Raw genomic sequence first — 70,110 nt, forward strand, 5'->3', positions numbered from 1 at the left:
AAAAAAAAATCTGAATTGGCGTTGTCTATTAAGGTTATGAGGATTTTTAGAGTATCGTGATTTGAAAACCAGTACAGGACTGAATAATAACGAGCGTTCGAACAATTAATTGAGCTTGTGCGCAAATGCTTATAACTTACAGTCGAGTTTATGTGCATTGGAATTGTTTAACTGTTCAAATGGTCGGTAAGCGAGACTATACTGGCTTTCAAATCATGATACACTCCGAATCGATCATTTTAATTTGAATTTACTTTAATATCAGGGTTTAGTTGGGTGGAGGGAAAAAAATGTTTTGACTCAAGTTACGACTACGGCCATGTGGTGCCCTTAAAGTTTTCGAAATTTTCAACCTCAGAAATATTTGTCCGATCATCTTAATACGGGTCTCAAAAACTCAGAAATAAAGTAGTTTCAGAGATATGGTAGTTATGCACTTCAGTAATGGTGTCCTCGATTTAATACGAAACAGCAGCGATGCTCTTCTATCACAGAATTCTATTTTTCGAGGAAGGACAAATAAAATATTTTGGAAATTCAACTGTGACTGAGAAGTGTTAATCAGCGTGGTTCGTAAATGACGAATTTCTTTCAAATTGTTGCTCAGATTAAACAGCCGCACTGTTACTTATCGAATCGATATCCGCGTCATAGTTCGGAATGTATATGTATGGGTTCTTTACTCGATGAAAACGTTCTGTCGTGGAAGAGGCAAACTGAATACGGAAATAAAATGTCGCGCTTTTGTTCGTCACCAGAACTCTCGAAACTTTAAGAATTTGTAACTCGACAGTTCTTATGGGATTTCATATATGCAACTGTCAAGTTACGAATTCGTAGCGAACGTATGAGAATCGTATTTTCGTAACTCCAAATATTCGTAACTTGACTGTCCAGTTACTAATTTTTAAAGTTATGTACGGCATGAGAATCGAGGCCCCAACGAGTCGAATGGACCACACTTAAGAATAACAACTATCAAGTTACGAATTCTGAAATTCACGAGAATTGGGGCCCAGAGTGTCTTTTTCATAAAACACAGAGCTGAGCGTTGATTCTCAAGCCTTTAAGAGTGATATCGCCAAAACTTCAGGTGATTTGTTTAACTTTGGAAACAAGCGGTCTCCGATTTTAATGAGTGATAGCTCGTTGGATTCGTCTTTCAATTCTAGGAAACACGTGTCTTTCACTTTTTCTTAAAAAAAATTGTTTTCTTTGAAAAGCGCTCAAAAGTGAAGACATACCAGAGGGTACCGAAAACAGTTTTTCGGCAATAACTCAAGAAATTTTTTTTTTTAAATGGTTGTAATGTTGTACGATTGTCGGCCTTGAAAAGACCTACAGGTGGAGTATACGCACCGCTTGGTGCTAGTTGATCCACTAGAGTTATGACTATAAATATAGTGAATGTTCGGAGAGTCCGCCTTCTCTGCAGCTTCGATGTACCACGGAACTGAGTATGGGGTGTTGCAGCTGGCCTCACCCACTATCGTTGCACATATAAATGAACCCAGTACTTTTGTGCTGCAAGCCTACAGAAGTTTTGAAAAAAAAGTTGGTGCCAAAATGTAGATTTTTTCCTTCTTTCTGAGGGCCCAACTGCCAGAAGAGCATCTGGAACGGTACTACGACAATCATTTTTTATTGTCTACTATTCTTTCACCTTATCAATAGAAAAACGCTTCGCTATGTCGCGAATATATCAGATCCACTATTAGTAATATCAAGAGAAAAATCATTAAAGTTTTCTCCGAGGATTTTAGTCAAATAAAGTGTTAGCGTATAGCAAATGACCTCAGGACCTCAGGAGTTTGGAAAACCCTTTGCTCCCACTTGATCGTATCGTTTTTCCAAACTCCTGTCGCGTAGCAAATATTGGTCCAATTGAAAAACTAAGTACTGTTCCGGACTCCTGAGGTCATTTGCTATACGCTAATACTTTATTTGACTAAAATCCTCCGAGAAAAATTTAATAATTTTTCACAAGAATTACTAACACTGGATATGTTGTAACGACCTATATTCGAGTCAAAGTGAAGCGTATACGGTAAGGGAATAGTAGACGATACAAAATTACTCACGTAGAACCGTTCCAGACGCTGTTCTGACAGTTGGGCCCTCAGACAGAAGGAAAAAATCTACATTTTGGCACCAACTTTTTTTTCAAGACTTCTGTAGGCTTGCAGCCCAAAAGTACTGGATTCATTTATATGTGCAACGATAGTGGGTGAGGCCAGCTACAACACCCCATACTCAGTTCCGTGGTACATCGACAATCGTACAACATTACAACCATTTAAAATAATTTTTTCTTGAGTTATTGCCGAAAAACTGTTTTCGGTACCCTCTGGCATGTCTTCACTTTTGAGCGCTTTTCACAGAAAATTTTTTTTTTAAAGAAAAAGTGAAAGACACGTGTTTCCTAGAATTGAAAGACGAATCCAACGAGCTATCACTCATTAAAATCGGAGACCGCTTGTTTCCCAATCACCTGAAGATTTGGCGATATCACTCTTAAGAATTAGTAGCTTGCCAGTTCTTATCGGCCGGTAAACGTGCAACTGTCAACACGAATTCTTAAAGTTACGAACAGCATGAGAATCTACGCCCTATCCTATTGAACAACAGCGGCTGTCATTTTCACAATGGGGAAATAACAAGAAAATGTATTAAATCCCAACGGCGAAGATTTGTTTACTATAAAATTACGAATTTCGTTTCCACGATGAATAATCATCTCATGGATAAAGTACAAGAGAATGAAGCGTTGAATTACACAAATTAAATGCTATTTCAGAGAACGGAAAGAATTTCTTATGCTAATACAGATTTGTCACAGACGAGAACGAAATGTAAAGGAAATATTTGAGTGACATGGAAGCGTAGCTTAGGGTTTACCTTACAGAAATTTCAAATCTTTTTTCAATTTCGATAATTGTTCCTTCGCAGTTTTATGTTCCATTTTATCGGTGATCCATTTCATTCATCACTATCCGGCCAGGTGATCATCGGCTCGGTGATATTATAACGACGAATCATTTCCTACACAAGAAAAAGCATTAAAATGATTGATCATAGGCCTAACACAATCGAAATGCATTTACATCACACAATGGCGTTGAAAGATTGGAAACCATTTGGTAGCTCTGGCCCTCAGTACTATCCTTTTTATCCGTCGCATTCACTGGACGAACAGTAGGGTAACCGTCTTCGTCTACTTCGATGGCAATAAGTCCGTCACGAAGTAGAAAGGAAACTTGGAACGCGTTCTGAATGGTTCGCATAAAGTTTTCGGGATTGATGATCAATTTGTAATATGGTAGTGGCTCATTGCCGTTCGTCTCATACAACTGCAACGAATATAGTTTGAGCATCAATAAGACATCGAAATGAGCGACGCGATGCCGATGATTTTACCTCGATTATCTGGTTGCCAATCATATTTACACTAACAGCGTCTTGTTCCTCCTTCTGCTGTTGCACTACAGCTATTGGCTTCATTTGTTGAGACTAAAGGGACGATAAGGAGTTAGTGAAATGTGTTCAGGGCTAGCAGTTGAAAGGTGAATACATTTTTGATTGTCGTATTTTTACGTCGTTCTTTCACTTCCTTTGGCGGTATCACAGTTGCTTCATCAAATGTTCCAAACAGAGGCTGAGAATACGGAATCGTTTTTGACATTCCCACCGCTAATTTCTCGCCTAGTTTGTCCCAATCCATGTTCGGCCCGATTGTTTGATGCTGTAAATGGAATTGGAATTTCCGGAGCGTTAAGTGAACTCATTTTCGCATATGCATCGAAAGACCTACAATCGCGGCAACAAATTCATCATCCGAGATCTCCGTATTATCCATTGTCTGGACAATGGATCCAAGCAGTTCATGGGTCATTTTCATGACCTGTGCATCCATAACGACTTCGGTAGTATTTTCAAGCCGATCCTGAAATCGTGCCTCTGCATTGAGAGCATCGGAACGCTTGGCAACATCGGCAATCTTTCTCAGTGTTTCAATGGGAGTCTCATTTTCCGTTGTTGCTTCTATATTGATGGATAAAGAACCGTTTATCAAACCGGTCGAAAAATATAATTCTTCAGCCAGTGAATTCACCTATTTGCGATCCAAGCTCCAGCAGTTCCTTGTATTGGTTACGCCGAACCGAACTCTTCTTACGAATTTCTTGAGATGTCATTGTACCGGCAACTTAACTATTCTTTTTCCTACAGTTTTTACACTTTAACGGATAAACGGAAAAAACGTATGATGGAAAGCGCGCTTCGTTGATGTCAACACAAACCGAAACAATCATCAATGACATTTCGCTGCCATCTATATTCAACAGCAGAGCACAAAATAGAAAACCAACTGTCTTCAACACTTCGAATACTTCATTCATTCATTGCGCTCTATAGGTTAAGGTTGGCTCGTTCGGTTCGTGTTTTTCAAAGAATTTATATAGACTGATATATATTAAGGGATGGTTGTTCGTCTACGAGTAGATGAATGCACACTGAAGCCTCCGTTGGGCCCATTGTGCTTATATAGGCTGATAGATCACAACAAATGTTAAAAGTTTTTTTACGAAAACATTTTTCAGGTTTTGCCATACAATTGACCATGACTTTTGATAAGTTTTCTTTTGTAGGAGTCATAGTCACATACTTCAGAGGAAAAGCCCTGGGATGTCATGTTCGAAGCAACTTTTTGTCTGTTAAAAGTCTATTAAAAAGGCAGCAATGTTTTACAAAAGTCCATTTATTTGCAAAGAAAGCGTAGAGACGAGATTAGTGACATTTTTAGAATAGCACGGACATATTTCCTTGATATCAGCATTCCATACATTTGTAACTGATGCACATGTATCGGATTTAATTATAACGCCTGCTTCCGATAGCCCATTAAAAATGCTTGAAACTATATCATCAAATGGCGTGGGCAATATGATGCTGAGACATGCCAAAAATGTAGAAATATCTAATCCAAGTTTAGTTACCAAACAGAACAGCTCAACCGTCAAAGAGATTAGTGCGATAAGTGTGCATGCAACCGTGGCAATGGTGGCGTCGTAAGTAATTCCGCAAACTTTTTTCGATACTTTGTGGAGAACAAAAAAATGAATAAAATTTCTATTCCGCAATTTTCAAACATTCAAATTTGTTTAGTATTCCATACCTCCAATGAGTGTAGAGCTGAAAAAATCGTTGATGATTGAATATAAATCAATATTTGGACATTTCTTTTCTACAGAATCACTGAGTTTTTGCAGCGTAGGTGTGCAAAGTTCTGTAAGTCTTTTAGATCCAAGGACGGCTCCATTGAAAAAAGCTTGCACGATTTGCTTGAATGGATTAGGGAAGAAATCAATTAGGCATCCAATGAAAGCACCTACAAGTTCCAAAATACGTTCAGCGTTGCATATCACAAATATGTACGCCATGACAACCTCCACGAGTGTACATGACAAACTGGTAACTCCTGGAGTGTTACATGTTGGACTAAGGGATATTAAAGAACCAATTGGGGCCGGGAGAAAACCGTCCGCAGTGCAAAATGAATGCAACAGAACGATCGAAGTTAACGCAATGGCTTTCATTGTGTCTTTACATACAGACCTTTGAAGCTGATGCTACTGATTCACATCGATGCACCTTTTATAATACTCATGCATGGGTAAGTCAATACAGACATACATGTCCCAATATTTTTGTTTTTGTTGGTTTGTTGACACATTTTTACTTTTTTGTAAGAATTTTGCAGTGGTGTAATCAGGTAGAATCATTTAAAAAAAAATATTTTGTCAATTGCTGGTTACAGAAAAACGAATTCAATATTCCGAAGGTACAATCAATATTCACTTTAAGGCCAGTTCATACTCGCATACATTTTTGCGATATATGCGACCATGAACTGGCCTTAACAGAAACCTAATTGTGTTCTTTTCGAATGGGTATTATAAAAAGTCGTTTTTAGAATGTAATTTAAATTTTGTTCAGAGACATTGATTCGAGTCTATGTTTTGAAAAATGTAAGACGACAAAGCCACCACAAATGTGTTAGCTTTCAATTGCAACGAAGGGTACGGTGCTATCATATTCGCAGGAATCTAAGGATAAACCACTACCCGAAGGCAGATTACTGAGCACAAGTTCTTTTACAGCACGACGAGTGAAATGTTTCTTATGGGCACCACTTAAATACGAATCGGCTCAACTACACATTTGTGGTGGTGTTGTCGTCTTATATTTTTCAAAAAGAATTTTTGAGATACTTACGCGTTGACATAAATAAATGTCAAAATCTAACTCCAGCTCTAAAATTTGTAGATGTTTTGCCGATTGCAGAAACGTAGAAAACACGAAAGATTAATTTTTCGTAAACCAATGAACACAACATTGTTTACAGCAAAGGAACCCAGACTTCATGTAAGCAATCGGTGAGAAAGAAACTATTTTCTCACCTGTGTTGTGAAACAGTGGTTTACCAAAATGGACAGAATTAGAGGCGCCGACTCTGGTTGGTTATGCTACATTATCGCAAATATATTCAACAATCAACCACTGAATATTCAAGGCCATGCAAGCTCGTTTTTTGATTGTTCACTTCGGTTCTTTATCTTCCTATTTCGTTTTTTTTTACATTTTTAAATATTTGCGTCGTGCGTCTCAGAGAATTATTTGACTACTCGATGTACTTATATCTGACGCTTTTGTTTCACATTAAGATGCAGGTAAATAAACAGTTTAAAACCATAAGACACAGTTTATTTATCGGGAAATGTGAAGGAACGTTCGAATTAACTTAATTTTTGGTGCAATGACACATTAATTGACGAATCGAACGTTATTGATTGACTTTATGATACAAGGATAGATGAATGTGGGTTTTGTTCATTTATTTTATCAACTCGAGCTTCGAGTTTCTTCCACTAGTTAAAATGGAAATAAATGACGACAAAAGATGGCAGGACTTTCATATCTCCTCCTGATCAAAAGTTAAAATGCTCTAAAACCAGAGAGAATTCAATTTCATAAAAAATTTTGTAAGTTCAGTTCAGTCATCCGAGCAGTGCGGACGTGTGTTGTGTTGGTGTCCGTAAACAAAACGACTATTGTTCTTCTCATTTTGTCAAACATTCTGGATAGCAAAGTTTATTTTTCGATTGTTTGTCGATTGTTTATCGATTATGGATCCAATTTGGTGCTGTGGAACGATGAATGTTTGATACAAGAATTTTCATCGTCAATTACCGTCGTCGTCATTATTCACGAATAAATTTTCATCATTCGATTCGTCTTTGTTCGACGGCAAGCCACCATTACTGTTTTGAATCGAAAAACGTCTGATGACATCGACAAACGCTGATCAAGCATCGTAAAAACGGTTAATCTCGCTGTGGGCAACTTGGACGGACGGAATAAGATGTTAAAATTGCACTGGCGCCAATCATCTCTCAGGGTGTACACCTCAAATACAGCATCTGATCGGGTCACAAATGGAGTCAATTCTACAGCCGATTAATGTTGTTCGCTTCTACCTCAGACTCAAATGCAACCAGCATTCTCGGATGTCTTTTTCGATTGTGGATCTCTACAACCTACGCCACTTATAGTTTAATTCAAATCGTCAACTGGCCTTACTATTATTTTCATCGATACCAGTGGATTAGGCTGTATTGGTTCTGCACCACTAAAACCAAGATCGACGTCCTTGACCTACGATTGATTACGTTTTCTTTTCACCGTAATGACTGAACTGTTCTCATTTGGTTTATATAACGACTTTTCTTCTGCGCAAATAATATGTAATTTAAAAGGCCGAAAGGCCTTACTCATATTATGACATGAAATAAACTAACTAACTAACTAACTAAGTTTTATATTATGAGGTTACGTCAATCGCCATTTTTTCGCTGGGACAGTATCGCAAAAAAATAGACTTTTCGCTGCATTTTATTATGAAAACTGAAATTTTGTTTGAGAATCATAGCAAAACATACCAAAATTTTGGCACTAACTGATCTTCTAGCGTAGCCTCCTTAATATAAGACTGAGGCTTCACTGACCCTCGTCTTCATGGAATAAAACTAAAACGTTTCTAAATCACGTTGAAGATCACACGGCCTCGATGCCATTTACGCACGGCTTTTGAAAGTAACGTCTATGAACGCACGGTAACAACAACGGTACATGCGGTACATTTTCAGTGGTTTTGTCAAAAAGTTGTCAAAATCCTGTCAAACCACACATCGAATCATAAATGTCATTTGTTATACCTACAAAAACTATTCAGTCGATCTGGATTAATTTTAATAAAAAGTGCCCAAAACTGCGCTACAGTGAGTATATATACTTAATCATATTCAGTATAGTGTAAATAAATGTAATGAAATTAGATTGTTCATGTGTCTACGTTGGCAATTACGAAACATTGCGTTCCGTTTCTTCTTCTATACATTAGAAATGTCTTTGTTTTTCCATATCGTGTTTAAATATTGAATAAAAAAAAATCTTTCCTACATATGTACGTACGTATCTTGTGTGAGTAACACTAAATGTTGTTTTGATTCTAAAGTAGAAATCAATACCTCCAGTCGCAGTGTTACACCAGTTCGTGATGATTGATTAGTCATAAACCGTGAATAGACACAAGTGAATGGTGTGGCAATTTTGTAATCGTAAACTTTCGATGTTTAATGTTTAGCTTTTTAATGTTGATTATGATGATGATGTAATGATCTATTCTGTTTGAATCGTATGCTAAGACCATTTTTGCATATTCTAGTTTGATCCAACCGAGATACACAAGTGATGGAAGACTACATAAACGTTACGGCCTCACCGATACCCCGCTTAGAACCGAGCTCCGAGATTTGTCTAGTTCTTCGCCATAACAAAACGTTAATCACCAGTACATACGAAGGAATACCAGACACCTTGGTGCTGAATTTGATAGCATGGGTGTTCCTCATCCTGCTGTTCACAATATGTACGTATTGCATAGAAATATAACTGAGCCCGCTCCGTATCACTGCAATGATACAATTCTAACATTCCAGTGCGGCAACAAGCCTGGGACTACGGTCGTCTTGCATTGGTGAATGCGCATGGCGAAAAGAAACGATGGACGCAATTGTTTTACGCGCATGGGACAGATCAAGAACCAGAACCGCTGGGCCAAAGAACGAGTCGAACGAGTACGAGCAGTGCTAATCTGCCCGATCGAGGAATGTTTTCCTGGATCTGGGTCACACTGCGATTGAAGAAGGAACAAATTTTGTTGCATAGCGGTCCCGATGCCGTTCACTATCTGTCGTTTCAACAGCATTTGATGGTTGTCATGGCGATCATCACTTTCATTTCGATTGTGATCATCTTGCCGGTGAATTTCCAAGGCGTTTTGATCGCTGACAAACAGGTTTTCGGGCACACAACCATGTCGAATCTACCGCCCGACTCGTCGCTGCTGTGGATTCATGTATTTGTTGCAATTTCGTACGTTCCACTGGTCGTTTTGATAATGCGTCGAGCATCGGGACGGAATGCATTCAAAACAGCGCCAACCCGTACGATAATGGCGACAAACATATCTCGAAGCGACTGCAATCGAACGATTATCCGGAATTATGTGAAAGAATTGTTTCCGGACATGAACATCGAGGACATTGAACTGGCGTACAATATATCCAAGTTAACCGAAGTGGTTGAAGAATATGAACGAATTCGCGACGCAAGAATTTATTGTGAAGTGCATAAAACGCCGGTCCAGTCAATCAAAGCAACACCGAACTGTTTCACTTGTAAGACGGTCGAAGCGCTCGAATACTATCAAGAGAAGGAATTGCAATTAAACGGTGAAGTGGCTAGACTACGGGCAAGTGCATTGAATTCACCATTGGGCATAGCATTCATTACCACCAGCACTACAGCGGAAGCGCATAACATAATCATGCACTTCAAACCGGGAACATACCGTGAATGGACGTTGAAATATGCTCCTGCTCCATCCGACATTTATTGGGAGCATTTGAATGTGGGAGCTAGTCGATGGTATGCGAAATGGGCTTGCGTTAACACCGTGCTCTTCATAGTCCTGTTTTTCCTCACAACGCCCACGTACATATTGAATTTACTGAACACGGTCTCCTTCATAAGACCAGAGGAATTTAACAAAGTCAGCCCGCTGATATCTGAATTTCTTCCGACACTGCTGATGTGGACATTATCGGCCCTGATGCCGGTAATCGTTTCGTTTTCGGACAAATGGCTGTCGCATTGGACCCGATCGAAGCAGAACTATTCGATTATGACGAAATCGTTTGGCTACTTGCTGCTGATTTTACTAATCCTTCCGTCACTTGGTCTCACGTCGGCCCAAGCACTTCTCGAATGGAGTTTCAATGCAACGTCAGTGGAGACATTCCGTTGGGAATGCATTTTCTTACCGGACAAAGGCGCATTCTTCGTCAATTATGTGATCACGGCTTCGTTGATTGGTACGTCGCTTGAGCTGTTACGTTTCGCCGATTTGATTGTTTATATTTGGAAGCTGTGCGTTTCCAAGTCACGGGCTGAAACGCCAGCAATTCGCAAGTCAATTTTGATTGAATTCCCATTTGGCATTCATTATGCGTGGACCTTGCTGGTATTTACCATGAGCACTGTTTATAGTGTCGTCTGTCCGTTGATAATGCCCTTTGCTATGGTTTACATTTGCTTGAAACATTTCGGAGATCGGCACAACCTATATTTTGCCTACGGACCCAGCAACATGATCAGTCAGGGAGGAGGAAAAATTCATTCGACTGCTGTAAGACTTGTCGCATTCAAACGTTTTCGCTTTCTATTTCTATTTTTGCGTGACTTTCATTGCAGGTCACCATGACCAAGTTTTCCGTCGTTTTATTATTGGTCATTTTGGCGGCGCTAGCAAGTGTACGTGGAGCACGTTTGGATGGACGGGGATACGTTCTAATTCTATCTCTCGTCATCACACTGGTACTGTTCACATTCATGTCGCCGATCAAAAAGTGCACAACCAAACGACCGAGCATTCAGGAAGCCGAAGGTGCAGCACCCATTTATGTTCCGAAAGTATTACGTCATCGTCAGGACATCGTGAGCGACCACACTTCACATTTGGAATATGGATCTGATTCGCCGGTAGTGGATACGGTTGAAATTGATGGTGAAGAGGTTCCGATCCGTGGAATAATGACATAGATGTGGTGTGTGTCTAATGTGTGTGGTTGAGTGATTTGTGAATGTGTCCTTAACTTCGTGATATAGTGTCGATGACTGAGATGTTGATGATGGTAGCGTAATTGATTATTTATACCGATCCGTTTGTATATATTTATTGCTAGCGTGTAATGTCTTTTATACTCTTGATTAGGAAGGTGTTACCAAACTTTATTTTTAAAGTTCACAGCAGCAACACAACTCGCAGTTTTATTAAATTATTGTAATATTAACACTAATGCGGACAGATGTGTTTTGAATTTTTCCCGTCTTTCCCGGTTCCTTCTTCCACTGTACTTTGTTCGTGGACTCGTGTCTACTGCAAGTGGAAAATTAAATGAGATTTCTGCTTTGAGTTACCTTTTCGCCACTTGCAGGAAACTGATTGCAGCTGTTATTGATTTGTTCGTTTAGATGCGTCACTAACAGCATTTGACTGCCAATAACAATCGGGGTCACTAGCGGCTTCCTAACCTCACCTCAAAGTATGCAAATACCTCTAGGGAAAGTTGGGTGCATCATCCCTATATGTGGGCAAGACATATGCACACAAAAACTAATCGTATTCAGGTTACATCGGACGAGTGGATGAGCTTGAGTAACCAATGAGATAGAAAATTGGAATTGTCTGACAAGGGGCCTGGCACATTTTAATGAAAGGCTAGAACGTAACCAGTTACCACTGAAAGTGGTAGGACAGTCCTACTAGGACTAAAGTAGAAAACTTAAAAAATATATTTTATTAGCCGGAAGTACGCCTATCATTCAAATGTAAGAATAAATTGGGTAGAGCTACATCACCATTCGCTAAACATGTTGGCTCTCTAACAAATTTGAATGTAGTCAACGCACGAAAAGAACCGGCACAAAAACAGATTTTTTTTAACGGTCAAAAAACTTCTTATTTTGGTCCCCGCAGTGGTATTATACCAACATAAAAAACCAAATTTATTTTAATTATGTTCCTGTGCCTGTTTTAAAGTGCGTTGGAGTGCTCTCGTTCCCTAATATTTTTTAAAATGTGAAATCCCGTTCAGACTATGGAGTAAGAAATTTGGCTTTGCATTATTCGTTCATCAAACGAGTCGCCACCGGTCAACAAAAGGGTTTTGATTTTTAGACCCGTACGAAGTACTGGGGTCTTATGCGTTTACGCATACATCCGTAACACGTCGAATTGGACTCCCTGAGTAAGGGGAAACCTATTGTGGTTGTCTGGAGATGCCAAATCAGTAAAAAAAAAATGTCCGTCTGTCCGTTTGTCCGTCGGTCCGTCGGTCCGTCTGCACGATAACTTGAGTAAAACGCATCCGATTTTGAAAATTCTTTTTTTCCCCGTTTGGTAATGTCAAAAGACAGGCTAAGTTCGAAGATGAGTGATTTTGGATCGACCCTTCCCGAGCTGTGGCCCAATAAGTGATTTACGGTTTTTCGAAGATATCTCCGGACGCGGACATTCAAACGTTACACTTGTAACTGATACGTCAAATAAAAGGTATTTACAATACCGATCGACAAAAAAAAAGTTTATGGAAATCGGATGACCGACTCGTGAGTTAGACCCCTTGGTGTGAAACAGGCACAGGGCGGCAAGCAAGTTTTGCTTGTAGGTCGGCCACATTTGAACATATTTCGTCTGTTTTAGCTTTATTAGATAGGTATTGACCGTACCAATCAGGGAAAAAAAATTGTATGAAATTATGTTCTCCGGAGCGTGAGCTAGGTCTCTTGGAGTGAGCTCTTATCTGGCTACTCGGAAGTACAGTGAACGTGGTGTATTTTGACAATATCTCGAGTAAATTTTGACCGAATTTCATGATTTTTTTTTGTTTGAAAGGTATTAACGAATGTAAAGCGTCGGTAAAATTTCCGGTCTCCTAACAAAATGGCTGCCGGTGGCCATATTGGATTTTAATAAAAGTGATATATATTGAGAAAAATGGTACTTAGAGTGTTTCTGTTAACATGGAAATAATTTGTTATGTGTGTGGGGTGCTTCAGGCATTCCATATATGGACATCTATATATATCTATATTCACCTATATTGAGCTATATACAGGCATGTAGAGCTATATAATAGCATATATTTATCTGTGAAATGTTTATTTATAGTGAATTATAGTTAAATATAGCGGTATATAGCTGTTTAAATAGGAATTTATGAAATTTGTCTTCGTACGGGGCTGTCTATATTGCCTCCGGCAATATAGTTGTATATGATAACAAGGCAAAGAGTGGATAATGTAAGTGATTTAAAAGGAAGAATAGTTTTTCAGCAGAGAAGAAAATGAAGTAAGAGAAATGAAGAGTTTCACATTAAAGGCTTTTGATGCGAATAGGTGTTTCGTACGGGTCGGCGTTAGCTATGTTTTATTTTTGAAACTTGGCACACATGGATTGGTGAAAGCTTTTGCTTATACCTACATAATAAACACATGTAAAACGAGCAGCAAGATAACCTTAACCTATTTAGGCACATCAAGATGCATAATACCTGAATGAATACGTCGTTAATGTCGATAATGGCTTTAAACTTTATCTTCCGTTCAAAATATTTACAAGAGATTGGTGATCTCAACTTCGCCTCGAGTCAACAGACATTTGAGACGAAAACTTGACTTGGTTTGTTTGAAAATTCAACCGCTTTTCATCGTTTGTTGGATTTTCCAGCAAACCGGTCTGTCAAAATTACTGTACCAACGCACTGCAAGCAAAACTGCTTCGAATGACAGCTGCCATATAGAGGACTATTTTGTATGAAAAATGTTTCCCTGTTTTTTTACAGTGCCAAAATTTGTTCGATACTCTGTCCCGTTTCAGTATTCTATTTGGATTACCATTCATGCTTGAACTGTACGCTGGCAACCGTTCTCTAAGCAAGGAAAATTTACGGCATGACTATTGATATAAATCAAACTTTCAGCGATAAATATTTCGAACAGGTAAAACCCTACATATCTTACTGATATCACTATGCACTTACCGTTGGCGAAAACGTTAAATTCAATTATTGCAATAACATGACATAATTCATTCTTCTGAATTCTTATCGCTACACACCTATATTTCCTGCATCTTACATTATCATTCAATTAAAATAATTGGTTTCCATCAAATTGATTTCAACAACACATCGGAACACACAACACGTTGAATTTAGATTTGAAAAATGCCACTGCTTGTGTTGTACATACGGCTCCGAACCGCCACCGTATGAAACATGTTGTGTCGCCCCCTACCAAAGGTGACCTTGAAAAGTCATATTGTGTCACCTTGGTTTGACAAACACCACATAAAATTCGTAGCTCAGTGAATTTCTGTTCTCACATTTAAGGCACTAATTTCCAGTGTCCCGGGTCGACGAACACCATTCCAGCTACAAACTATCACTGCCCAAAAACGGTTTTAGTCTAATTTTCGCAAAGCGGTGCAACTGATTTTCCATTTTGAATATCAAAATCCGATCGATTTTCGGAAACTACCAGCGGACACTTGTGTAACATTAACGTTGAATACAGTGGTGGTCTTTTGCCATGGATCCACAAGGAAAACAGAGATTTATTGAGAGAGGAGCGCACAAAGGTAAAGGCATTGCCGTCTTTACCAGCGGTGGTGATTCCCAGGGTATGAATGCAGCCGTTAGAGCTGTGGTTCGTATGGGAATTTATCTCGGATGCAAGGTATGTACGGTTCAAGTGCTGTGAAGACATATATACTACGTTCCATACCAGTTATACGATGATGAGCTAACAATTTGCTTAAATTCGTTTCAATTGCGACAATTGCCATTTCAAATGTAATTCGCACAATTTCTATCGAAATCACGAAACGATTTTAAGCGTGCGCGTATTGCATCACACATTTCGAGATTCTAAACTGAAATTTTTTTTGACTTCAAGGTCTACTTCATACGCGAAGGATACCAGGGAATGGTCGATGGTGGCGACAATATTGAAGATGCGAATTGGTCATCCGTGTCGAGTATCATTCATCGAGGCGGTACTGTTATCGGATCGGCAAGATGTAGTGATTTTCGTGAAAGGGCCGGTCGAGTAAAGGCCGCTTTCAATTTGGTGTCGAAAGGGATCACCAATCTGGTAAGTTGGCCGAATCGAATAGATGAAAAATCGATAGAAACAGATGGTCGCGATGCATCTGTGTAGCAGTGCTACACGAAAATTAAACCAGTCACCGCAAATAGCAATTGAAATGAGATTGACCTCAGTCGGTTTTATTTTTTCAAGGAAATTACAGAATAATTTAGTTGGCACAGATATTATAGTTGGGTCAACGCTTCATTTTGTGTTCAATTTGTTGGTCGACTCAATGAAAATGAAATTGATAAAACAGAAAAAAATATCGTTCGCTGTGCAACCATCTATGGCAATCACTTACAATATGAAGTGTATGCATCGCTTGCATCACCATGTAATAGTCCATCCACAGTCGATGTGCGGCTAAAGTTCATTGAATCGAAATTTTATCAATTTGCTCTGAATGATGTTGATGTTCATGAAATGAAGGGACTGATAGAACGGAATGATGTGACTATCTTATTAATTTTCTACAGTCAATTGTTGCATCACGCTCGTCTTTGCTGGTCGGTCAACCATGCCATTTACACCACATTCGCAAATTGTTACGTCAGTTGCCGGGAGTTCTACGTTTTCCAATTTTTTAAATTATTTCCATTTCTTCCCGAGCCTTCCCAACCCATGCTTCTTTGTTATTCCTTTCACTAACAAATTTTCCAATTTCAAGGTTGTCATTGGTGGTGATGGTTCGTTAACCGGCGCTAACTTGTTCCGTCAAGAATGGGCTAGCCTGTTGGACGAACTGCTATCGACCGGAAAAATCACCGCCGACCAGAGACAAAAGTTCGGCGTATTGCATATTGCCGGCATGGTCGGTTCGATTGACAATGACTTTTGCGGAACTGATATGACCATCGGTACGGATTCGGCTTTGCATCGAATCATTGAAGCCATTGATGCTATTGTGAGCACGGCGTACTCGCATCAGCGCACATTCATCATGGAAGTGATGGGTCGTCATTGTGGGTGAGTTGAATGCGACGATTTTTTTGGTTTTTTTATTTTTTTTACTTTTTACAATTCCGTTCGTGGTTCAGTTCGAGGGAAATTTTAATCGAATTTTATTTCAACTTTGCTATGATTTGTTTAGCTATTTATCGGTTGTAAGTGGCGTTATATCGGAGGCTGACTATATTTTTATACCTGAATCGCCTCCACCGAATGATTGGCCACAGAGACTCTGTAATAAGTTGAATCAGGCAAGCAAAAATGTTAATTTTTGACTAATTTTTTTCTTAGTTCGATGTACAAGACGATTGGGGTCGGATGGGGGTCAGATTTTTCTCTTTTTTTAAATTTTTATTTCGGGAAACACATGAACTTTAGTTGCACCTTTTAATTCTGGGTCTCATCAGTTTATTGTTGAGTTACTACATATGTACTGAACGTTTGACATAATTTTTTTTTTGTATGTTCGAATGGTTCGAATGTTCGTCCAATACATAGTCATGCATTGATAGGCTCAGCATTTCATCCAAAACGAAATCGTTTTTTATTTTCAAAAATTTAGCTGTTATTACATCATATTCGGTTAAGAGCTGAAGATGCTTCAACTGGAGTTTGTTTAGTCGACGCTGATTTGCTATTTTCCCTGTAAATAAAACTTGTTGCAGTCCGTAGGTTTGCGATAATTTCTACAGATCAGTGTTGTCAATTGTTCGGCCTTAATTTTGAAGATCTCAACAGTGTGGATGGAGTTGGAGTATTCAAAATTCGTCGGTACCATCGTCTGAACGTATCGTAAAAAATTTAGGAATTATCGCAAATCAAATCAATTTTTTACGCACTGCATTGGTATGCGTTCTGTTCAGTTTTTTTTCCCTAATTTTTTTTTGTTGGTGTAACCCGTTGGGTTTCGTTAATTTATCGTTTCATCATCGGTTTCATCATAATTTTTCATTGTAAAAAACCAAAAAGAAATTTAAAATTGAAAATCAATTTTATTTGCATTTCCCATTGCGAAACCGTCTGAAATGTTTGTATTCCAGTTATTTGGCCGTAGTAGCCGGTCTGTGTGCGGAAGCTGATCATATTTTTATACCCGAGGATCCGCCAAAAAATGATTGGCCGAAACGTTTATGCCAGCAATTATCCCAGGCAAGGAATATTTGTTGAAAATTTATTCCATTAACCGATCACGGACGGCTGACAACGCGTCGCGACGTCTAATAGAACGATTGGGAGTACTTAGACGAATGATGTGCTTTGCCGTCTGTGAAAGGTTCATGTAAAATTCATGTAAATGCAGGTGAATGTAAACTTTCTATCAAAAATTGTTTTTCTCTCTATATGTCGTCGGCGAAAACTTGAAAACTGTAAATGTTTTCTGAATATAAAGTCATTTGTATGCTTGGCCGAATGTCGATAACAAATGCGATAATAAATTTCAATTTTATTACCGTTGTCGGGTGTAAATATTTGAGCCTCACACAATATACACCTTGAACAATGTCTAAGCATCATTTGGCATTATTCACAAAACAAAATGCAAATAATCTTTTAATTGGCTGCAAATTGGTATTGGCATTTATTTCACTTTTTCTTTTTACGAATGACCTCTTGAATGGGTGTTGGGCAATAATATTGGATGCAAATTGGAAAGTTGTCACATCAATTTTTGGAAATGACTTTCGAGCTGCGAGGCAGTAAGACATTTCGCAATAATTCAAAATCAAAATTAGTTTGTGGACGGTCACTAGCTTTTAATCATATCCGAATTTCATTGGTCGAACCGGTGATCGCTTGTCATATTCTTAATAGATCGATCTGACAAAATTTATTCAAACTACTCAGGCTAATGTCACTAAGTTCACTGAATCACTTAAGTGATCTTTCGCCAATTATGGTGTAAATCGATCGATCGATCGACGTGATTCACATTGTCAATAAATATTTCTATTTATTATGAATTGATTGATTGAATATGTATAATGGTAGTGTCAATCGACTTTTTGTTCAAGTTTGCTTCAACTGTTTTACCAACTGGTACTTTCATACAAACATTCTGCTTATCTAAGAGCAATTATATCTAAAGAGGAAATTTGTACGACGAAATGTGGTCCCAACATCAGTTTGTATAAAATGCACATTTCGGATAATTTTACACCAACACATGTATGCATTGACACTTTCTATAGTTCAATTTGCCCTCTTAATTAATAAACATTTCGTAGTTCATGTTGGGACCACATATGCTGCGTAATTTTGTTCGAAATTTCCCCGCTAATTACTCTTAGTTTCGAAATAAATTACGTATGTGGTGGTCCCAACATGAAATACGAAATGTTTGGTATTAGAGTAAGCGCATCGATCCTCGAACACGAATGAGTTCTCAGACCACATATTGTTCTTTCATTCATAAAATTTATTTGAATGACAGAATAGGTGTCCGACGGCTCATTCTTCGGCTAATTTTGACTATCAGAGTCAACGTGTATAGTACTGGTGTAAAATTGTACTAACATCGAACGGAATGTGCATCTTATGCAGACTGATGTTGGGGACATATTTTATCGTACGTTATTTGTCTAAACTGCTTGTTACGTAATTGTTCGGATCTTTGTTACCGAATAATGTAGTGGGAATACCGAAGAAGCACACGTGAAAAAAGGGTTGTATGAGTGGACCAGCTGAAGGGTCTTAATCACAAATACGGTTCAATGAATAGAAGATTCATTCTCAAATACTATGCTTTTTGATAGCCTATTCTCGGCAATAGTTTCCCCCTTCAACGCACCCATGAGGCTCATTTGTTTTCATCTCACTCGCATTTTCTGTCTTTTATTTGTATCTCCATTCCATTTTTTATTTCTTTGTAAGGTTCATCTTGGTGCACATTCTAATTTTATGGGACTGCTTGTGGTACTTTATTATTTCATTTGTAGATTGATAACGAGAGCGCATCTGTGGTAGCATTTTGATTGTAGAATAAATCGATAAAATACGAACGAATTAATGTAATTACTCAACGCTTACCAATTAAATTGTGAGATTAAAAGTTTTGTTTATCTCGTAAGTGCTGTCCGACTTTGTGCACAAAAATGGAACGCTGATAAGATTTATCCTCAAATCAAACATCTAAAATCGTTTCAAAATGTGACTAACACCGCATTGTGTTTACATCCATATCTTATCTGTTTTTCCAGTTATTTAGCACTTGTGGCCGGATTAGCTAGTGAAGCTGATTTTATATTTATTCCGGAAGAACCTGCAGTTGTAGATTGGCCGGTATTACTTTGTGATAAAATCGTGCAGGTATATTTATAGCCCGGCGGAGGTTTAACAGCGGGATAGGCTTTTTGTTTTCGTTTTATTTTTTATTTTTTTGACAAATTTTTATTTTGTTGTTGTTGTGCTGTTTCTCGGAAGAAAGGATTCTTCACAATTCTTCAGAAATAAATGCAAGAGACTGACACAAAATCCAGCTTAAAGGAACTTCATTGCCGAATTTAGATCGATTTGGGATTCAGTTCTTCGCCAAGAAAAACAACAGGGCTCAATATAGTTTATCAGAAATGATGGATCCGACTGCTGACAACTCCAATTTTATTTTTTTTCATTTCGTTTAGGAAAGCTAGCTACAAGATGAATCAGTTAACCAGTTAACAAATTGTACTTTAATGTTGTGTTGCATTGTGAAGGATCTGATCGGACAGTCGCATTTTCATCGTACTTGTACTCCAATAACTTTCATTCAACCGTTCTCTCGAAATCTGTGTTGCTTTAAGTGTATGATCTATGCGTTCAGATAATTTTCCAACAGACCATGATAACTGAGAGGTTCTATAGCTTTGTTTTTTGGTAAACGAGTGAACTTCGAGAATCGTTTCGTATTTTGCATGTTTTTGTTCATTCGGCATTGAGTAGCATAATGCATGCCACTATCATTTACCGTAAACATTTCTATTATTTTTAAGGCTTTAAATCGCGTAAAATTGTCACTGCATCAACGTCATTGCATTTTAATGTAATTATCACAAAGTCGAAACCAGAAAAATCTTGCATTCCACTTACACCCTCGTTTGAATTTCTGTAAATAGGAACGAAATGCCGGTCAACGTTTAAATATCATCATCGTGGCTGAGGGTGCCATCGATCGTGATGGCAATCCAATCACGGCTGAATTGGTTCGCAAAACGGTCGTCGAACAGTTGAATCAGGATACTCGGATCACTGTGTTGGGTCGTAAGTGAAAGAACGAAGACATTCAATTCTCAATTTTGTAATTCAAATTCAATTCTTTAACTCTCAAAGATGTCCAGAGAGGAGGCAATCCCAGTGCGTTTGATCGAGTTTTGGTAAGCGATTCGAAGTTAAGGAAGTAAGAATGATCTTATGATTGTCACGTCAAATCTTTACACAACAGGGTTGCCGAATGGGAGCTGAAGCCGTCATGGCATTGATGGAAGCTAAAGAAGACACAATTCCATGTGTAGTGTCCCTTGATGGTAATCAGGTATGATATTCGAAATGTAGGTCGTGTCAAATAGTTTTAAAAAAAATCCAAACGACCAGGCTATCCGTGTTCCATTGATGGAATGCGTTGAGCGAACACAGGCTGTTGCAAAAGCAATGGCTGAAAAGAATTGGGATTTAGCAGTACAATTGCGCGGACGATCCTTTGCACGTAATTTGGAAACTTACAAAATGTTGACCCGCTTGAAGCCCCCAAAGGAATCATTCGACGCAGAAGGAAGACCGGTGGTAAGTATGGGAAGAACGCATTCTGATCGACAACCATAATCGCCCAATGTTTTACTGAATTGCTCGAAATTTATTCTTACAGGAAGGATTCACGTTGGCTGTTATGCACATTGGAGCACCAGCTTGTGGTATGACCAACACATCTGTGTGAATTGTAAGATGAATGAAACTGAAAATTGAAACTTTTGATAGGAATGAATGCGGCCGTTCGTTCATTTGTACGTAATTGTATTTATCGTGGCGACACCGTTTTGGGTATTCATGACGGTGTTGAAGGTCTAATTGCTGGCAATATCAAGAAAATGGAATGGTGAGTATACTATCAGGCGATTAAAACGATATCTGAAAGTGTGTAAGTAAACATCGTCCCACGCACTGATAAGGAAATAATACGCGTAGCCCGTTGCCGTCGTTATCTACGAATATCGAAAGCGTGTGCAAAAGCAAAATAATACGAAAACAGACGTCGTCATCAATGTGATACGGGAGTCTGTGATGAATACGGAACAATTGTGATAATGTATCGAAATGTTGATAATGTGACGGACGACGCGAACGAGCTTAGTGCTAAGCGTGATGCTAATTCTTGTAGCTATTCTCTTGTAAAAGTTGAATCGTAAATGTCTTTAGCATCCCGATATTCTTTTCTCGTTTCATTCGAAGTCGGGTCGACTCCATCTAATGATCTATCGACAGAACATGACTTTTTTTTCTCGTCAACAATTTCTTTCAAAGAAATAGAAACTCCAACATTAGTTAAGGTTTACTCTGGACATAGACGAGACACATCACTTATCATTGTACCACCGAGTCCCACTTACGATCACTTAATGTACCTAGCTCTCAATCGCTTTCTGCTCAGTCGGTTCCACAGGAAGACTCAAGAAATGTCACTTCCTTAATTCCAAACACGAAACACACACTTTCTACGGTTCTAGAAAGACATCACCATTAGTTTGATATGGTGCAGCTGTCAGCTGTCGTAGTGCTATTAACATTTTGTGTGCCTGTGCCTATAATTAGCACAAAAATCATTAATTAAAAAAAAAGAAAAAAAAAATCCGCTACGAACAGGATTCGAACCTGTGCGGGTAGAACCCAATGGATTTCAAGTCCATCGCCTTAGACCACTCGGCCATCGCAGCTGTGGAGATATGCGAGACATAGAATACATCATTAATGAATCATTAATAATGATCGAACGATAAGCAAAGAAAAAATTTGTAAAATTTCGACGTCAGTGCTTCTGTTCAGAATTTTTTTTTTTTATTTCAACACGAAGCTGGAATAGTAGAGCACAAAGTAAAATCTTGTTGACGTTGCCAGAACGAAACAGCTTGTGTGTTTGAGCATTTTGAGTATGTAAAAGAAAACCGGTCGTGTGGATTAATTGTTACATTGTAGGACACGATGCCGATTGTTTATATATGTGGAGTTCGAAAGTCTTTATGTTCGTTCGCTGAGGTACTACGGTGCCAGGGCCTATTTTTATAGTTTTTTTTCGTTTTCGTTTTTTTTTTCAATTTTTTTAAAAATAATTTTCAGGTCGGATGTAACTGGTTGGGTTGGACAGGGTGGCGCTTTCTTGGGTACGAAACGTACTCTGCCCGAAGGAAAGTTTGCGAAAATAGCAGCAAAACTAAATGAATTCAAAATTCAAGGTCTTCTAATCATTGGAGGATTTGAGGCATATCATGCATGTAAGCCGATCAGCGATTGTCTGTGTTTCGTAAAGGGAGAAGTAACTCCAAAAAAATTGCTATTTCAGGTGGACAGTTGGCAGACCAACGTTCCAATTTCCCCGAATTTTGTATCCCACTAGTCGTTATCCCGTCCACAATCTCGAATAATGTTCCTGGCACAGAATTTTCCTTGGGATGTGACACTGGATTGAATGAGATCACCGAAATTTGTGATCGTATCCGACAATCTGCCCAGGGCACGAAACGCCGTGTGTTCGTTATCGAAACGATGGGTGGATATTGTGGTTATTTGGCAACCGTTGCCGGATTAGCAGGTGGTTCCGATGCCGCATACATCTATGAGGAGAAATTCTCTATCAAAGATCTGCAACAGGACGTCTACCATATGGCATCGAAGATGGCCGAAGGTGTTCAACGAGGTCTCATTTTACGGAATGAAAAGGCATCCGACAACTACAACACCGAATTCATTTACCGTTTGTACTCGGAAGAGGGAAAAGGTCTCTTTTCGACCAGAATGAACGTGTTGGGTCACATGCAGCAAGGCGGTTCACCGACACCGTTCGATCGGAATATGGGCACAAAAATGGCCGCTAAATGCGTCGAATGGATGGTCGACCAGATCAAAGCGAATAAGCAACCGGACGGTTCGATTCGAGCTAATGGACCCGAATCCGCATGCTTGTTGGGATTGGTGCGACGTCAATATTCGTTCACACCCGTCAGAGATCTCATTGCCGAAACTAATTTCGAGTAAGTTTCAGTTATTTTCGTACGTTCGATGCGTGTGACCTTCAACGAAAATTTCTTTTGCAAAAACTTTTCAGTCAACGTATACCAAAGCATCAATGGTGGTTGAAATTGCGTCCATTGCTTCGCATCCTGGCCAAACATGACTCGACCTATGAGGAGGAGGGTATGTACATTACGGTCGAAGAGGAAATGGAGAGTGATGCAGCTGTTCTCTAAATATGACATTGATGGACGGCTGGATCTGCGTGCATCAACAGGTGCCATGGTTTTTATTGTTGGGCATTGATTTGTTTTTAATTAAATTTTTTTAGTCAATTTTATCAGTAAATTATGTTTATCCCATAACTGTAACCACCAAGCTATGGCATTGAATTTAGCATCAATGTGACACGATCTATTAAGTAATGTCTGAGTAGAACTGATTTGTGAACGATGAAATTGAAAGTAGTAAAATGATGTCATCTTCGCCAGTTACACGCCGTACGGCTGTGTAAAATACAAAGAATTTAAATTTATTTTTTAGTTGGATTTTTTGTTTAGTTAAAATTCTGATTTTCTCGCGTTAAATATGATTTTTTCGAAGTATTATTTTCCGATTTCAATTTTATTTTTTTATAGAAAAGAGACACTTTTATTGTTAATATTGCTAGTAATCGAACGAAATGTTGCAAAAAATATATTTAAACAAAGTGTTAAATTATTGAAAATTGTGTTTTATTAAAGTCACATGGACTGTAATGGCAGCGTTTATTTCACCACAAAGCCAACGTTTTCATAAATACCCCAGAAACCATCCGCACGAGAATTTTCGCGCTATTCGAGATGAGAGATTCACTTGAGTCATCCAACTCGTCGTCGCAGACAATATATTGATATCAAGAAATATTTCTCGCTAAATCTCACCAAATTTCAGTAAAAAATTCGCTGAAATTTGGTGAGATTTAGTGAACTGTTTCTTCACTACTAGGCCCCATCTTTTGGATAGGTCAGATCCCTTGACTGACGGACTAATTTTCTCAAGAAGATTTTTGTACAGTCGAAGAAATTTAGTTTTCGGGTTTTCCAAAGGTATTAATCTTATTTAACCCACACTTTATCCCACAACATTGGAATCCACAAATTTAAATTTAGTTAACTCAGCGGTCGCAATGACGGCGCTACAGTCACGATTTCAAAATGTGATATAGGGTGGATAAACTAAATTTTGGTTTTGGTTACATTTTCTCTTGGTTTTTAATTATTATATTAGGCTTCTAAATTAAGAGTACCTTTATGCAATATAAACCGTTTGAGTTTGAAAAAAGATGTTTTGTATCAGTGAACGATATAGGAAAGCGTTCAGTACGTCTCAACATACAAAAGAACGTAAAATATAATTGTACATTTAGCCACCCTACGTCCGTCATCGCTTCTATTATCTTCAAAAACATATTGTGTGCTTGTCATGATATGTATCAGACGTTTGTTTATTTATGTGTCTCATCTAAAATGCTGGCCAGCAAAATTTTGATCATTAAATTCAACGGCAAAATTGATCTAAATGTTAAAATAATTGTGAATAATAGTGAAGTTAATGTGGTTTTGTTTTCTCTTCATAAAGGAATTTGCATCAGTTCGATGTAAAGTGCGGAGCACCATTAGAAAAAAAAACTTGTCGCTGAAGAATGATCAAAAAGTTTCTGGACGCAATAGCTTCAACTAATGCTTTGCAGGATATAGAATCAAAATTAGAGAAACACCAAGAGCCGTCCATTTGAAATCTTCACAATCATCATTTCAACTAAAGGCTTTTTTTTAAACGAAACGCAGATTCGGAACATTCTTTTTCGCCAAATTACAATTTGGCATAGGAAATAAATTCAACTCTTTGTATAAGTATGAAGCTCATGATTGAGCTCAATCATGAAAACAGAATCTGGTCAGGAATAAGATAAGAATATGAATATATGACGAACTTCAAAGTTCCTGATTTATAATCCTGAGATGCCTGCTCATGCAATTATGCGATTTACGATTTCCAAAGAATTTTAATATCAACTTTTAGACAAAATAACAATTTCCAAGTCTGTTTTCTATTTGATTTATTTGATGTATTTCCGACCTCGTTCTAGGGTAATAAAATTTTCTGTGGATTATTTGTAACTTCATGAAAATATTAAGATGGAAAACCTCAGAAACATTCACATAAAAATTATGCTTTCCTAACTAATGTTGAAATAGCCTTTTTGCACTCATTAGGAACTTAGGAAAATAACTACTGGGCAGTCGAGACGGTTTACTTGTAGTCCGAAATTATGTTTTGGCTTCGTAGAACACAGATAAACACAAGAGAGAGGAATTATATGATATGCAGTACATACTGTCCCGTACAATCTTTTTCTAAATAAAAGTTATAGTCAAATCGACAATATTGTATTTGTCATATTTTGGAGTTTCTTCACACTTTGGCGATTTTTCTTGACAATTCATCATATTTAGTTGATTTGTTAAATCATCAAGAAAAGTCTCAGAAGTGTGAAGAAACGCCATAAAGACAAATTTTCAATTCTCTATTATCCTTGGAGTTTCTCTTTGGCGATATTTCTTGGTTTTTTGTCACATTATGGCGATTTTTCTTGTTGATTTAACAAATCAACCATAATGATGAATTGCCAAGAAAAATCGATAGAGTGTGAAGAGAAGAAGAGAAAAATCGCCAGAGTGTGAGGAAACGCTAAAGTGTAAAAATACGTTTTTGAAATGTCTCTACATTATCTTTCGTAAAATGATAGTGTCCTCGGGATCTTTCGTTAAAGTATGAATTCCCTAGGATCGAACAAGATGCCGTTACCTGACGTAAAATAAGAGTTTCCTTAGGATCGAACCAGGCAGCATTTCGTAACCTTTATAAAAGGATAGATTCACTAGCTTCGAACAAATAACGCCTTTTAGATAAATTTCGTAAAAGGATAAATTTCCAAGGATTTGTTTAATCACCACGAAGAATCGCCAAAGTGTGAAGAAAGGCAACAAAGACAAATTTATCATTCTTTGTTTTTGCCGGCGTTTCTTCATCCCTTGCCAATTTTTTATTTTTGGCGATTCTTCATGGGAATCATGATTAATGACGGCTACGAGCTTTAGCGAAAACGAATGAGATGTTCCGATCCGAATCTGCGAGCGAACTTCCGTTTCGTTAAAAAAAACCTTTAGTTGAAATGATGATGATGAAGATTTCAAATGGACGGCTCTTGGTGTTTCTCTAATTTTGATTCTATATCCTGCAAAGCATTAGTTGAAGCTATTGCGTCCAGCAACTTTTTGATCATTCTTCAGCGACAAGTTTTTTTTCCAATGGTGCTCCGCACTTTACATCGAACTGATGCAAATTCCTTTATGAAGAGAAAACAAAACCACATTAACTTCACTATTATTCACAATTATTTTAACATTTATATCAATTTTGCCGTTGAATTTAATGATCAAAATTTTGCTGGCCAGCATTTTAGATGAGACACATAAATAAACAAACGTCTGATACATATCATGACAAGCACACAATATGTTTTTGAAGACAATAGAAGCGATGACGGACGTAGGGTGGCTAAATGTACAATTATATTTTACGTTCTTTTGTATGTTGAGACGTACTGAACGCTTTCCTATATCGTTCACTGATACAAAACATCTTTTTTCAAACTCAAACGGTTTATATTGCATAAAGGTACTCTTAATTTAGAAGCCTGATGTAATAATTAAAAACCAAGAGAAAATGTAACCAAAACCAAAATTTAGTTTATCCACCCTATATCACATTTTGAAATCGTGACTGTAGCGCCGTCATTGCGACCGCTGAGTTAACTAAATTTAAATTTGTGGATTCCATTGTTGTGGGATAAAGTGTGGGTTAAATAAGATTAATACCTTTGGAAAACCCGAAAACTAAATTTCCTCGACTGTAATCCGAGCAAAAAAAAAGCAATCTAAAAGTTATATAAAAGTACAAGGGTATGCGTCCAGTAGCAAAGTTTAGCTTAGAGATTCTTATTCCCTTTATTTAAATACCACAGATTCTCAATCCACATAAAAAACTTCAAAATGGCTCATTCGTGTTTTCAGTACTTAAGAGGCATCGCTGAAAAGTATACATTTGGGTGATTTTTAAATACTGTCTTTTGATGATATCTTTCCACCAGAATCATTTTTCAAGTATGTACGACTGCAATAACGACCATGAATTGTTAGCTTTCAACATAAAACAGATTAGGTTGTAGCAATACTCTCTCTAGCAACCAAACTCTCAATTCTCTGTGTCAAATTCACACCTCATTTCTTTGTATTTTACAAACACTATTCTGCATTTCGACTAACTACGCTGTAATTTACATGTAAAAGCTACTTAATTCTTTTACCGCCTTAATAAAAGTAGTTTGTTTGTTAGAAAGGGTATTGGTTGTAGCAGTTTGACCAACCATGAGAAAACTAAGCAGTTTATGAAAATTTCGTTACACTGCTCACTTTTTTTAGAGCTGGTAAAGTTTTTTTTATAAAAACATGGAAGAATGAGACCATGTCTTGACACCTTTTATTGGTATGCTATAGTACAATGGTAACTTATATGTTAATTTATTACTATTGATGACAATTTTTCCAACTGTCTGTGAGAGACACCCAGCCGAACGTGTGCGAGTTTTTCCATTATATTGATTAATACTACAATTTTAGCTAACCACCGATGCCTCTTAAGTTTTATTGTCTGCTAACAGACCCTGGAAAGGGGCGAATTTCTCGCTTACCTCTTAAATAAAAATGGAACTCGTGTGATTACACAAATTCACACTCGTCCAAACTTTAATTTTTTTTCTTATCATCGATACCAAGATATTACACAAAAACGTTTTTGGTATAAATCCTAGAATATTATTCCAGTATATTCCATTAACGAACTTCACCCAAAAATTTCTTTTTTAGTATTTATAATTTTCTTTTGTGGAAAACCATTAAGAATTACTAAACTTAAACACAATAATATCACGGGACGATACAAAAATTCTTTTGGGAATATCTCTCATGGAATTCCCCGTCTAATAAAAAAGTTTTTGAAATCCGTTGAGGATTACGTGAAGTTATCGTGTTATCTAGGAACGAGACAAAAAAAATTTTGTGAATATCTCTAAGATCACCTGTCCGTTATGACCTATCTTCGAACTTAACCTCAGCAATTTAATTCGCTGTCGATTAAAAAAAACATTTTGGAAATCCATCGAAAACTACTCGAGTTATCGTGGAATCAAGCGACAAGACAAAAATTCTTTTGGGAATATCTCTTAGATCACCCATCCGTTACGACCCATCTTCGAACTTAACCTGAGGAATTTAATTCCCCGTGAAATAAAAAAAAAGTTTTTGGAAATCCATCGAACACTACTCGAGTTATCGTGGAATCAAGCGACAAGACAAAAATTCTTTTGGGAATATCTCTAAGATCACCCATCCGTTACGATCTTCGAACTTAACCTGAGGAATTTAATTTCCCGTGAAATAAAAAAAAGTTTTTGGAAATCCGTTGAAAACTACTCGAGTTATCGTGTTATCAAGGGACGAGACAAGAATTCTTTTGGGAATATCTCTAAGATCACCCGACCGTCATAGCCCATCTTCGAACTTAGCCTCAGGAATTCAATTCCCCGTCGATTAAAAAAAAGTTTTTGGAAATCCGTTGAGAATTAGTCAAGTTATCGTGTTATCAACGAATCATCAAAGTGTGACAAACATTTTCTATATTTAAGGTTTTTGGTCATACATTCATGCATTTTCAATCATAGTAGTAAACATTGTGTGACAAACATTTTAGGGTGTTTATCATCCATAAGACCCATGACTTTCAGTCAAGGGAATTAGACCTTATCCCAGATGGAATACCCCGTCAACATAAAACCTTTCCTTTTGTGCCAAGCTAAATTACCCTTTACATATAAACTAGTCGCGAGTCACAATTACCCATGGGATTGCGCATCATTAGTGGAGCAATTGACCCAACGCCAATCGATTGGCTTCCAGTTCTATGCAATATCGAACCACCACACATACGACGAACACATGCACTAGTAAAAGAATCACTCAACGATTGGTGTCACGCCGACCGATTACACATTACATAGAAGAATTGAACTCGAACAACTTTTCAAAGAGTCAGTCATGGATCGATGAGTGGTCGGAGCACAAATCAAACGTGGCATTACTAACGAACATACCATAACATAGAATCAACAATTTATTTTGATAATCGACTGTCAATAGGCATTGGTATGATTGTAACGGGCTGACGAGTGCGGGGTCTCGAGTTTTTTTCAGGATTTGTTGCTGGCGTCTGTTTCCAAAAAAAGGAAATGAAATTATTAATTTTGTATCGCTTTTCACTTTGATGTGACTTTTGGTATCAATGCGAAAAATGCGATGAAGAAACGAAACAGGGAAAGCCGTCAGCATTCAAGGGGAAATCACTTAAATCCACTGATTGGTCGAGATAAAGTTTTCAGTTAAGTAAAGTGGTTTCACCCTCTTCAGCATCATTGAATGTGAAGCGGTACACTGTTTTGAATGAAATTTTATTGTCTCACATTCAGGATAGAAAAACCCGTTTCCTTTACTTTTTATCGCCCTTCACAGTTGGTTCTCCTTGAGCAACTTTTCAATTATTTCTCTTTTTGCTTGATCGTCTCTATTAAGTCTCTGGTATGGTCTCTGGCGCCGAAGATCATCAATTTCTGCGTTCAAATTCTGAATCATGGAATTCACCGAATAAAAAATAAATAAAAAGAAAGTAGAAGGAAGTTGTTTTAATCGAAATTTATGTTGTGTACTAAACGACATTTTGAAATCAGGGGAAAAATCAAAATTTAAAAACATTCCTATGAATGTAAATCACCTTTACTATAATCTATTAAAAAATCGTCATTTTACCCTGTCACAGACGGCAAGCATATTAACAGACTTACTATTCAAACTATTGCTTCATTTGATCGAAGATTTTAAGAGATCGATTTCAGAAATCTTTTACTTCATTTGTTTTGAACATGTTTTGTCTATATAAGACCTCATCAGTTAGAGCTTGTCGTTTATTCTTGCTGTCGTTGTCGATAACAGATGACAGCCGTCTGTTACAGGTTAAAAGGTCTAAGCTCTTACTTTACCCCTCATAAAAATGAATGTGGAGGACTATACTAAATATAGACTTGAACGTACACACTCTGTTTGTATATCGGTTTAACGTGTTATATTTGTTGCCTTTTTTTAAAATAGTAGCGGGGATAAAGGACTTACTTATTCTTGTACCGGTTGTGAAGAATTTTGAAGAATTTTCTTACAAATTAAATCTTGAATATAAGTGAATTATTATCGATTGCTTTCGATAGGGGTATTCCCGACCCGACTTTATTTTTTTATACTCGAGCATAATAGTTATTTATACTACAAGAACTGTAAAGGGTGTTTTATGTTCGAGGAATGGTAAATGGTTCGAGACGAATATAAAACTTATATACTCGACTATAAAGTTTATGTATTGGCTTATGTATTTGATGTTTATACGCGAATCGCAAAGCCTTCTTTATATCGAGGTTTGCGGTCAGATAAAGTGCGTTCTTTAGGCGAGAAATATATAAAATGTAAAATTCTGACGTTCTTAAATGACAAAAAATACGAAATAGGCAAATCTATCACTTCATTTCATTCGATGTTGGTTTGAGTAAACTTTCGAAAATGTAGCATTTGTCAGATTGAAAAATTGATTTGTTTTTGCATCGCATTTGGAATAAAAATACTCTTGCACAACGTACAATTGAAACAAATTGATGACTATTTTTCGTTCTATCTTTTGAGTTTTTAGTGCGAGTCCATATCTGCTTGCTTAACCTGTCTCTGACGGCAATACAATGATCGAATCTGTGATCGAAATCTAAAAAAAACATACGCGTACGAAGAAGAGTTTTTTTTCGAAAATTTATTGGCACGTTAGAAAAAAACAATGAGCTGAATTTATAATAATTTCAAAAAATAAATGAAATAAATAAAAAAGAGATTTATGCAAAGTCTTCTACTTCATTTGTTCAAACGTAAGTTTTGCTATACATATAAGACTGTATTAGGCATAACTCATCATTTACTGTTGTCGTCGTTGTAGATAGCAGATTAATAACCGTTCATAACAGGTAGACATTGTTTTTCAAGGCGGAAGTCATTCCGGAAAATTCTAAACGAAATTGCGTTTGAAGAGAATTCTGTTGATGTAATTCCAACCAAACGCAAAACAGTTTTTCAACAAACAAATTACGAAATTAAAAACCGATTAACGAAGGTAAACATGCAACGAATTTCGATTTTTTTTTTAATTCAATCAATATTAAAAATGCAAATGATTTACATCTGCTATTGACACCGAAGACACAAGTAAGTGATTAGCTCCAAATGTATGCTACAAATATTGATCTAACCTGTCACATATGGCTATTCATCTGTTATCGATAACGACGACAAAAATAATGACAACCTCTGGGTAATGTGGTTCTATATATAGTAAAATGCATGTTAAAATAAATTGAAGTACAAGATTAACCGATTAAAAATACTTTACGTGTTACGGCATGTTTCATTTTCATTTACATTGCCTAATCACGTAAAGCATTGTACTTACGAGGTTTCAAGTTGTTATTTGACAAGTGGGGAATACAGCCCTCCCCTTCGGGTCGGGCTGTAACACCACACATATCAAATACACAACTTGGAACCTCGGAAGTAACATACTATTGATCGATGGAAGTAATAGACCCGATATCAATCTCGATATTAATAGAATTCGGTTATGTTCCAAATTTTTATTCAAATATTATTTTCAGCATCTAAATGATCTAAAAACTTGGGAGAGCTCGTTCCGCGTTAGTAAAAGATCTGTTAGTTTAGTCCCTTAGAAGTAATTTCTTCTGAAGTTGTCGAACAATATTGGTAAGCTACACAAATTTTGAAAATGGTTACACCTCTGTTGTGTAGCAGTAGTAACTTATTCATTACAGAAACCGGTAGTTGAGGCATTATTCCCGAAATTAATTAGAGTAATGCAACCTCATTGAGACAGATATATTGTTCTGTTTATTAATGTAATTCAATTACTCTAATATAGACCTACCCAGCGTCAAGGACGTATTACATTGACGCATATAATTAGTACAATACCTATTTCCATAACAGTTGTAATAATGTAGAAATGTAGAGCGCACTGTGTAATGTAGTGCATTGAACATATTGAACATTTCAAAGTTCCTATAAAGCTGAAGTTGAAAAATTGAATCAGCTTGAGTTTTATCCGTGTTATTACCGGAAAATTTAGTCGTGTAATACATTAGGCAGTCAGCTATGAGCTTTAGCGAACGGTTTGCCCTTACTTTAAACGTTCAATCATTATTTGGCCTGGCACCATTCCGATTTAATAGAAAAACAAATGAATTCGAACCAAGTTTATCAAATTTAGTTCAATCGATTCTCGCTTACTTGCTAATATCCATCGGTGCAACAGTTTTAACTGTAAAGTATCGGTACGGTGACGGCGAAACGAGTCTGGAAAACACTGCCAATGTGTCCTTGTTTGGCCAAGACATTGTTCTGCTCATTGCATACAATGGAGCGATGATAAAATGGTTACTCCTACGAAATGATCACATCCAATTTTTGAACAAAATCAATGAAATGGGCGAAAAACTGAGAGTCAAATTAAAAGTGGACGGAGTAACACCGCCGGCTACGTATTACAAATGGGGTTGTTTCGCTCAAATTGGGATAATCGTTTTCTGCATGTTCTTAATAGCAAACGACATATTCAAAGAACTACACTTCGAGCGTTTCACATGGTTAAACTGCATTCAGAGCATTTTATTCGGAAGCGCTATCACCGTTCAAATATTGATCATTTTTTACATTGGCTTCTTAGCGGCAGCGTTAGGCCAATACTTCGATGTGGTCTTAAATAGGCTTTCGCATGTCAGAGACATACAGTTCACGCTACAGAAACGTGTGCTGAACAGGGTCCTGTTACTTGGTATCAATCTGTTCGACGAATTACTTTGCTTAAAAGAAGATTTTAAGAAATTATTCGACCATCTGTTGTTGTTGATGTTTTCGTTTGCATTTGTTAACCTAACGATCTCAGTCTATTTCGTATTGTCGTACTCGGGGAACAACATTTTTTCGATAGCGTCTGCATACCTTTTTTCAGTGTTCATATTGCCGCATGCATTGCTGTTTGTGTTCCTCATACATTTTATCCACAAATTAGGGGATGTGGTAAGTGTAGGGTGACAGTCCAATCTAGCTAATAAAACCAAGAATTTTTTTTCAAATGACCTTTAGGTTACCCGAATGAGTGCTACAGTAAACGAGCTTTGCGATTTTACGACAATCGAAATCAAACCGTTTGTAAGGATCCTTCTTTATCTCTATCGATAAACGAACAGGGCTTAATAGCTCATCTTTTTGCAGCTAAACTCGTATCTCTTAAACATCAACTACATGGAACAGACGAAATATATTACGGTGGCAGATATCTTTACGATTGACTACTCCTTACTGTATAAGGTAACATATGTCCAGAAAGATTTTGTTTAAAATTACTAAAAAAACAGAACGAATGAAGTCATGCGAACACTAAAAAGTTTAATAAAAACAACCGATCTAGTCGAGTACTTGATTTTGAGCCCCGTACGCAGTACGAAGGGGCTTATAGGATTACGATGCCGTGTGTAATTGATGGAATTCGAAACAGACGGTAAGGGCAAAGTGTTTGCCTATGTTCATAGATAACGAATCCGCAATAAAAATTTTGTCCGTCCGTCCGTCCCTCTGTCCGTCCGTCTGTCACGTCGATATCTTGAGTAAATCAAATCCGATTTCAAAAAAAAAAAATTTTCCCTGAAAGATAGTCAAAATAGTGAGGCTAAGTTCGAAGATGGGCGATTTTGGTTCGACCCTTCCGGAGCTGGGGCCCAATAAGTGCCTAACTGTTTTTCGACGATATCTCCAGACATTTAAGCACTACACTTGTAAGTGATACGTCAAATGAAAGGTATTTACAATACCGATCGAGAAAAAAAAAATTTATGGAAATCGGATGACCGACTCGTGAATTAGACCCCTTGGTGTGAACTAGGTACAGGGCGGCAAGCCGTTTTTGCTTGTAGGTTGGCCAAATTTGAACGTATTTAGATGGATTTTGCTTTATTAGATAGGTATTGACCGTACCAATCAGGGAAAAAAAACTTATGAAATTCGATTCACCGGAGCGTGAGCTAGGTCTCTTGAAGTGAGCTTATATGTGGCTACTCGGCCGTACAGTGAAGGTGGTGTTTTTTGTTAATATTTTTGTTTGAAAGGTACTAACGAATGTAAAGCAGCCGTACTACTTTCCACCTCCTAACAAAATGGCCGTCGGCCGCCATTTTGGATGTTTGTAAAATCAATATAAATCGTTGAAAATGATACTTACTTAATTTTAGGTCAATTCGAAATTTGTGTTACATTTGAAAGGAACGTCGTACGGGGCTTCGTAATTGCGCTATGCGCAATTTTTAAGACGTACACATTTCATAAGAATTTTACTTTACCGACGTTTACGGGCGCAGTAGGCTTACGGTAAGAGTGGGGCGACGGACGAACTAGGGTCACGTACGCAATAGATGTACGGATTTGTACGGGGCTCAGTCGCAGCAAACGCTCCGACTGTTCTGATTGGATATAAGTGGATATTTCTTTAATTCCTAACTTAAATTACAGATGTTTGCTGCAATAGTTACCTACATGGTTCTTTTACTCCAGTTCAGACAGCTGGAACAAATAAATGATGTCAAAGATACCACTAATGTACGAGCTACGTGGATAAAGTAATAAGAACATGTACCAATAATTGATCATAATTGATCAATAACGCCTCGACAGTCTAAATCTAATGTCGCTGTTTTCACGTTTGTTTGTCAATATCTACTTAAATACAGCAATTATTGACATTTTTTGTCTCTAAATTATCCGATGCTTATATTGCGATCATTAGAATTGTTAAACTGTATTTAAGACGTAAAGCCTAATAAGCTTGTCAACAAATAAATTGCGCTAAACACTAACAATACCTCGTCGATTTTGTTTGTTCACGTGAAAATGTGAGAATATATTTGCACTAATTAAAAGGCAATGGTATTTGGACTTGTAGGTGACATAATGTGTGACCCCATACCAGTCAGATGGTAAATGGATTCTTTCATCAATGCGAAACATTCAACGATTGTATGATATGTGTGAACGTAGATATATTGAAAAATTGAACTTTCAGAAACGACGGCTTCCTGAAAAAACGATGACTGATCTTCATTTCTAGAGAAAATCACCGTTTCATCAGGAAGTCGTCGAATTTTCAATGCAATAATTAGCGATTATTGTTTCATTTTGAAGAAGCTGCGGGAAGGTGTGGAAAAACCATTTTAATTGTGTAAAAATCGCTGCTGTTAAAACGTATTTTCTACAATATTTATCAGAAAGGTCAGAGCATCAGAACAATTTTCAGAGCTACGATATGTTAAATGTTGTGTGAAAGATAATACAAACTGCAATACATGCACCGGAATAACTGCTTTGTTCTTGTTACCTGTTTTTCGTAATAACGAAAAAATTACGCAAAAATTGAGTTTGCAGTAAATAATTTGTCAGATTTATTCTGACAAGAACGATCAACGTAACTCTCTCATTCTATGCACTAGTATCCAAATGAACTTCTTTTCAGCACAAGTGTCAAAATGCAGCAGACTTTGGTTTTGGATTGTCACACCAAAATAGTTATTTATGCAATTCAGCACGATAAGTAACCATTATGTTGACCTATGATCGAGACCCAGCTAGTGTTAAAATGTCGATACTTCGTTGCATACTTCGTTTTTAAGAAAAACGTTGTTCCTAACTTTTGCTAAAAGGCGTTTTTATTGAACAGGATGTTTGGGTTTCTAATGGAATTCTAATTCGTATGCTTATATTACGAAAACCTCTACTAATGCTGGCCTAAGTAGTTGCTCAAGTTGAATGTTTGCTCAACGAAACTGTTTCGGTATCAGGATTTTTACTAACCCTTGAAACTTTACGTTCGAGCGTCAAAAATACACCCTGTCGTCGGTCAGTAGCACTTATACAATTCTTCTATAAAAGTTGGTTGTCTTCAGTTTGGAAATGTTTAATCGAAATTATGAAAACGTCCGTCCTGCTCATTAAATAAAACCAATTCCATTAAATCGATTAAAAATGTAATTAGATGGCTAATGTGGATAAAGGAAAATGTAGTACTTATTACCCAGGAGGCACTTGAAACAAATCATTAAAAATCGTAAATTCAGTGTCGACCGTGGTGTCGACGTGTGTTCGATATGATTTTCGTACAGAATTTATCGAAAATAAATAAATTTCTTTTCCTATTCGGAATAGCACCGTATTACCTGAACGAAAAGTCCAACAAGTTTGAATGTTCGGTTTTCACGTTGATTTACACTTTCCTCTATTTCCTATGCATCTCGATTGCCATAATTTACATGGCATTCGTCTATTACCTGAAAGATGGACAAATGTTTAAGTCAACGTACATGATTCTCACGCTTCTTCAGCAAGCTACAGTTATGACCATTTTCTATTCGCTTATGTTGGACCTAATGCTGAAACGGCAGAAGCACGTAGACTTACTGAATAGTCTGGTTCAACTGGATTCAAATTTAAGAAAAGTTTACACGAACAATAAAAATTACGGAAACAATCTATTGACGATGCATAGGCAGATAGTCTTTGTTGTTTGTTTCTATGCGGCAGTTTTGATCGTCACTTCGACTATAAATTGGTATCAAATGGCCTATTTTGAGCATCTATGGAACCTTTTGCAATTCTTTCTAATCATTTCAATTACGTTGGTTGCATACTATGTCCGATGCATCGCCGTAATACTCAACCACATATGTTTACCGATCTTCGAAAGACTGGATTCGATCGCGAATGATCTACGGTCCCCTAGAAACGATCATCAAAAGCATATTGTATCGGAAGTGATGGACTGTTTCGAATCATTTGACGATGTTATGAGCTTGAAGAATCAGTTGTCCAGTATTTTCGGCATTCAACTGCTACTGAACTCAGCGTTTGATTTTATTATACTAACAATATCGGTGTACGGGCTGCTTTATTTCCAGACGAAAAGTCTACTCTTTCTGTACTATGTCACCTTTAATAACATCCCGCACATATTTAAGAGTGTGTCGTTGGTCCTAGCTTTGGATAAACTAGCAAATCAAGTATGTTTGCTGCTAGAAGTAGGACATGCTATGCTACTGAAATTTTGTTTATTTCCAGATAAGTACGCTGAGATGGTACGCTCTAAAAATTTCAGTCCATCCAAACCACAAGCTTTCAGAACTGGTATTTCTTCACGATTCAAATGCATGTAGGACTATTGCAACCATTTTTCTATTTATTGTTGTGTGTAGATGGACCTAATATTCCTTAAGATTACTCATATGGAAAAGGACAAATATGTGACTGCTAACGATTTTTACCCGATCAACCGGTCAATGTTATATGGGGTAAACTTGCAATGATTCGCAATTTTAAAACTGAGACAAACACATCTGTCTACATTGATTGTTTTAGATGGGGGCAGCGATCGTCACTCATATGCTGATCATTTTTCAGTTCCAGCAATGGGAGGATAATCAGTCGAACGTAAAGCATTCCAATGTTTCGCAGTAAAACAGGCAGGCAGATAGAACGTATAACCTTTTTAATATTGCATAAATATGACTCGAAAATATATAATAAATAAGTTCTTCGGTCTTAATTTACTAACAGGCAAACTGAATCGTATTTGGGGATGTCTTATCGAAAAAATCAAGAAAAGCTATAAATTTCGGGGAAGTCTCAAAAACTTCGGGAAAATCAAGAAAATTAAAAATTTTCATTAAAGCTCAAAAATCTTGGGAAAATTCGAGAAAACATTGATTTTCTGATGGAATGATTTTATTGGAAGTGATGATGGAAGTGTTGAATTTTGACTGAAAGTTCGAAGCAGGATGCATTTTCCAGTTTACATTTTTGTGTGTGCCTAAGAAATTATTCAATCCTTCACTAACAGAAGTTGAAATGCTCATATTTCATCGTATATTCTTTCAAACGCTATTCAGACACTATTTTCCCTGAAAGAACATGAAATTACCATTCTAATGACGCCCCACACGACCATTTAGCTTTTTTGTACCTCGAGCAATTTCTACACGTTTTTGGTTTTTAATCATCTCCCAATAGCCACACAAGCTTCGAGAATTTTTTTTTGAAACTGGTTTTGGCATTTAGGGTCTGGGCACACATAAAAAAGTCCACTGGACAATGCGTTCGATTTCGGTGGGCTGTTCTTGAAAAGAATCACTGAAATTGATTTCAGTTCTTGCTGTCGAAATAAAAGTTTATGTTGGAATTGGTCCGTCAACCTTTGTGTTTTAGTTCGCTTCAGTTGTTTTACCAGCTGCTTCACTCGTACAAACACTCTCCTTATACGTTTTTGTATATGGGTTTTATAGTTCCACACACCTACGCGAGGTAGTAATGGAATACAGGCCTCCTTATTTCCTTATTTTTCCTTATTATTATAAAAACGTCCTTATTCCTCCTTATTTTATTAAAAACTCCTTTTATTTTCCTTATTTTTCGCAAACTTCATCGACGGAAATCAAAATTAAGAAAAAAAAATTCGCTGCGCGGCAAAAATAACAATTTTTATTATTTTTAACACAAAAAACTCTAATAAAAAGGTGGTGTCGCGTCGTAGCTCATGATCGTTCCAACTTGACTGGTTTAACATATATTTTTGTGGTTCCACGCCACCTCTCGGCTCGAGAGTCTCGAGTAGAACTATTTGATTTAACATGTAAATCACTCTTTAACATTGTCTCAGACAATTCAAACAATTCAAGGTTTTAGCCTTATTTGCACTTACTTCTTTGAAATTTATACTTTTATACTTTCACCAATTTATTATTTTTTCGAAATTCGAACGGGATAACAAACAACAGCTTTTGCAGTTAACGAGATCAAAATCTAATCCAGCAACTTTTTAGACTTGAGGTTGGGGTCAAGTAAGAATTCACGCCGTAAGTACGTCTTACATTTCAAAAATTTTGTCGCATCGAAAACTGATTGAAAATTGTCACCCTACAAAAACGATAGGTACGTCAAAATAAACAGCGTTTTATTTTGAATTTTGAAGCGCACTTACAGTGATAATTGGTAAAGTTAAGCTTTGCTGAGAATCTAATTCATGCCTTAAGTATAGTTTCCACTTAAAAAGAGCACTCCGTTTAGCCTCCGTCTACATGACAGTTGTAAAATAGAACAAAAGAACTGTCACGCAAACGAAGTGGAAATTGAATTTATTTCAATTTTTACTCCGTTTACATGACAGTTCCTTTGTTCTATTTTACAACTGTCATGTAGACGGATGCTAAACGGAGTGCTCTTTTTTTTTTTTTTTTATTAAAGTAAGCCGCTCTACTAGCGTAGAGCACGCACGGGGGCCTCCGTTTGGGCCCATTGTACTGGCTTTGGTACAAAGCGTAGTTTGTACCGTTTGATAAAAATATCATACTGCATTTCTAATGGAAATTTTCCTTACAAAACAAATTCACTGTTCAATATGAATTTTAACTTAGTTTTGCTCAAAAGAAGTCCGAGTACCGCTACAGCTGTAAATAAAAATTAGATAGTTTACACATTCAATAATATCATGAGCCATCAGGCAAGAGATCCGTGGATCATTAGAATCAGGTTCATTAAGAGTCCCGACATAGAGCCATACGGCGAAGAGTTCTTTCGAACGATTGTACAACAGTTGTACCAGAAATTTCATTGTAAATCCAAACAAAATCATCGCTGTTCATAAGCACATGTCCGTTAACAAAAGAGAACAATAGAATTGTACAAGCCGTACATATTGATCAAAGAAAAAGTGGTTCACGAGCAAACGATTTTGATTTTGTCAATAAATTTTAAATTATTTCACTATTTGACCACACATAATTAGCCAAAAAACATCGAAATCATCAAAAAGCAGCACAAAATTAGACAAAATCACAAATCTATTTACACAAAGAAGCACAAAAGAAACACTTTCAGAGAGCGACGTATAAACACGTCCGTTCACTATGCCGTACACTTGCTCTTTTTAAGTGGAAACTATACTTTAAACGCGCCCAAAAAAAACATTCAAATTTTCATCGTGATAAAAGTGAATTTTACGATACAACTTTACAAAACGATACGTCAAAATAAACATTAATGCGTTTTATTTTAAAGTTGAGGCGGACTTACGATGTTAACTGCTGTATCTTAGAATAATTACGATTTTTATCGAAAAAGTTCTCCTCATTTTTCCTCAATTTCAACTTGAATGGTTGGAATAATTGGTCGTAAAACAGCTGTAGTCGAAACAAATTCGGTTGACATTAACTGTAATATCATATACTATTTTCCACTAATTTTGTAGTCACACATCCAAAGAAACCACTTTTCTCGTCATTTTCGTAAATATGAAAAACTATTTAGTAATTGTAGTTGGTATAGTTTTGTCCATTCCATAGTCAACGAACAAAACATTTTTGTTACACAAATAAATAGGAAAGACTAAAATATCTAAACAAAAACTCATGCAACAAATTAGTGGAGCGATTATATAAAATGACTAGACGCAGTAGTGCTTAGTTCGTCATTGAGCATTTTAGTGAGTTGTTACAACAACACCATGAGTTTTTGTGATAATTTAGCGAAAGTAAATAATTTGATGTTTCTGTTTGGAATTTCTCCGTACAAATTCAACGGCACAACCAAAAGATTCGAATGTTCCGTAAGGAGCTTCACCTACTCTGTGGTATATTTTCTAACCACTTCCATTGGATTGCTATTTGTCTCATACGGTCATCATTCGAAGGATGGAACAACGACTTCGTTTCTCAGCATTCTCAAGTTCATCACCGTGATGACCATTTTCTATTCAACGTTGATTAATTTACTGGTTAATAGACAGAAGCACGCGAATTTTCTGAATAAATTGCTTGAGGCAGACGCTAATTTAGCGGAACTGAATATCAATCTCGACCATGACAATTTGTTGCTGATACACTGGCAACATGTTGTTATTGTATTGGCGTACGGATCGTTCTACGTCATTGATTCCTTTATGGAACGAAATCGAATGATTCCTACGGAACATGTGTGGGGCGTTTTGCACTTTCTCCAAACCACATCTCTTATACTGGTTGAATTCTTTATTCGTTGCGTTGCCATAATCCTCAGCCAACGATGCAAATGCATTTTACGCCACATCGACTCAAGCATAAGAAGTGACCTCTGTCAAAAAGACTGCAAACAGGAATGTGTGACCGAATTGATGAAATGTTTCAAAGCATTCGATGAACTAACGAATCTGAAGAAGGAAATGTCCCAAATTTATGGAGTTCTACTGTTGTTGAGCTCAGCATACGATTTTATCGTGGTAACGATAAACATTTATGGACTGCTGTACTATTCCAAACAAGTCGGAATCAAACAATTGGTTTATTTCGCATTTTTCCATCTACCACACATAGTCAAATGTGTTCTGTTGGCTGAAGCACTAGATACCTTAGCTGGAAAGGTGAGCATGTCGGTTGGAATGAGCACTTTGTCAATGTTAGTAGCACCGTCTCGCGCGGCACTGGTGTTATTAAGAGGTTGCGTTTTCTCCCTCAGAATTATCTACTACTCGACTGTGCACCCTGCGTTGACGTACTGTATCGGTGTGTGGGGTTCTGCTAACAAGAGCATGATGGATGAGCTCCAGGTCTTGCACAAAAGAGCCCTTAAAGCTACTCACAAGCTTCCGTTGCGCTTGCCGACTAGGCTTCTGTTTAGTGCCGAGTTTCCGCGAATGCTCACAGTTTCTAAGATGTACGAGTTTGCAATCTGCAAGTATGTGTATTGCAGCTTGAACGATGTGAAGCACCATTCGACTATTTTTTCCGACAATAACAACCGGTACAGTACGAGGTTTTCGTATCTTCTGAAGAAGCCCTCCGTTCAATCTAATTACGGTAAGCGTAGCTTACAATACGCGGGTCCCACATTGTTCAACGCTCTGCCTTTGACCCTTAGAAACTTGCCTCGATATGAAGAATTCTCACGTGAACTCAAGACCTATTTGTTAGGTCGTAGCGATTTTAATTTTTAATTTTGAATATCCGACCTTGTTAGAGCTTAATTCCATTATTATTGTGTATTACTTCCATTAAAAACTTTAACTACGACTGATTGCGAGCATTGTGAATTTTTACTTCCTAATTGTTGTTTTTTTTTTTTCAATTTTCATTATGAATCTCGCAATATCCATCCTTCACCCTCACCCTTGCTTTAGTTAAATTTTTTGTTTCAATTCGTTTGTTGTTTTGAATTTTTATACTTTGTTCAGTTGATTAAAAAAAAAATCGTAGCTCTTTCGAATTGACTTCGTCACACTAGAGCTACGCAGATGTTTTTTTTGTATTTGTAATCGCATTTAAACTGAAATAAATGAAATGAAATGAAATGAGATTGCAACTCAGAACACAAGGCGATGTCATGCGTTATCGATGAGTTACAGTTGATATGACTTTTCATACAGCAAGATGCGTTCTAATGAAGTAATAGATTTTGATACATCCATCAAATTGACAATCATTCCATCTAATAAAGTGTCGCACTCGATACAAATAACATGACTGCCTTGTGAAACGTGAAATTTAATAAAAAAAAATTCTACAACATAACGTCGCCTTTAATCTCAGGTCGATGGGCTCAGGAGATGTACACTTTCAATGGCTAACAACAAACAGCTATCCGATTTCGTATGAATTTCTTTATCTTTATCTTTAGCGAGAAACCTTTATCTTAAACTGATTTTTCACTTTCATACAGTTGGACCTAATAAATCTGAAGATCACGCATATGGAAAAGGAAAAGTATGTGACTGCCAACGATTATTTTCCAGTCAATAGATCAATGTTGTACAGTGTAGGGTTATAGATTTGTTATCCATTTTTGAACATATTTCACGGCCTTTGTTTTTGCAGATGGGTTCAGCGATCGTCACGCAAATGCTGATTATCTTTCAGTTTCAGCAGTGGGAAGAGAACCAAGGTTAAAAAACGTATGTTTCATGTGTGACGACAGCGACGACAAAGATAAGTGATGGGGCTCCCGCTTATCTGTTCTTAAAAAGTATGAAAATTTATGTTAAAATTAATGAAGTAAAAGATTTTGTAACAATTCAACAGATGAAAAAGACTGTTCAACAACTTACACTAAGCTTTGTAGTCTATGAAAAGTCTTAACTGATGAGATTGAACACTTATCAGACGATAGAAATGAACGTTACAGTTTTCATGCTTACTGTTATATATCATGCACGCACGTTAGTAAGCGGGCGTGACGCAAGTCCATTACCAAAAATGTTTTAACAAAAAAATTTAAAGGACGGCGGAGCATATTTACAGCAACTTTTTGACTTCTCCATCTTAACTCCAACGTCCTCCAAACTAGGATTTCTGGAATCTAGGAATCCATACTAGTTCAACGAGCTATCACACGTTACTGCAGCTTCAAAATTGGTCGAGATATTGAACTTCAAAATATTGATTTTTGTATGAAAATAAGTAAAGTTTCGTTTTTTCAGATAACTGAAATCGCCTACGTTAGTTAGTTAGTTCCTATGGAAAAGTGGATCCAGCAACTCCTAAACGTTTCTATAGATTTTCCTGAATATAGGCTAATATTGGCCCAAAAATAAGAATGGAATTTTCAAAAGTTGGAAAAAACCCATATCTTCGGAGCTGGAGCTCCCCAAAGTCTCCATACAAATGCCATATAAAAGCCAATTTATATATGTGTGTGTCTGAGTTGTATGTTTTGTTGCATGGTATGGATGGTAATGTGGCGAATGGTGTATGTTGTTTTGGGATTTATTTCTTGTAGGTAGTTGTTGGGATCATTAAGTATTAACTTCCACTAGGTCGGTTCTTAAATTTTGGGATGACAGATGATTCCTCTAGCACTTCCTAACTTCCATCGGATTTTTCGATGGATCTGGGTTATTTTCGATATAGGTGAGGTGTTCCAAGATTGGTTTCTAGATTTTGGGATTCAGACTGATTTCTCTAGATTTTTTTAATTTCCATAAGGTTTTTTGATGTTGTCGAAATGACAAACTTACAAAAGTGGTGATATCAGTCAAAAAACCCTTAAAGGGTAAATGTGACGCAAGTCCTTTATCTTACTTACAAAATAACTGATATCGCTAAGGGTGACGCATTGTGCGTCGTACGCAAATTTTTTTCAACAATAAATTGACTCAAAAAATTTGTCAGGAAAATTGTTTACAAAAGTACTGAATGAATTTAAACGAAAGAAAACCGAATCATCTGCCACTTGTGGCGCAAATTTCTTTTTGTAAAATTTTCTTTCACAAATTTTTTGAGTCAATTTTTTGTTTATAAAAGTTTTGCGTATGACGCACAATGCGTCACCCTCAGCGATATCAGTTATTTTGTAAGTAAGATAAAGGACTTGCGTCACATTTACCCTTTAAGGGTTTTTTGACTGATTCCATATACATGCACTACACTCCCATTGTAAAAGTATTTTGTAAAGTTCCGGAAAACCGAAAATCAGTATATCGTCGATATGTGATTTACTTACTGTGTCTCCAGTTGAATAATCTATGCTTTCATAGAGATAATGCTCAGATGCACGCACACGATCGTAATCGTGTTGAATTGGAACTTGAACAAAATTGTTTACGAATTGAGATCAGTAAATATTTGACCGATTTTTTGTACCCCACTGCATAACATGATCGATGGGTATCACTGGTTTCTCCATCAAAACCATTCGAATTAAACATATTTGTTGGCAAATTGGGCTTAGGAATTGGGACTAGGGCTGTACAATAACAACGTGTGAGTTTGCCGAGGTACATTTTCGTTTTATTCCTTTAAACAACCAACATCGAAACAAACGGGAAAATTTTACGCTCTGCGCGCTACATCATAAAATTCCCTGTTGTTGGCAAAATACGTTTTTCGCTGTAACCTTCGTTAAAATACAATATCTTAGCCACTATCACAGTTTAAGTCATAAATTAGTCACTAATTCTTAGCTCTACAAAATAATTCAATTATTTTTTATGATCGCAACGAGTCACTCTTGTCTCCACTCGCTATTTATAACAAAAAAAAAATTATGAAATCTTTATACACAAACACAAGAACCAGCATCTCCTCGCTGCCAGACACTTTAACCATAGCAAAACAATTAATATCTAAAATTAATCCGATTCATCTTTGGCCGACCGAGTCATCATCCATTTTCGCAATCCCGTTAAAAACACTCCGGATACCACAATTGCAGCACCGATTCCACTAAATAATTTTTTTTGTGTTCAAAGTTACTGCTAAAAAACGATGCATTCAAAACACTCACCTCAACGTATCTGGAACGACCGACAAGAATATGTACTGGAACAGGAAAGCGAATATCACATCACAGGAGCGTATTAGTGCGACCGGTCCAGCATCCTCATTTTTCAATGCCAAATTTATGCAGGCCTGCAGAAGACACATTTTTTTAGAAACTTTCAAGTTGAACGACCAACGACCAGTGACCATACAATCGAAAAGAAAGCACTCAACAGGCCACCAACGAGAACGTAGTCTTCCCATCGTTTAGGTACGATACTTGATATGTCTTCAAACGCAAGGAACAGTGGAAATGAGATTAGAAAGCCACAGCCGCCAAGGAACAATGTCATGAGCAGATAATGCGTTTCCTTAATTTTCCTCGTGACAGCAAATTTGGTGGATAGACAGAGCATAGCACCAACGGCGAGAGCGCTTCCAATCTGTTGAATACATGTTCTAAATGTCTGCGTTCATTTGGTTAGAAATTGACTTGCGAGCTTACCAAAGTATTGTGATCGAAACTGGATGATCCAGTAATGAATGGCGGTTTTGTGATCAGTCCGACACCGCACAAAGTCAGAATGGCTGTGAAAACGAAGAAAATGCCGCACGGTTCTCCGACGAGAAAATGAGCGATGAAATTAGTCACAACAGGACTGCTGAAAACTATCACCGTCATGTCTCCCATCGTCATGTATCGAAGACTGAAACTGCGCAAAATAACCGACAATCCTTGCAGTGTTCCTTGGAGCTGAATAATTTGGATGAATCACAGTGAAATCCTACCAGACGCAGCGCGGCTTCACACTCACCACTAGAAATGTTAATGCTGTTTTGTTGCTAGAAATGCTCAGCGGCCATATTTCCTTAAAGAGGCTGCATCGTTCGTGCGCCTTTGGTCCTTTTTCATGCCACAGAATTCCGATGAGACACGGCACTATCACTCCTAAATTGAACAGAACCGAACATCCGAACGCTTTGAAGCCATGACTGCCCAAAATTTTCACAATGAGAAATGAAACGGAAAAGAAGAAACTGGCTGCCAGTGCCATCAGCATTCCGCCGAACTTTTTGAAAAACGTATCCTTTTGCAGTTTATGGTCATCGTTGCCCGTTTCGGCGTCCTTCCAATTTTTACCCTTCTGCACAGACGCTACATCAGATTTGTTGTCGATTGAAGCCATTGTCACGAACGCGTTTCAGTTGGATCTTAATTCACGTGTGCCTCTTGCAATTTGACGAATAGAAAATATTTATGTTTTATGTACAAGCACAGTCTGTCTGGAATATGCAGTGTGCATGACATAAGTAATTGAATTCCCCGATAACAATTAGTCTTTCGAACAAGCAAACAAAAAGTTTTAATTTCTCACGAATCTACTTGCCTGAATCTAGTTGAATTTGCTGTGCATTGCTATGAGTAATGGATCAGTTGACTATTCGAGTACAGCTGTGCACCTAATGTGAGACAATCAACATATTAGTAAACGATTTTTATTCCGTATTCCAAATTGGAAACTAATGTCAATATTTACTGAGAAATTATCATGTTTGTTTGTTTACAATGCTAATTTATCTATTATGTCAAAATTGCTCATGTGATTTCCCATTCCCATTCAATAACTACATGCTGATCATCGAAAAACATGAGAGACTCGTGAATGTGCTGAATAATTTAATATCTCTGTTTACTCATAACCATAGGAAAAACAAAAACCGTTTTTTACTGTCAAAATAAATGACACGAAAATTTTGTTTTTCAACCATCTCAAAGGGAATTCTAATAATTCATGATGGGTCACGAGGAAAGCTCGTCTCGTGAAAGTCTCTTGCTCATACAGTCAGACAGTCAGTAAAGTTTAACACAAATGGATTTCCAGATGGAAGTTTGCATGATAGCACAGGTGAAGTGATCAAATCACTTCTGGTTAATTAACCTGTCCACAGGAGAGTAAAATAAACCAGGCTTCATTTGACTAGGGACCTGAATTATCTAAATGCTTCATATTTTGCGAATAAAATTAATTCAATTTATGTCATTGTTCATTTGAGTTCATATTAGGCCACTTATTTGACTTTTCAAAAATGAATCCTGCCTGGTCACAGACGGCAAGCATATTCAAAGTTTTACTATAGAATCAAAGCACCTAGCAGGGTAATAGAGGTTTTTACACGTCAAATAGAGTAGTTTTTTGATACCAATAATACTATTAGCAGCCCTGATGGTAATTTTGCAATGACATTATGAAAAAAGGTATGGAAATATTCGCATGCTTCGATTAAAGTACTACTCTATTTTTTTCTATTACCCTGCTAGGTGCTTTGATAGAATCTATTACTTCATTTGATCGAAGATTTTCATAGATTGATTTCAGAACTATTTTACTTCATTTGTTTTGAACATGCTTTTTGCTATAATAAGACCTCATTAGTCAGACCTTGTAGTTTATTCTGTCGTTGTCGATAACAGATGACAGTCGTCTGTAACAGATTAATTCGATTGTGATATCATATTTTATCTAAGTCATCACGGCATATCAAGATAGTCATGCAAGAAAGCAGTTAGAAAGAATCTGTTTTTTCATAGGTTGTCAGCAACAACTCAAATGGCTCTGGTTAATGTTCTAAATTTGTAAAATTTATATTAGACCGGAAACACACTAGCAATTTTGTGTTGATGCAACGCACTTCAAGCATGAGTGGTACTCTATATATATAGAGTACTGAAACTGGACATCAATGTATCATTGTGTCATACAAACGTAAAATAGAGTACTTTCTGCAGCTGACCACTTTGATCACTCATGCTTGAAACACCTTGGAACAAATAATAGGTTCGTACATAAAAAACTAAATTTATAAGAAGAGTTCTGACTACTGCGTCAAGTATGCATATGCACCTTATTTCCAATCTGTTCTGGTGCCTGTTTTACGCCGGGACACGTTCCACAAGTGGATAAAACATACCATGGTAAAAAAAACTAATGAGGAAAACGATTTCGTATCAATCTATCGAAAATATTTAATATTATCAAAAATGTGATAGACTTCTGTAAACGGTCGTCTACGACTTGGTGTTCCTCTTATTCGTATTTTCATTTTTTTTATTACCATTACTTGTGTAATTAGCTTCTTGTTCTTAATTGTCCAATAAAACCAAGTACTTTATGTAGCTGTAACATACTAATAACGCCTTTTGATACAAAGCTGTGCTTTAGGTTGCAACAGGGTTGCATATATTTTTATAGACTTTACATTCTCTGCTCAGCTGTAATGATTAGATGACAGGGTGTGTGAAGAGATTGCATAATGGATGCTAGAGAGAATATTCTCCAAAATGTTGTTATGTATCGAAACTCTCTTCATCTCTATTTTCGCATTTAAATATATAATGTAAAATCGCAAGAACGATGAAATAAGATTCTCATCAGAAAAACACTCACAAACTTCCCAAATTAGTACTTATTGGCGATCATCGTTCAGTTGAAAATTTGAACATTTTTTTCTCTCGACTTTTAAGATGATGTTTTTAATTAATTAGTGAACTGATTTGGCTACTTTTAATTAGATTGGGAAGCTAATACTTGAAACTTTCAATTAGGCGGATAATTTTGACCAGGTCCAACGCACTTCAAGCAAAAGTGGTACTTTAAATAGGGTACTGACAGTGCTCCATACAAAATTGTACACTGTAAAAAGAGTGGGGATAAAATTTCATACAAAATAGTACTCTATTTGGCAGGTGTCAATCGAAGCACTTTTGCTTGAAGTGCGTTGCCAGGTCGCAAAATTAGCTGAACTACACTCTGTTTTGTTGGCACACACACTTTCATGGCACATTTATTGTCATTTTATTATGTTTTTTTGATGCTATCCCAAAATTATCCGTCCACATTGAAGACAATCCAGTCCGCTCCACATCAACTATAAATTCAAGGCAAATCAGTGATGCAATATGCGAAAATTTTTAATTTATTTCCAAACACTCGACCAATTTGATGTTTTTTGTCATGTACCGATGGAACGTATGAAATTTTTTGTAGTACTGGCTAACTCGTATAAATTGTGTTACCAGAAACACGTATACTAAATATTGTTATACATTTATGCTAAAAACTTGTTTTATGTGTAAACAATACAAATGCTGTAATTGTCATTCAGTCGTTCATTGAGATTAAGCGATATCCTTAATTAAGTTCAAATTTCCTTCAATTAAGTGAAAAAGTGAGATGTAATATTCTTCAACTAAGTGAAAACAGAAAACTGAGATTCAATTAACAGATAAATGCTGAGACCACACCGAAAGTATGCCGTATCGACCGAAAAAAACTAAAAAGAGTGCAGCGCAGATGGCAGCCTTCCGACGTAATGCCCTAAACCGATGGAATCCCACTTCCCACATCCTCATCTACATCTACATCGGATTCATAACATGACGTGTCTCCATGTTCTGATTTGAGCTGTGATGGTGTGATGGTGATGGTGGAGCAGAAATTGCGGTGTCATCATTGGATTTGCGAGATGAGGGACCCGCCTCATCTCGTCCTAATTTGAACGATGACGGTGATGACACCGCAATGGAAAGTGCACCTGATCTGCGAGATGAGGGACATGGAGACCCTCGCGATTCGAGTGATGACGGGACGAGGATGTTCAGCAGTGGTGCGAACTGGCTGAAGAAGAAGATGATACAGCGTCATTCTACATTGGGGAATACGATAACAATTTTTACTACGATTCGTTCAACGAATCAGACGATGAGGACTTTCTCTCAGCGCAGTACATCCCCCATGGATTGGTGTTTGGACGCAAAAATACTCGGTTGTGGGAAGCCGTTGACAACCAAGTGCAATTTGTACGATACAATGGTGATGCTAAGGATGTGACACAGATAGTCGTTGTACCGTACAAAAGGGATGGAATCCACACGATATCGACGGTTGGCTTCACCACAAACATTAACATCGTGAACTATGCTAACCGGAGCAGCTATAATGCCAATTATGGCATAAATAAACCGAAATTCATTGGACAAACGCCAGGATGCCGTTGCGTGCGGGATTGTAAGGTTGCTGGACATAAAATGATCTGCAACAGTGCCTATCCGACATTTATATATTGTCGTGGCAGACCAACGGCTGACAAATTGAAAGGACTGGTACGACGAGTGATGGAAGCTACTTACACAGCGAATGCACCCGATTGCACCGGCGCATTGATTCCCCATCACGCATCACGCTGGCAGGCGTCTTCAGATTTATGACTCAAAGAGAGGTGATTTACGTAAAGAATTATGCAGATAAGAAGGGATTCAAAATTGTCGGAGCATCGGGACCGTTTGGACCGAACGTGTTTAAGAAATAAGACAAACGAAACATGTTGATGTCGGTTTTTTGCTACCTTTTTTGATGTAACACAAATTTTGAAAAGATCGATTTTTTACCGGCTGTGCCATTATTGAGAGCAGCCTTTTTGGTCGCAATAAAAGAATCAAATTTTTTTGATTGAAAATTACGGAGTTTCACATTTCCACATCCACTACGATCAGTGGTTGGACTAAGCCTAATCCGTCCTTTACTTCTATACGTCTCTTCAGTGAAGAGTTTTACCTTATCTTCATTCCACAGCTGAAATGCCTATCAAAACAGAGCCGTTATAAGAATTTCCTCTTCGCATCATCCCATCTGTATGGTACTAACCATTTGAAAGCACCGACAACATTATAAGATGAGAATAGGTGAAAAAAGAAGAAAAAAATTCATTTCAGTTTAATGCGCATTGGAATCGACGCATATGACAAGCAGTGTCGCTCCTGAGTTTTTCCTGTATGATTGTCAACATTCCAACATTTTACATCGAACAAATTGTGTCGCATTTTATTGTAACAAAAAAAAGGTTTCCGTTCAATATCTCTGAAATGAACCAAATATTTAAGTTTTGTTGTACGAACATGTAGTGATAGTGTCGATTGATGTCAAAAGTTACAATTTTCATACCCTATCGATTACCCAACCTAACGTAAAACAATGTTTATGTGATTTTCGTGTCGGAAAAGAGCAGTAAGAAAAAAACAAAATGCAAGGAAAGGTACAACGTTTCTTGCAGGACTGATGGCAAACGTAATTACAATAAATTAATTTTTTCTTTATCCAAAGATGTATTGCCTGGTATCGGTAGTAATAATGTTATGTGCAGTGGCCTGCGACTCAGCAATTGTAAAGAGAAGTTATTCGGATCAAAGCGTTCGGGGATACTTAACTGAGGTATTGAACTTATGCAACTAACATTCGTGTGTCATCTTTCTACACAATTGAATTTTTTAGAGAACTTGTTGGTGGAACGAGGTTTGCAAAGAGGAATTTCAACAACTATTTCGTTGTAAATGTCCGCAATGGTCGTATTGCAGGTTTGTTGTTGCAGTTCCCATTCAACTTTGGTTGGAAAATGAAAAGAAAATATATTTGTTTTCAGAGCACCTGGACGATACTACAATGCATATTGTTCGATGACCAATACTGGGTATATTTGGACCCAATAGTAGATAATTATCGATAAGTTAATATCGGTCAGTCACGAATTACTATAAAATATTAAAATTCCAATCACGCAATGTTATATATCGTAATATTATAACTTAAAAAAGTAAAATAAAACTTAAATCAGAACGTTGACGACAGCATTTTATATTTGATCAGTCAAAAAAGTTTTTTGAAGAAAACCTTAAAGGAGGTTCACAAGTGACGCAAATAAATTTTTGTATTTTCTTTCACAAATTTTTTGGGTCAATATTTGTTGATAAAACTTTTGCGTACGGCGTTACCCTCAGCGATATCAGTTATTTTGTAAGTAGGATATAGGACTTGCGTCACATTTACCCGTTAAGGGTTTTTTTGACTGATACCACCACTTTTGTAAGTGTGTCATTTCGACAACATCAAAAAACCTTATTGAAATTTAAAAATTCTAGAGAAATCAGTCTGAATCCCAAAATCTGGAAACCAATCTTGGAACACCTCACTTATATCGAAAATAACCCAAATCCATTGAAAAATCCGGTGGAAGTAAGGAAATGCCAGAGGATTCATCTGTCATCCCAAAATTTAGGAACCAAACTTGGAACGCCTTCTCATGTCGAAAATAACTCAAATCCATCAAAAAATCCGATGGAAGTTAGGAAGTGCCAGAGGAATCATCTGTCATCCCAAAATTTAGGAACCACCCTTGCAACGCCTTCCCCATGTCGAAAATAACTCAAATCCATCAAAAAATCTGATGGAAGTTAGGAAGTGCCAGAGGAATCATCTGTCATCCCAAAATTTAGGAACCAACCTTGCAATGCCTTCCTCATGTCGAAAATAACTCAAATCCATCAAAAAATCCGATGGAAGTTAGGAAGTGCCAGAGGAATCATCTGTCATCCCAAAATTTAGGAACCAACCGTGTAACACCTCACTTGTATCGAAAATAACCCAAATCCATCAAAAAATCCGATAGAAGTTAGGTAGTGCTAGAGGAATCAACTGTCATCCCAAAATTTAAGGCACAACATTGGAACATGTCACCATGACGAAAAATTCAACAAAAAATTGACCCAGAAAGATCGTGAAACATTCTTCATATGAGAATTGAAAGTATTTAGTCGACTTCGTCTCGAACCATTTACCATTCCTCGAACATAAAACACCCTTTACAGTTCTTGTAGTATAAATAACTATTAACGCCCTATCCTATTGGAGGCCATTGGAGCCAAGGGGGAGAAATCAAAACGTTGCTGTAAATATGCTTCGCCGTCCCCCAATTTTTTTTTTGTATGGATCATGTGATTTATCTAAAAGATTTTCTGCCAATTCGGTTAAAATTCGTAAATCAAAGGAATTAACAGACCCAATAATAACTGATGATGACGATGATGATGAGCTTAACGAATGTGGAAGATTACATGGTCATAATTGGTCTAAATATTATGTTTTTTAAAGCAATAATTAACTCAGGTATCATTACATGTGTGATGGTTGTTTTTTGACTGGCATGAGGTTTTACTCATGGAATCGATTCAAACAATAGATTTCAATGAAATTGCTTCAGCTGTGACAGCACCTATTTTTTAAAAACGCGTTTCTAAATTTTCTAAGAGTTTCCAAAAGTTTCTGAAAATATTTCTAAAATTACTGAAGTTATTGATATTACTGAAGTGATGTATCAGATATTGGAACTTGAGCTGAAGAGGGCGTTCCTTTTCAATGAAAAAGCAAAGATCACGAGCTGTCATCTTATTTTTCCAAAAATACTTCTTACGTATCGTGATCTTTGCTAAAAGTGTTTCCAGCAATCTAGCATACACCTAAAGTGCTAATACTAAGTGTATTATCGGTGTTAATTCAAAAACGTTCGACCATCCCAAATTTTACCATTGAATTAAAGCTCCAAGCTTTGATTCTTGGAGAAATAAACGTTTGCAATATGTTTTCCATTTAGATGGAGCATTTTGTATGACAAGTGAGTGAGATAAGTCATAATATACAACAATTTGAAGCTTTCAGAAACTGAGCTAAAAAGCTTTTCCTCGTATTATGCTTGTGTCTGCGCACAAACAAAAGTTCATTTTGAGTTTGAGCGTGAAGCTTAAATTACCTGTTCGAAACTGATTGTCCAGTCCACTGACAGATGTTGCTATTTTTCTGAATAAATATTTGATTCGATTTTCAAGTGATTTTCCTTTAAGGTACAGGAATATGGTACATTTACAGGCAGAGTTGATATTTTTCAAAAAATTCTTGATTTCGTTAGTTGAAATCATAGTTTTGTACCTTCGGAATATTGAATGTTCAGTGCTATGTTGAAATACATTCGACGCAGCCAATGAGAGACTTTCTATTGCAGAAATCAACATGGAAAACACTGAAAGCTTACGTAGTCTGAGTATACATGGTGCAACCACTGAAAGTAAAGTAAACAACTGTTATGTGAAGTATCGACTTTTAGTTTGTTTTTCACTTCGGTCAAAAGAGATGAGTTTTATGGAGAAAAAAAGAAATTAAAATTAGAACTAATTTTAAAATGATCAGCTGTCGTGTACTGAAAATAGTTCATCGGCATTACTCATCTCCTATTTTTATCAAAATTTTTGACGCCATCTTGTTTTGTGATGCTACTACATCACATCTGTAGAAAATTATGTCATGTTGAAAAATGAAGATTTTTCTGATTTATGATAGAAGTCAAAAATATTGTGGGGATTTTTCAACGGGGTACATGAGGAAAGAATTTTGTGATGAATGCAAACTGACAAAAATGCAAAAAATTTCTTGCGCAAATTACACATCACGGATCTATGTAGCATCATCCAATGTATGCTGGTTTATAGCCTGCTCCATGCGAAAGTTGTTTATCACAAAGGAATTCAAGAAAAATGCACTGAAAATTCTTCATGTGATGGATCATTTTCCCAGATGGCAAACTGCCATGTAATGGTCAACTTTCGAATGAGGGAGGTAATAAATTATATTTTGTTTCTTCAATTTGATTATTTATCCTAAAAATCAATGAGTGAATCCAAAAATAGGTCAAAATATTTTGAATTTATTTTTCCAAAGGTTTTTATTGCATCCTCTATAAAAATAACTTTCAAATGAGCTTCCAAACAAGGAAAGTTTGCAGAACATTTTAAGAAGGCGATTTTTCATTTCAAACATTCTAGAAAACTCGACAACGGCATCGCCACTCGACATTCCACCCATTTTATTAATTTCTTTCGATTTTTGCATTTCGAATAGGGCAAACAAGAGAATCCGTGCAGAATGAAAGTTTTAGAAAAGGATCTGAAGATACTTTTTAGCAGGCGACATTATGAAGTTACCTATACGAAAATTCATCATTTTTCAGGAAATCCTTTGGAACAAGCAGAAGTCAGAAACCAAATTTTTGTTTTTGAACGAAATTTTTTAATTTAATATTTAGGTTTTTCTTTTAAAAAAATCTTTGTTCATCGTGGAAAAGTTCAGAGATTGTAATTCAAAATAATGTTGAAATGACTACACCCTTCTGAAGATCATTTGATGATCAAACTTTTATAAGTTTTCAGTCAGCTGTAGAATTAGGGCTTGCAAATTTTATCTTTTAAACAAATACTGGCATCGCTTTTGACTTAATTTCCTTCCGCACGATTTGGTTATATTTTTTACATGCGCCATCAAGTGGAAATAACAAAAGAATTTCCATTGATTGTTTTGTTATTTCCAATGGAAATTGTTTTGTATTAAAATTATGGCAGATTAGCCAGAAGCTCATCTTGTTTATCTTTATCGAAGTTGTTGTTAACAAGTTTTACTACACTTTTGCAGTATTCATAGTATTCGACGTGTAGACAATAAGTCTGAGCTGAATCAATACGTCTGAGTTAATATTACGGCTATAAAGCCGTACATGGCCATGGGATAAAAAATGAGAAAGATTTTTTTTTTTGGAAATTTTTTCTTTTTAATAAAAAATGCAATTCAACATAAAAAAGTCTTATAAACTCTGTAACACACCTTAAATAATTTAAACAAACAAAAAATTATTAAAGATTCCTTAAACAATAGACTATTTCCATAAAAGGTAGATCCAATTGAAAATAACATTTATAATCGTTTTTCACAGCTTAAAAATAATATAAAGTCATTTGGTATGAGCATTTCTCCTTAAAGAACATGAACGCGTTTGCCATTGGAAACATCGTAATCAATTTTTATATAAATCTTAATCGTATCAAATCAGCCGTCTAACCGAACAAATTTGGAACGAAAAGCTTACGGCGTTTCTGTTGCGTTGATTTGTATTTGAAAATTGGTGTGTACACATATTTTGTGCCCTGCGAGACGACAATGTTATCATCGTCGTTACCATCGAATCGGTCGGCCGATGGTCGAGATGGTGTGTCAAACTTTTGACCGATGGCAGGTTGGTTGTAGTAGTTGTTGTAGTAATCATTGTAGTAGTTGGCATAATAGTCACTGGGTACAATGTACGCTGCACGTTTGTTGCGAATCAAATAGCCATTTTGGTCTGTGTTGTCATTGTTGGAAAATTGGTCTGTGTTTGAAAATAGAGCAGTTGGAGCTAGGATTCCAGCTGCGGATGTTTTAATAATTGTAAGCACAACGATGAGTGTGTTGATAATTAGTTCAATCTGAAAAGCGAAAGGGAAAATGTTGATTGTTCTGATCGTTCTGATTGGAATTTTTTTTCTTTTTTTTTAAATTCTTTTGGTTTCGTTAATTTTATTGAATTCACACAGATTTAGCACAATTATTGAGAGTCACAAATATTTACCTTGTTTGCCATTTTGTTTGTGTAGTTTGGTTTTTGTACAATAAACAGGCTGTACTATCACTTTGATCGAAAATCACTTTCTTAACGACTTTGCTACCACGTCTCTTTAATAGACTTCTCTGTTTCTAGATTTTCTTTTCTTTCTTCTCGAATAAATCACTCAAAATTCACAATTTTTTATCTTTTCTTTTTGTCTTTAAAATTCCTTGAACTTCTTCAGATGTCTGTTGATCTACAATCTCTTAAACGAATTGATTAACATAACTGATTTTCTTTCGTATTTATACCCAACAACAGTTGTATTGGCTCTTCATTTTTACAAATTCACAACTTGCTAATTGATAAATATCGATTTCAAACCAGCTAAATGATATTTACAAAAAAATGGAAGAGGATGGAACGATTCAGTTAACAAGTTTATTATAAATGTTTTAGTGCTTTTGAACTTGGCCAGGATATCTCTCTCTCTATCTCTTTCCGATCGATTTTCTAATTGATTCAATGGAAAATTGATGTGATCACTAATTGATTCAAACGAATTTCTTATTGGAAATGTAGTCGCTCAGTAGCTTAGAATTGTAATTATTCAACAGAAGCAAACAAAAAAAAATCAAATTCATTGCACTTGAGCTTCACCATTTGCCAAGGCACAAATACGTTTTAATTGAGTGCTAATTCGTTGAAACAACATGAATTCAGTCACTTTAAAATCTCTTACATTGTTAATGCAAATCATTTTGTTCACTCATGCGTGACCCTTATGTTTGGCAGAAAATCAAGCAATTGTATTACAACTGGGCTATAGTAGAGTTGTAACACATGTGTCGAAAATGCGGATTTTAGTTGAATCACAAAAATTGTAAACGCTGAGTTTGGAATGTTTGGCAAAAGATTTCACTATTTTTTCGCCGAAAAAAATAGAATTTGTAAAAAAAAACGTTTTTGAATTCGAATGTTTATCTTTCGTTTTAGTTTTTAAATATTTTATTTTTCAACAACAAAGTGAATACGTGAAATATTGCACGTTGTCTTGTTTTCACCGTTTATTTACTTTTTGCAGAAAATATTCCATTTGGAAAAATTTCAATTCGAGTGGAAATTTATCAGTAGGACATTACTAGGCACTTTTGGATTGTACAAAATACACTGATGGTGACGCATAGTGCGGGTAGATAGAGTCCTAAGCCCTGAGTATCAAATTCACCTCCGTGAATCCCAATCACTTCTGGATTCGGCTATAGCCGCTTAAAACAAAAATAATAAAAAAAGATCAGGCAGTCAGCAGTAGATCAATCCAATGATCACCGTTCAATATTGCAGAAATTTAAATTTTTGTCTAGATAAGTGATTGAGATCAATGAATTAGTGAACCTATTGCACCAACAACTGTCCGAATCCCACAACGTTTTTACTTTTTACAGACCTGATTGGTACTGTTTGGCAATCATCGAAGGACTTAATGGAAACCTTTTTGGGATTCTCTTTATTTACCAAGTTTAAAAAGTTTTCCTCAAAAATTGTGTTTTCATGGTATTTGTCACGTAGCACTGTGAAGTTCACGACCATTCAACAAAATTTTGTTCAATTAAATGATAATTAAGTTAAACATTTGATTTATACTATAAGTTTCAAGTTAGCTTTTAATTAAGTTGAAGGTTTTAGGTTTCTTGACTTAATTAACCCTTCATCACAAATTGGCGCTTCTTACAAGCCGCAACAAAAACAATGTTTCGTTCAATAAAAAAGTGTTAAAAAATCTATTTTTGTTTTCGATTTTAGCAGCTAATTGAAACAAATCGACGATGAAAATGTGAATTCAAATATCATGGGACCAAATCAAGAGATCGGTTTTAACTTTTTGTAAATCTGACTTTTGGGGAAAAGAACTTAGCGATTTTGGTGTTCCTTTGATATTGAACCAGGAAAACGTTAAACGATGGACTACAAGCAAAGAATGCATATGTTTCACAACAGAAACTTAAATCACTCAATCTTAATTGTGGCACTATAGCACTATAGCACTATAGGCAATGTTTGGGGACTGATGGAATCAAAATGGAAGAGACTATTGGCACCAGGTGCCAATAGTCTCTTTATAATACTGTGGCTTATAGCACCGGTTGCCAATAGTCTCTTTATTATAGAAATGCTAACCGCACGGTGTGCCAATAGTCTCTTTATTATACAAATGCTAATCGCACCCGGTGCCATTAGCCACAGTATAATAAGGAGACTTGGCACCCAGTGCCATTAGCCACAGTATAATAAAGAGACTATTGGCACCCAGTGCCATTAGCCACAGTATTATAAAGAGACTATTGGCACCCGGTGCCAATAGCATTTTTGAATCAAAATAGGAGATGCATTTCATTCGTTACGACAGGAGCTGAGCATTCTTGCTGTGAACTAAAACACACAATAAATTTAGGCCGATGCTATTCGACACCGGTGTATGTTTTGCACCATGTTGTGATTAGCACCAACCAAGGCACCAACACACTTTCGACGTTTGACTTACGAGTGTTAATGCTAGGAGCTAGCACTGAATCATTGATCAGTATTAGTGATATTGATGATTCTGGGGTCTGTTATCAACAAAAACTACGCAAATAAGTGAAGAGCTCTGTCTAATGTGATCTTATTTATAGCAAGATGTTCGGTGAAACAAATGAAGTAAAAGCTTTCGTTTTAATCTGTTGAAAGTACTTAAATCAAAAGAAGTGCCAGATTTGATCAATAGATCTGTGCTTGGTGTCAATAGATGGTTCGAAAACATTCGAAAGGTTGATGCTTTTTGTCCAGCATTCTGAAATGGTTTGTACGAAGTCTTTTTCGTTCTAGAGGAGGGTGAGTTTTGTAACAGACGTGAAGGTGTGTGCGAAAAGCTCTATGTTATACTTGCATCGAATCCATTTTTTTGTTTTTAAAGCGAACTAGTGCCGAAATAGTGTCTTGTACAACAAGTTTTAAAATGTTGATTTTTTCAGCACTAGCCCAAATTTCCCTTACGAGTGGAGCGAGTTTATTTCAAGTTACATTCTCGAAGTTCAACTATCATGAGACTCATCCATTTATGTTCCAACAAAATAGATGATCTAATTGCGCGACTGACACATGTGTCGTTCTAGAAGAAAGTATGGTCGAAGATTCCACGGATGTTGGTATATCCAATGAATCAAAGGATTGATTGAGTGTACCGACATTTTGGAATTAATCATTAGGACGGAAATAAGTCCAAAAATACCGCGTGATTCAATGCAATCATTTAAAATTGATTATAAAACAAAACAAAATTCAATTAGTTTTGGAGCACGTGTTAATTGGCGATATATGAATCTCCGCACCTATTATAAAGACTCAATTAGCACATTTGATGAATCGTACTTATGCATACAATGTTGCCATATATGGCGGCGATTGTAACAATATAATTGATAGACGAACTATTTTACTTCAGGCCAGCAACTGTTTGCACATACGTTCCATAACAATGTTCCCATGGATCCTGTTTCTTGTTGAGATAGTAATTGGTAAAAGGATCAGTCATGGAAAGTAGGACTGAAAAGTAGGAATTATGTGACTGTACTGTCCGAATTAATTGGATTATTCGGTTTTGTTTACTTTGGCAATAAAATTCAAAAAACCGAACACATTTTTAACGTTATTTGAATTTTACAAGCCTTTTACTGCTGAAAGGCACAAATCTTGATAATGAATAGCATGCGCCGTCCAAACATGTTTTTAATTAGATAAATCAGCGCAAGAAAATTATCTTTTTGGGAATTCGCAGAGAAAATATCGTATCTCATTAGCGAGTTTTGCGAATTCTCTGTTTTACGGTCTCAATTCGAGTACTACGCTGTTGTATAAATGAACAGGGGTATGTCTCGGAGTTGTTGTTGCAATTAAATATTATTGTTACCGTATAGCCAGACGATTGAATTTTAATTGGAATGACCTTATCAAATCACACCTGGCGTAGTAGTAGAATTGTAGAATATTGCATGTGTCAATTAGACCAGTGTTTACTCTAATCGCATGACCTTGAAACATTGTTTATCAAATGAAATGGTTTGGTGACCAGTTGTATAAATTAATTCTTTGCCACCAGGTACACTTCTGACAATGTGAATGTGTGACCTGATTGAAAGTTATCAAATTTTTAATTAGAGAAAGTACTTCCGAGGCTAAGTGGACAGCTTCAATGTATATAACGGGACATCATAATACGAAATGTTGTTGGTCAAAATATTGAACCAATTGTTACACAACACCAGTTGTATGTCGTCTTCAAGCTTCAATTTGACGATGGTTTTTCACTAGTTTAAATTGATGCAGCTGTTGTCATTAACAGACATAAACACGGAATGTGTTTAATGGTTATGTAATCGTTAAATCTACTACTTCTTTTGTTTGAACTTTTGTTAATGCATTTTCTGTTTCTGTTCAGTGTCGATAACAGAAGAACGTTGATAGAAGGCATAAAGGTAAAGAAGAAATCTGCAGATATTAAACAAGAATAGACCGGCTAAAGCCTGGTGAGGTCTTTTTTCTTTTTTTGTAGGCAAGGCGGAAGAATAGCTTCATCAGTCGATATCCAGCTGTTGAAGAGTAAACATCTCCACTAACGTTTGACCAATTTGGAATTCAACTACCAGTTTGGTAGTCAACTACCATAAATTAAACTTTAAATAGGCGAGCAGTTAGAATATTTTTGTCAGTCGGTGCGTAGTTCTCGAATAGTAAACATCTCTCCCTCAAAAATTACGTTTGGTAGTCAATTATAACCTCGGTACTCAGCTACCAACTACCAAATTTTTGAATTGCAGTGTCAACTCTGAGCTATCGGTTATCAGATAACGAATAATTATTATTTGCCTGGTGTTGATATGCTCACGGTAGCTTTGCAATTTTGAATGTCAATCCAGCTCGCAACTACCATAACTACCAAAGCTACCGATTTATAAATAGGCGAGCATGTAGAATAATTTCGTCAGTCGGTGCGTAGTTCTCGAATAGTAAACATCTCTTCCCCAAAAATTACGTTTGGTAGTCAATTATAGCCTTGGTAGTCCAACTACCAACTACCAAATTTTCGAATTGCAATGTTAACTGTGAGCTATCAGTGATCAGATAACAAATAATTATTATTTGCCTGGTGTTGATATGCTCACGGTGGCTTTGCAATTTTGAATGTCAATCCAGCTCGAAACTACCAACTACCAAAAATACCAACTACCAAAAATACCAACTACCAAAAATACCAACTACCGACTGAGAGCTACCACAACTACCAAATTTGTGGAACAGACAGACGGACAGACAGACAGACAAACCGGCCATAATAGGGTATTTTTTCTAGAAGAAAAAAGACCTAAAAAGCGAAAGTGCAACCTAAGTACTGAAAAAACGGCAGCGTAATGCGTAAAGTTTACTGTAATGTCAACTAAAGATGAGGTTATGAATGTAGACTGCCCCCTGGCATCATGGGCTTCAAATTTAGCCTAGCGTACCCTGCCAATTAGTGGGCTTTCAATAGCATTACAATTTTTTCGCTTGGGCTGGGCACGAAAATTTGATATGAATTTGGCCTAAGACGTTTCCTTTCTGCAGTCCAGTGTAGCGGAAATGTTATGAGCGTGATGTTTGTTGCGTATATTCGATTTTTAACGTAAAAACAACACTAACGAAACGAGCAAATATTTCCTCCCAATTACTCGCCCATTAGACGTACGGATGACAAGACTTCCGAAAACTGCTGTTACATTACATCATCTCTGTTTAACGACAAGTGGAATCAAATCGTTAGCATTAATTCTGATTCATGGACATTATCTAATACACAATTGTTAACTGAGTCTCTAATTCATATCGATTTGCGTCACGATATCGGCATACATTGTGTGAGGTCAGTGCATGGAAAAATATCGTGGTTTAAGACCTCCACAACAAATTTGCATACAGAAAAAGATTCCACTTGGAAGTGTGAGCTAAACATTTATTGCGGAAATACACTACCTGCGACCAGAAATGATGATTTATTGTGCAAATAAATAATCCAACGAATCGACTAATCATCATCTTCTGCGAGCGAAGATTTGACTTCGATCACAATTAGAGTGATAATTCGATCAAATGAATGTGTTTACTGCCCAATACGAGCTATTTACAAACTGTGACCGAACGCGAGCAAAAATATTCCATAAAACTATTCCATGATTCAATCGCCGTAAATATTGACAATGAGTACATTGCATGCACTATGACGGTTACCAACATGTTCGTTCGAGAAGGAATCGATTTTTTTTTTGGAAAATAAATATTTTGTGATTGTAACGTAAAATCTCAGCCATATGAACCAAAAATGCTAAAGTCGATTTTTACACGAAAAATTCACAAGAGACATTATCACGACCAGTCAACAATATTCTGCTAATTGGCTGCGCAAACAATGAGACAAACCGTGTGATATATTTTATCATCAATTTATCCGGTCTTATGTGATTAGCACCGTTTATTACGATTCTTTTAAGTTTTGCTTCCATTTTTTTATTGTTATTACTACGAGCCGATTAACAACACCAAAACGAAGTGAGAAAGTAAAATTGACCATGTCGAATCGTTAAGAAAAAGGTTGAATACATTTCCGTTCGGCGTGATACTAGCTAACGGGACATGATATTTGAGTTGGTTGGTCTTAGAGTTAAAATGGTTTGAAACTGCAGATCTGGACAGTTGGAAATTGGAAAGTTAAGTAGGGAGAATCAAATAGATCTTGATTTTGTGTGAATTTTTTAATTCTGTCCATGAAAATCGATCACTCTTCCTATTCAAATTTCGACCCTGTTTCACTCCGTGTTTTCAAAAAATCAATGAAATCTGATGTCTCTCTCTCTCTATCTCTTTCCATTGTTGTAGCGTAAACGAATTTTTAAGAGAAAACTTAGCTCTGTACTAAACGGTGACAAAATTGAATCTTGTTTAATTTATGATCGTAAAGATCGGGTGCACAGTTCGTGAAAAATGCATGCAAAATTGACCAAAATGCATGCAAATATGATTGCAAAATATTACACAAAATGTAAGGTAAAGGCAAAATAAAATGATCGAGTCTTGTTTTTGAAAATTGAAATTCAATGGTCAAAAAACAGACTCGATCATTTTATTTTGCTTTCATTTTATGCGTCAAATGTCAAATATTTTGCAAGCACAGTGTAAACATCATGGTTACAGCACACCGAGCTTGCTAAATACATTGACAGATACATTTTATATCATATTTTGTATGAGTCGATTTTTTACGCATTTTTCACGCCATTTTCTCGATCTGTGCCTTAAACGGAGGCAAAACGGAATGGAAGCGGCGAACGTTTTTTGTTAACGGAGACTGATTCGTGCTTTAAGCGCTACACGGAGTCACTCCGTTTACGCTATAACAATGGAAAGAGAGAACAATTTTCATTGATAAACAAAAGTGAAAACTGCTCTCTCTTTATTTCCATTGTTATAGCGTAAACTGAGTGTAGTGCGTTTCGTGTTGAATTCTGGAACAAAAATCTCAAAAACTTAGCTTCATTTCCACTGTAGAACAGGGACACCGATTCTAATGAAAAGCGAGGTTTTTACTCGAAGGTTGATTGACACTGGAGCACTAATTTTCTTACGGCATTTTGAATGAAATTTTTCTCGTGACCCCCACTGTTTATAAATTCTTGTCGGCTCCCCTGCTGTAGAATTTTTCCGAACTAAAGTTTAAATAGAGTTTTAACTTCCCTGCTATACAATAACTACTACAGTGCAGTATACGTAGCATTGTTTTCATCCCACAAAATCAACATATCGTACGAGTCTAAAAATGATCACATTTTTGTGTAAAAAATTTTTTTTTTCAAAGAAAGATGAATGTTTCTTTTACGGCTAATACAATCTTCACCCATAATGTGGTGTTAGTGAAAAATGTGCGACTTAAAAGCCGAATGAGAAAACGTCATCATTATTATTGATTATGAGTGTGTATGTCGCTGGTCGCATTCGTTCGAGATTTAATATGGAATATTATGTCTATCGTCATCGTTTGAGAAATATTTTTGGTTGTTTACCATACAATGTACGCAAATCGCAGCTCATTACCAAATTAACGAAGGTGGTTACTGTTACAGACTATTTGCCACTACTGATTGATGATTAAATGTTAATATAGAGCCAATTTGATGAGTGTGAGAAATTTTGGTTTTTTAATTTTCGAACCAATTTGTGAAATTTTGGTCAATTATTCAGTCGATCAGTTGATAGCATATCTACCTCGATCAATTTAATTGTTGCTATTAAATGAACGTCGTAAGAGGTATACGGAATCGAATTCTCTACCATCAATCCGCGTCGATATTTAATGGCGAAAATGCTGGCCTATAGTGGTAAGGACTTCTAACCAAAATTCGTCTAATTAATGGAAGTTTGAGCGATAAAAGAATCTAATTTTGAGAGTTAAGATAAAGTTCCAGTAATTTTAGATCAAGCATACAAGTTTTGCTTTTGGTGAACGATATAATCGTAGGTCTCTTATAATTCTATGAAGCATTCCATTCTTTTTACTTACCTTTAGATGTTAGACATAAACACAATTTACACAGGTGTCGGGAAATGTGGAACACGAAACATAAATATAAATTTTTGAAACAAATTCTCACAAAATTACATAATCATTTTGGATGTAACAAATATCTGCTAGCAGTACACTATATTTTGCTATTTACTAAATTTCGGAAATTAAAGGGGAACTAAATATGTTCACACTCATTGCAGTGGCACCAATTGTTAGAAAATAAAAATTAACTTTATCCGAGATCTTTGCATTGAACCTAATTCCTATTTGTATGATAAAGTAGAAGCCAACATAGCCGATAAACTTTACCAACGCACTGCAAGCACGAGTGATCGTAGTGACAGCTGCCAAATAGAACGTATTTTTCCCCAATTTCTTTTTACAGTGCCAAAAGTGGTTTTATGCCTTGACTATATGACTATCCAGTTTCAGTACTCTATTTAGAGTACCACTCATGCTTGAAGTGCGTTGACTGTATGGGTACCATTTATGGCAGAAATTGTTTGTGCGAATGATGAACAGTTCAACACAGCTATTTGGGCTCATCAGCCAACTAAAATTATTTTTCCTAATTAAAATGTGCTGATCTGATATTACTTTTACAAATATACCTATGCTAACCTGATGAAATGAAAGTTAACCATCAGCTAACCATCAGGGCCTATTTTCTAGAAAACACTTTCTACAATTTTCCAAAATTTTCAAGGCCTTTCTAGATTGGCTCGTAACTTCTAAATTCTTCTAAAATTTTTTAATAAGAAAATTGCAGAACATTTTACGCTATCCTGAAAATAGGTTTTGATAACCATTGACATTCAACCCCATAGCAACACAACAAAATTAGAATACCTAGGAACTTTCTCGAAAATTCTGAATTGATTTAATTTGAAAACATCTAACAAGAACATTATAAATCTTAGCTAAAAATACAGCTCGTTGATACAGCAATATATCACGATCTGAAATGCAAATTAAAAAACGAGGTCACATAACAACGGAAAGCCACAAATTCTGAGCTTTTATTCGCATAAAATGGTTTTCAAAATTTTGAATCGAAATACAGTCAAGCGTTGAACTTGAAAAGCTTTTAGCGAATTCGAAGAAAACGTTTTCACAAACAACTCAGCGATTAACATATATTGCGGCGTAATGCTGTTAATATGGAGCTAAAACTTTCTGTTTAGCATACTTGAAAGGTATTATTATCGATAGGGTGCATAATCGTTGAAATTTAACAAAGAGAAATAAATTCAACTCGGAGCTTGAGGAGTAACAAACGCCAAAAACATATCGCGTTATACTCATTAAGTCTGCTACTTTCTTTCTTAAGAAATCACTTAGCGCTTTTTGACACATTGGTCAAGCCAAATAGCTGCCAAATAGAGTACCATTTTGTATCAAAAATGTTTTCAGATTTTTTTACATTGCCATTTGTTCGATACACTGTCCCGTTTCAGTACTCTATTTAGAGTACCACTCATGCTTGAAGTGCGTTGCGTCAACAGGTTCTTGACGTGAAAAGCTCATTGAGAATATTTATTCCCTTGACTGAAAGTCAGGGTCTTACACCAGAAAATACCGAAATATGTGGGTAACAAAAAGGTTCACTGTGATTGAAATGTATGAAATGCTATGAAAAACGTTAAATGTGGGTAACAAAAAATCGTTGAGGGCACGATAACTTGAGTAATTTTCAACCAATTTGGATGAATCTTTTTTTTAAATTTGTGGAAGTAAAATACCGAGGCTAAGTTCGAAGATGGGCTATGTGGGACGAAGGATCTGGAAGCTATCCCAGAAAAACAGGATTTTACACTGTTGATTGTAGCCTCAATCGAAAAAGATTACTTTGATGAAATTTGATTTTGTTGCGTAGTGTGTGTAAATCGTATAAGTATGTTTTCGATAATGTGCATGAAACAAGTAGGAAGAAAAATTTCGTCACTACATGCCCAGCCTCTAACCGGTAAACATCTCTTGTTAGTGTACTGCTAACAACTTGATAGTTGACTATCAAATTTGATAGTTGACTATCAAATTTGATAGTTGACTAACAACTTGATAGTTGACTATCAAATTTGATAGTTGACTATCAAATTTGATAGTTGACTATCAAATTTGATAGTTGACTAACAACTTGATAGTTGACTATCAAATTTGATAGTTGACTAACAACTTGATAGTTGACTATCAAATTTGATAGTTGACTATCAAATTTGATAGTTGACTAACAACTTGATAGTTGACTATCAAATTTGATAGTTGACTAACAACTTGATAGTTGACTAACAAATTTAATGCGTCTACTACCAAAGAAAGATGTTTTTTTACTCAATGTCTTACGGCAGAAAAATGCCATGAGCACACTATGATTGAAAAGTGTAGGAAATTTTATGAAAAACGTTAAATGTAACCATCATTCTTTGTAGGCAATATAATTTAAGTCATTCTCAACTAATTTTTGAATATTTTTTTTTAAATTCCAATTATCAAACAAAATATGTTACAACTACCATACGAGTGCGAGGTTTGCGGCCAGAGCGAAGCGAGAGCCGTAATTCTCACGAGTCTTAATAATTTTATGGGATATTATATTCAACCGATAGAAAAATTTAATTTTACCGATAAAAAATAATAAAATACCGATAGAAATGTGGTGCATGTCGCTTGGACCTCTTCAGTAAATCAGTAAAAAGTAAAAAAAAATGTCTTTTCTTCACACTTTGTCGATTTTGGAAATATAAAGCCACGGCGGCTCGTTCCTAGCGAATTCATCCTTCAACGAAATGTAATGAGAATGCGTTTTTTCCGTTCCTAGGGAATTCATCCTTTTACAAAATGTAACGAGAAGGTTTTTTGTTCGTTCCAAGGGAATTCATTCTTCTACGAAATGTAACTTAAAACCAAAGTGAAAGAGTCCTCTCATCGTTCCACATTCGTAAAACTTCTCATCAACTCTGATTAAATTTGACAAAATGGCAATCAAACAGAATAATAGATAGCTCATACGAGTGGGAAGTTTGCGGCCAGAGCGGAGCGAGGGCCGTAATTCACACGAGTCACATTTTATTTGTGGTTGATCGAAAATCTTGCTGCAAATTTATAAGAAAAATGAGAACTCAAAGATCATTCGGTCTTCGAAGGTTTATTTGAAGAACTTTTTCTGTCAAATTTTGTTGTCATGTATAGAGTAATCGATATATTAAATGTAGGCATTTGTATCACTGATGCTTCGGAAGTTCAACAATGAAATTGATCAAAAATATATTGAAAAAATTGTCAGTCAAGGGACCTGACCCGCCCAAAAGGTGGGACCTAGTTATCACCAGTGAAAGGTGGACTGAGTATTCTAAAAATTCCTTTTAAAATAGAGAAACATTTCCACTCGTAACTTACTAATATGAAATGAGCAAAACACTCGAAAAACGTACAAAAACACAAATCAACAACTGTTGGATCTCTTGCACGTATGTACAAAAGCGAATTGGTGGGAACAAATTGATGTGAACATTAATAAATCTTCGGTAAATCGGAACTAATATAAAATTCAAATAAATTTATCGCTCCACACCGTTACTATCATACATTATAATACCAAAAAAAATAATATTAAAAATTCATTCATTCATTCATCTCAACAAGGTTCTCGTAAAAAAAGAAGAACTAACATCAATCGATTAGCCCGCTTCCTAATTTACATTAGCAGCGAAAAATCAACTTCTGCTTCACATACATAGATTAATCCAAATATCATCAAGGTTGTGGCATCGTCTGTTTTACATAATCGTTAGAATTATTTAAATTATGGGCGCACATGTTAACACAGTTCTGAATCGATCGATTAATAATTTGATTCCTTTCTATTTGTGGGATCGAACTGAGGTGGTATCTATTCTATTTTAAAGACATTTAGAATCAATATTGTGGATCTGCAAATCGTTTCTTTTTTGCATATTCGATAAATTTAATGGATCTTCTTTTTTGAGATATTAAAACTCGTATCTTACCATCGCCTCAGAGTCTAGAGTATTTCAATTTAAAATGGATTGAAACAGGATCTTCGATGCGTCTTCTTAACTCCAGAGTGAGAACAGTTTTCGTTCTCTAGAAACTAGTTTTTTTGTGTGGATCAGATATAAACGCAACAATGTGA

At 36.4% G+C, this 70,110-nt stretch overlaps 8 protein-coding genes, 2 long non-coding RNA genes and 1 other non-coding gene across 15 annotated transcripts; 5 read left to right on the forward strand and 6 right to left on the reverse strand.

Annotated features, from left to right (window-relative positions):
- Window positions 1–2,669: 2,669 nt before the first annotated feature.
- LOC119074031 (non-structural maintenance of chromosomes element 4 homolog A-like) lies at window positions 2,670–4,331 on the reverse strand. The gene is made up of 6 exons (XM_037179973.1): window positions 4,112–4,331; window positions 3,812–4,041; window positions 3,572–3,742; window positions 3,418–3,510; window positions 3,105–3,350; window positions 2,670–3,042 (listed from the first exon to the last, which is right to left on the reverse strand). The coding sequence occupies exons 1-6, from the start codon at window positions 4,191–4,193 to the stop codon at window positions 2,980–2,982; spliced, it is 885 nt and encodes a 294-aa protein (XP_037035868.1). The 5' UTR covers window positions 4,194–4,331; the 3' UTR covers window positions 2,670–2,979.
- Window positions 4,332–7,899: 3,568 nt separating this feature from the next.
- On the reverse strand, window positions 7,900–8,793 carry LOC119074069. The gene is made up of 4 exons (XR_005087137.1): window positions 8,530–8,793; window positions 8,119–8,231; window positions 7,998–8,069; window positions 7,900–7,910 (listed from the first exon to the last, which is right to left on the reverse strand). It is a non-coding gene; the product is annotated as an uncharacterized LOC119074069 (long non-coding RNA).
- LOC119073998 (calcium permeable stress-gated cation channel 1) lies at window positions 8,210–11,483 on the forward strand. Of its 2 annotated transcripts, none has more exons than XM_037179927.1 (4): window positions 8,210–8,336; window positions 8,783–8,986; window positions 9,057–10,807; window positions 10,873–11,483. In XM_037179927.1, the coding sequence occupies exons 2-4, from the start codon at window positions 8,809–8,811 to the stop codon at window positions 11,218–11,220; spliced, it is 2,277 nt and encodes a 758-aa protein (XP_037035822.1). In that variant the 5' UTR covers window positions 8,210–8,336; window positions 8,783–8,808; the 3' UTR covers window positions 11,221–11,483. The 2 variants fall into 2 exon arrangements, with proteins under 2 accessions (XP_037035822.1, XP_037035823.1); XM_037179928.1 differs by lacking the exon at window positions 8,210–8,336 and adding an exon at window positions 8,522–8,538.
- Window positions 11,484–12,954: 1,471 nt separating this feature from the next.
- On the reverse strand, window positions 12,955–20,237 carry LOC119074066. Its single transcript, XR_005087134.1, has 3 exons — window positions 19,915–20,237; window positions 13,774–13,778; window positions 12,955–12,965 (listed from the first exon to the last, which is right to left on the reverse strand). It is a non-coding gene; the product is annotated as an uncharacterized LOC119074066 (long non-coding RNA).
- LOC119073997 (ATP-dependent 6-phosphofructokinase) lies at window positions 14,487–24,194 on the forward strand. 3 transcript variants are annotated; one of them, XM_037179926.1, is made up of 13 exons: window positions 14,487–14,919; window positions 15,139–15,336; window positions 16,001–16,299; window positions 16,424–16,532; window positions 20,373–20,517; window positions 20,587–20,630; window positions 20,699–20,788; window positions 20,848–21,036; window positions 21,119–21,164; window positions 21,229–21,346; window positions 22,582–22,736; window positions 22,805–23,492; window positions 23,567–24,194. In XM_037179926.1, the coding sequence occupies exons 1-13, from the start codon at window positions 14,773–14,775 to the stop codon at window positions 23,706–23,708; spliced, it is 2,370 nt and encodes a 789-aa protein (XP_037035821.1). In that variant the 5' UTR covers window positions 14,487–14,772; the 3' UTR covers window positions 23,709–24,194. The 3 variants fall into 3 exon arrangements, with proteins under 3 accessions (XP_037035821.1, XP_037035820.1, XP_037035819.1); XM_037179925.1 differs by lacking the exon at window positions 16,424–16,532 and adding an exon at window positions 17,322–17,430; XM_037179924.1 differs by lacking the exon at window positions 16,424–16,532 and adding an exon at window positions 19,479–19,587.
- Window positions 22,099–22,181, reverse strand: Trnas-uga. Its single transcript has one exon. It is a non-coding gene; the product is annotated as a tRNA-Ser (tRNA).
- An 8,700-nt stretch (window positions 24,195–32,894) lies between the features above and the next one.
- LOC119074030 (gustatory and pheromone receptor 39a-like) lies at window positions 32,895–35,629 on the forward strand. The gene is made up of 4 exons (XM_037179971.1): window positions 32,895–33,803; window positions 33,870–33,935; window positions 33,999–34,094; window positions 35,289–35,629. Exons 1-4 carry the CDS (start codon window positions 33,150–33,152, stop codon window positions 35,397–35,399), a joined length of 927 nt encoding a protein of 308 aa, XP_037035866.1. The 5' UTR covers window positions 32,895–33,149; the 3' UTR covers window positions 35,400–35,629.
- A 1,546-nt stretch (window positions 35,630–37,175) lies between these two features.
- On the forward strand, window positions 37,176–38,197 carry LOC119074037. The gene is made up of 3 exons (XM_037179983.1): window positions 37,176–37,825; window positions 37,884–37,949; window positions 38,018–38,197. The coding sequence occupies exons 1-3, from the start codon at window positions 37,184–37,186 to the stop codon at window positions 38,126–38,128; spliced, it is 819 nt and encodes a 272-aa protein (XP_037035878.1). The 5' UTR covers window positions 37,176–37,183; the 3' UTR covers window positions 38,129–38,197.
- A 7,498-nt stretch (window positions 38,198–45,695) lies between these two features.
- Window positions 45,696–47,503, reverse strand: LOC119074023 (solute carrier family 35 member G1-like). 2 transcript variants are annotated; one of them, XM_037179962.1, is made up of 6 exons: window positions 47,431–47,503; window positions 46,858–47,322; window positions 46,548–46,796; window positions 46,255–46,485; window positions 46,068–46,192; window positions 45,696–46,006 (listed from the first exon to the last, which is right to left on the reverse strand). In XM_037179962.1, the coding sequence occupies exons 2-6, from the start codon at window positions 47,227–47,229 to the stop codon at window positions 45,913–45,915; spliced, it is 1,071 nt and encodes a 356-aa protein (XP_037035857.1). In that variant the 5' UTR covers window positions 47,230–47,322; window positions 47,431–47,503; the 3' UTR covers window positions 45,696–45,912. The 2 variants fall into 2 exon arrangements, with proteins under 2 accessions (XP_037035857.1, XP_037035856.1); XM_037179961.1 differs by having other exon boundaries at window positions 46,858–47,326.
- Window positions 47,504–51,850: 4,347 nt separating this feature from the next.
- LOC119074061 lies at window positions 51,851–52,724 on the forward strand. The gene is made up of 4 exons (XM_037180012.1): window positions 51,851–52,132; window positions 52,201–52,308; window positions 52,369–52,451; window positions 52,517–52,724. The coding sequence occupies exons 1-4, from the start codon at window positions 52,121–52,123 to the stop codon at window positions 52,581–52,583; spliced, it is 270 nt and encodes an 89-aa protein (XP_037035907.1). The 5' UTR covers window positions 51,851–52,120; the 3' UTR covers window positions 52,584–52,724.
- A 3,777-nt stretch (window positions 52,725–56,501) lies between these two features.
- Window positions 56,502–57,621, reverse strand: LOC119074055. Its single transcript, XM_037180007.1, has 2 exons — window positions 57,356–57,621; window positions 56,502–57,212 (listed from the first exon to the last, which is right to left on the reverse strand). Exons 1-2 carry the CDS (start codon window positions 57,365–57,367, stop codon window positions 56,805–56,807), a joined length of 420 nt encoding a protein of 139 aa, XP_037035902.1. The 5' UTR covers window positions 57,368–57,621; the 3' UTR covers window positions 56,502–56,804.
- Window positions 57,622–70,110: the final 12,489 nt, after the last annotated feature.

This window comes from Bradysia coprophila, unplaced genomic scaffold (genome assembly GCF_014529535.1).
Source record: "Bradysia coprophila strain Holo2 unplaced genomic scaffold, BU_Bcop_v1 contig_138, whole genome shotgun sequence".
In the NCBI taxonomy this organism is placed as follows: Eukaryota; Metazoa; Arthropoda; class Insecta; order Diptera; family Sciaridae; genus Bradysia; species Bradysia coprophila.

Coding starts and splice junctions, on each gene's coding strand:
- LOC119074031 (XM_037179973.1), bottom strand. CDS start 4,193: ATGACATCTCAAGAAATTCGTAAGAAGAGTTCGGTTCGGCGTAACCAA. Junction 3,743..3,811: donor ATGAATTTGTTGCCGCGATT/GTAGGTCTTTCG, acceptor TTCCATTTACAG/CATCAAACAATCGGGCCGAA. Junction 3,043..3,104: donor TTTCAACGCCATTGTGTGAT/GTAAATGCATTT, acceptor TTTCTTGTGTAG/GAAATGATTCGTCGTTATAA.
- LOC119073998 (XM_037179927.1), top strand. CDS start 8,809: ATGGAAGACTACATAAACGTTACGGCCTCACCGATACCCCGCTTAGAA. Junction 8,987..9,056: donor CATCCTGCTGTTCACAATAT/GTACGTATTGCA, acceptor CTAACATTCCAG/TGCGGCAACAAGCCTGGGAC. Junction 10,808..10,872: donor GAAAAATTCATTCGACTGCT/GTAAGACTTGTC, acceptor CTTTCATTGCAG/GTCACCATGACCAAGTTTTC.
- LOC119073997 (XM_037179926.1), top strand. CDS start 14,773: ATGGATCCACAAGGAAAACAGAGATTTATTGAGAGAGGAGCGCACAAA. Junction 14,920..15,138: donor GAATTTATCTCGGATGCAAG/GTATGTACGGTT, acceptor TTTGACTTCAAG/GTCTACTTCATACGCGAAGG. Junction 21,347..22,581: donor AATATCAAGAAAATGGAATG/GTGAGTATACTA, acceptor AATAATTTTCAG/GTCGGATGTAACTGGTTGGG.
- LOC119074030 (XM_037179971.1), top strand. CDS start 33,150: ATGATAAAATGGTTACTCCTACGAAATGATCACATCCAATTTTTGAAC. Junction 33,804..33,869: donor TCCACAAATTAGGGGATGTG/GTAAGTGTAGGG, acceptor AATGACCTTTAG/GTTACCCGAATGAGTGCTAC. Junction 33,936..33,998: donor CAATCGAAATCAAACCGTTT/GTAAGGATCCTT, acceptor ATCTTTTTGCAG/CTAAACTCGTATCTCTTAAA.
- LOC119074037 (XM_037179983.1), top strand. CDS start 37,184: ATGTTGGACCTAATGCTGAAACGGCAGAAGCACGTAGACTTACTGAAT. Junction 37,826..37,883: donor TGGATAAACTAGCAAATCAA/GTATGTTTGCTG, acceptor GTTTATTTCCAG/ATAAGTACGCTGAGATGGTA. Junction 37,950..38,017: donor ACCACAAGCTTTCAGAACTG/GTATTTCTTCAC, acceptor TGTTGTGTGTAG/ATGGACCTAATATTCCTTAA.
- LOC119074023 (XM_037179962.1), bottom strand. CDS start 47,229: ATGGCTTCAATCGACAACAAATCTGATGTAGCGTCTGTGCAGAAGGGT. Junction 46,797..46,857: donor CAGCATTAACATTTCTAGTG/GTGAGTGTGAAG, acceptor CAAATTATTCAG/CTCCAAGGAACACTGCAAGG. Junction 46,486..46,547: donor GTTTCGATCACAATACTTTG/GTAAGCTCGCAA, acceptor TGTATTCAACAG/ATTGGAAGCGCTCTCGCCGT.
- LOC119074061 (XM_037180012.1), top strand. Junction 52,309..52,368: donor TTCGGGGATACTTAACTGAG/GTATTGAACTTA, acceptor TGAATTTTTTAG/AGAACTTGTTGGTGGAACGA. Junction 52,452..52,516: donor CCGCAATGGTCGTATTGCAG/GTTTGTTGTTGC, acceptor ATTTGTTTTCAG/AGCACCTGGACGATACTACA.